This window comes from Eublepharis macularius, chromosome 10 (assembly GCF_028583425.1).
Source record: "Eublepharis macularius isolate TG4126 chromosome 10, MPM_Emac_v1.0, whole genome shotgun sequence".
NCBI lineage: Eukaryota > Metazoa > Chordata > Lepidosauria > Squamata > Eublepharidae > Eublepharis > Eublepharis macularius.
The window spans coordinates 12,995,255-13,059,519 of NC_072799.1; the positions used below are offsets into that span (position 1 = coordinate 12,995,255).

General features: G+C 44.0%; 1 protein-coding gene across 1 annotated transcript; it reads right to left on the reverse strand.

Moving 5' to 3' along the window:
- Nucleotides 1-4,220: 4,220 nt before the first annotated feature.
- Nucleotides 4,221-54,190, reverse strand: CNOT6L (CCR4-NOT transcription complex subunit 6 like). The gene is made up of 12 exons (XM_054989708.1): nucleotides 53,902-54,190; nucleotides 27,614-27,735; nucleotides 26,599-26,785; nucleotides 24,481-24,566; nucleotides 22,165-22,254; nucleotides 20,241-20,309; nucleotides 16,991-17,148; nucleotides 16,172-16,326; nucleotides 13,355-13,506; nucleotides 9,441-9,668; nucleotides 6,229-6,431; nucleotides 4,221-5,781 (listed from the first exon to the last, which is right to left on the reverse strand). The coding sequence occupies exons 2-12, from the start codon at nucleotides 27,723-27,725 to the stop codon at nucleotides 5,569-5,571; spliced, it is 1,653 nt and encodes a 550-aa protein (XP_054845683.1). The 5' UTR covers nucleotides 27,726-27,735; nucleotides 53,902-54,190; the 3' UTR covers nucleotides 4,221-5,568.
- Nucleotides 54,191-64,265: the final 10,075 nt, after the last annotated feature.

Sequence of the window (64,265 nt, forward strand, 5' to 3'; positions counted from 1 at the left end):
CTGAGAAAAAGTGGTTCTCTTATGCGTAGTTTACTTATTGGCAAGATTAGTTTGTTTGATTACAAATGAGAAATCAAATATTTGGGAACGGCACAGTGGATTGTAAGGCCAGCATCTTATCCCTTGTCTTGTTTCAATATATGGCCTGCAAACGTTCAACAATTTGTACAAATGTAGCTGGAAATTTTTGTTCAAACTCTTTATATACGTATTCACAGATACAGCCTTGTTGTAACAGCCACCACACCGCTGGCACACTTTGCTCGTAGAACCGCGTTGCGCAATCTTTTGTCCACTGCTTGCTTAGGTGGCGCCGCTGCTTGGAAGGCAAAACACAAACAAGGGATACCACACTCGTTTATTACAAAGAGCCAGTTAACAGGTAGTGAACAATAAGCAAGCTATGTCAGCATTTCAAGTTAAGGGACCAGCCCTTGGCCAGGTGACCACTTGCATCCGGTTCCATACAGCGTAACTCCCGTTGCTTTGCTTCTACCAGAGCATCCCCAGAAGCAGCGGCCCTTGGTTCCTGCAATGATCCCTAAATGGTTTGGGACTAGGGTACTTCAAAGACTGCTTGGCTCCCACGTGAGCCTGCTCAAGTATTAACAGAGGTGTGTTCACCTTCAGAGGAGAGGTGAGTGGTCATCCATGACAGGGCCTTCCCTGTTCTGGCAACTCTGGAATTCCCTCCTTACAACTTTTCTTCACCCAAGCATTTGGTTGATTCTTTAAAAATAAACAAATGCTTGTCTTAATGTTTTGTTGTCCAAGCTCAATTAAGTGATGCTTTTAATAACTATGTGTATCCATTTAACTGTGGACTTATTGTCTGAAAGGCAATTAGGCCAATATCTTGTCCAATAAATAATAGATATTGTTTTGATGGATACTGCCTTGGAAGCCTGTTTTCATACGATAATGCTTTAATAAAACAACAACGAAAGTTGTATTTGGCAAGAGTGGCCATTAAACTATTCCTGTGAGTGCATCTGCAAATTCAGCGTTTTAATTTTTGCCGCACAGTTGAGTAGCTTCCTCAAGAAGATACCTCGTGTGCACGTGCCAATATACATCGTACCTCATTGTGACAAAAGCAACGTTCCTTCTGGTTGGTGGACACTGATGGCAACGCCCAGAAACCAGGCCCTGGTCACATGGGAGGCATCATTTATGGGACGTGGCGTCTCTGCTTGGAGCTAAACCCACAGTGGGTTATATATACAACAGTGATATACAGATCTTGTGTGTTGTTGTTGTTGTTGGGGGGGATATCCATGAATCAGTCTTTAATCCTAGCATATGAAAGAACAGCATTTATGATTACTTAAAGGGTGACAAATATACATATGCCCGGTGAGTGCACCAGCCACAACATACAAAACCCTGATTTGATGAAGGGGGTGAGCTCAGACATTGGAGCTCCTGTTCTTACTTGTGCTGAAGAGCAGTTCTCTAGACGGCACCATGTAAGTTTCTTCCCATTTTAATTTCTGCTTAAGGCAATAGCTGTAGGATGGATGGATGGACTGCACCAGAAGATGCTCAACCGTGGGCACTATGTATGTGGCTCTATCTGGGAAATCTAAGCCTAAACTCTTGGAGATGGATCAAGATAGGTAGCCATGTTAGTCTGTCTGTAGCAGTAGAAAAGAGCAAGAGTCCTATAGCACCTATAAGACTAACAAAATTTGTGGTAGGGTATGAGCTTTCGTGAGTCGCAGCTTACTTCAGATACAGCCATTTGTATCTGAAGAAGTGAGCTGTGACTCGCAAAAGCTCATACCCTACCACAAATTTTGTTAAGTTTTATAGGTGCTATAGGACTCTTGCCCTGAATCACTGCTCACTCCGTCTCCCCTACTGCTTCTCTGGAATGGGGCCAACATAATAATCACTTAGAATAATTGTGTCATTTAGACAAGGTTGTTTTTTTTTTTAAGAGAACAACAAAAAAGTCACATTGGTTAATGTACAAGTTATCTTGGAACCAGACAAAACCCATCTCAACAGTAACCCATAGCAGAACGTCTAAGTTAATTCCAACTAAAAAACCCAAAACAACTTCAACCATTCACAAAGTTTCCCAGTCATTTTATTTCATTCCTCCCCGCTACTCCCAACAACATTACAAAAAGATTGTAGGGTTTTTTTTTTAAATTTATTTAATAAACCGGCTCCTCTGCAGTTCATATACAATCACAGGCGCAAAAAGTTTTTTTTTTTTAAACTCCATTTTATACAAACATCTCAAAAAATATTTGGGAGTGAAGTATGGTAGGAAATATTGCTCACATTGCTAATTAACATGCACGTATGAAGAGGAGGAAAGTTGTTAGTGCACACCTCCAGAGCAGGAAAGAAAAATGAATGCCTCCAAGGGAAGATACAGTAGATGACCGAGCTTAATCCACGGGGATTTCTTTTGTGCGAGTCCCGAGGAAAAGAACAGGCACTGCGCGCTCTCGTTTGTTTAATGGAGCTTTGCACAGGAGAACATCCCGCTGGATCATGCCCTTACGAACAAAAAAAAGGTTAATGTCCACAAAATTAAGTTTTTCATGCTATTCTACTCTCCAGTACTATACTGTAATTGCTTTGTCAATTTTATATATATATATATATATATTATATATATGTACATGGCCACATATGCAACACTTTTGAGGTATATAAAAAGAGATACCTGCACCAAAATGGGAAAAAAATGTTATCTTTAAAAGGCAAAAATCTGACCGTGCTTTACACGCTATTTACACCAAAGGTGGAGCTACACATTTATTAGAAAGAGGGGGGGGGGCTGCTGATAAAGGGGGCAGCCCTGTGTTAAGTTCTCTTTCCTCTTTTCTATCTACTATCAAATTCTTAATGCTGTTATGCCAAGTAGTTCCCTACCCCTGCCAGAAGCATCCCGTAAGAGAGACGGGTGGGGGGAAGAAACCACCTCACAAAGGCAGTAAGATGTAGGACAAGTTCTAATGAGCAATAGTGAAATAGAGAGGGAAAAATTGACACAGGGCTGCCGACACTGAGCAGCAGTCCCCGTTGTCTTGGTATATTGCAGTTCCATCATGAATTTCCACGCAAATGCAACAAGTTCCAGTTGTGGAAGACAAACCCCTCTCCAGCTGCAGGCACTTTTGAAAGGGAATTGTGACCTCCACTGAAGGAACTGTTGCAATACATCTCCACCCCCTCCCCACTGTGCCCAATAAAGAGGGAGTATCTGTTACCACCACCTGATTAAATCTCCTTTGTCATTTTATACAAAGCTAGCAAATGGGGGAAGAAAAAGAATGGTTTATGAAAACACATTTTATACAACAGACAAGTTGTGCCGGAGTATTTTAAAACTAATTTAAACCGTTTTCCTTCTCCTTTTTAAATGTATGAATGAGACAAATATAGGCTCTTTAAAAATTTTCTTTCACATAATGGAAAAAAAATTCTCGTTTTATTAAAAATATCACATTTTGAGACTAGAAACAGTAAAGTGCATGAAAAGTTTAAAATATAAGCTCAAGGTCTCTTATATAGCAGCAAAGAAGCAGAATACAGAAAAACTTAACAGACACAACCTTTCTAGGATACTGTGTCTCTTCTTTTGATGTTTGAAGTGCACTAAAGGGCTCCAAGCTCAGGAGCCTCCACTGATCTGAGCGGGCCATGCAGAAATCCCACCCCAATCCCACCGAAATGAACGGAGGTTGCTGAGCCTTCGGCAGTTTGCAGTCACAGCCTTCCAAAAAGACGGCATTATGATTTTCTGCTCTCTCTTTGAGGCACAGTGCTTTTGAAATGGCCACCTGGAGCATGAAAAAATTAATAAAAGATTTCCAACACATATTAAAGAGCAAATTAATAGTTGGGAATGAACCAGCAGCTTTAAAAAAAAAATCAAAAATCAACCTTGATTGAAAACAGAAAACAAAACTAGCATTAAAAGCATGAGATGGTTATTTGGCGTCTAGGGTCAGGAAAAAGAAATTTGAGGAATGATTATGGCTACTGCTTACTCACTCGCACGTGGGGGAAAAGAATTCACATAGAAATGCCACTTCTCAGGAAAAGGGGAGCCAGAAGCCGTAAGGTTTCAAGCCTGGGAGCCAAGCTGCAAGTGACGCCTTACACAGGTTGGACACTTGTCAGCTTCTCTCAAGTTTTGATGGGAAATGTAGGCATCCTGGTTTTACAGCTTGGCAAGACCAGGATGCCTACATTTCCCATCAAAACTTGAGGGAAACTGACAAGTGTCCAACCTGTGTCAGGCGTCACTTGTAGCTTAGCTCTCTGTCTCCTCCCCTCCATCCAGGCTGAACAATTCCAAAACAGTTTGGAGAGGAAAGAGGCACTATCATTTAAAAGAACAAAAGGAACCTGCACTTTGCACATTTCCCTCTTTGTGAACTCCAACACACAAGAATTCTGGCAACTGAAGTATTCTGTCACCCCTCCCTATTGTTTACAATTACAAATTCTCTCTCTCTCATACTTATGCAGTTTCTTTTCCTTTGGTGAGCCATCAGATTCCATTTTATTCCCCCACTAAATAAAAACAATACAGGCATTTTCCCGAGGCTTTACAAATGAGACTGCTACCACAGTGTTCTCTGGTGGGAGAAAGTAGGATTGCAAGCCAGCAGGTAAGCCCCATCGGGCTAGACAAAGCCTTCCCCGCCTTCAGCTTCTGCGACCTCTTCAATGAACAATGCGAGACAGCAATGTGCATAGCTCACAACGTCAGGGGTGCTGTAACTCCCCTGCTGTGGGCAAGTGGCATTTATGTGAATGGGGCCCATATAGGATGTAACCATAATGGAGCTTCCGCAGAGCAGAAGACACTGGTAGATCGGCCCTACATGAAGCCCACAGGCAAATTCTCTAAAAGAGCTAAACATTCCCACCTCTCCTACAGCAAAGCGTCGTTTAGGTCTAATGTCGCCTTTGGATTCCTACATTAATCTGATGTTTTGGTGACGAGGGGATAGTGGGTTCGACAAATTTACTCTTTTTGTAAATTATTAAGTGCTCTGAAGATGGCATTTCCAATTATAAAACCTTTCCCGGCAAGACCCACCCCTCAATTGTATCGAATCTATTTGTGGATGCTTTTAAAGAAGCAAAATAACAAGGGGGGGGGTTGAGTGGGGAGGGGGAGGCTTGTTTTTGCTAGGGTAAGGGGAAAAAAACATTAGCTATGAGTGTATATGCACCTGCAAACCCTCTGGGCTGATTTGTCTGTTTTAAAGGCAGCTTCCTAATGAAACAAATAAAGCTCGCCAGTTTAAAATAGATAGATAGATATATATAGACAGAGAGATCTCTTAAAAACAAAAACTATGAAAGGGAACAAACAATAAACTTTGGTTCCAGCCCTAGTGCCAAACGGTACCAATCTGCACTCCAAAAGGTGCAAAGTCGTATCATCAAAACACATAATGAAAGGAGCTTGAAGCAGCAGCTTTTTAAAAGGTTGGCCATACTTCACTCCTACATACTTTGATTTACAACTGTACAGGTCCATAAACAAATGAACAGGTCCCAGCCCTCCAAAGGGGCAGGGCTCCACTACCTCCTGGTGGGCAAATGGATGCCGTTGACAGGAGGCAGGAAGGGCGGGTGGAGCTCAAGCTGCGTCAACAGTGAGAAGTGGTCGGAAGGGATGTGAGGGTGAGGGCATCCGCTGATGTTGTTCTCAACCAGCCACTGAGGATCTAAAGGCCCCAAGACACCAAGCACGTTCATGTGAGTATTGGAATAAAAAATGTAGTCAATCACACCCTAGGGGGAAAAAGACAAGACAGGAGAGGGGTTGGTTAAAGATAAAAACAAAAGATTAGCCCACTAAGAACCACTGAATCAGGCAGTCCGAAATTCAAAGGGCCCCGTGGAGGAAAGCCAAAGCTAGAGCATTCCTAATAAATGGGCGCAGCATCTAAATCAATGCCAGTCATGATTTTCTTCTGCTCTTGGCCCAATAATGGATTTCTGCACGCTAGAGAGAGATCTGAGCGACCGCTGGTTTTTACAAGTTTAGTTGGAGACAGCCATTCCCCCATCCTCTTCTGTGGGCTGACGGTGCAACGTAATACCAGCTCCACCTGATACCATCCCATCTATTCTAGCCTGCAGGGCATCCTTTACAGACAACAGGGTCTGAAAAATGTATGCAAAAACCTCCCAGAGTGGTAAAGCCACCCCCCCCCACGATATCAGATCAATATTTACTTTGAAATCAAAGGTGTAATTTGTGTAAGGCATCAAGTTGTTTTCATAGGCGCTCTTGAGCTGGAAGCCGTGCGTGATCCTCCCTTCCGAAGCGCCGTTCTTCCCATTGCCGCTGAAGTTCATCAGACACTCGTTGTATCGCAGTTCCTTGAAGTCTTTGTGGTTGTCGGCTACTATTCCGTTGCTTAAGTATTCCACAACACCTGTTTTGAAGAATGGAAAGCGGATCAATGGTACTGCATATGCCTGTGGTCGTCCTGAATTCAATGCTCAGCATTCCCAGTTAAAGAAACTCACGGGGAGCAGGAGCTGGGAAAGACCTCGGCTTGGGATCTTGCAGAAGTAGCTGAAGACAGAAAATCCTGAGCCAGACGGGCAAAATGCTCCGACTCTCCATATAAGGCAGTTTCATTTGTTTAGCATGACTACGGATTGTGCGCGCGTTTAGGTGAAGAGAAGCTCATGTCCACGCATGAACAAGCATCACAGAGGAATTAACTATGACAATTTGTTTATCACTGGTTACATAAACATTCCACAAATACTTATGACCGCTAGACCTGTCACTAGAGGTATTTAAGACCTGCTGGCTGAGCTTACACCACCTGTAATTATTTGCTTAATGGCCATATACACCATGCAATTTACTGTTCTCCTGGCTACACATAGAGATCTCCTTGGATAATCACCTCCTTGGCATAGGGCACTGGCGCTCCACAGGGCACTTGCTCACCTATTTCACTCCTCCCTCACCACCACCACCACCACCACCACCGTGCTTTCTCTCTCTGTTTAGACTCTGGCACAGCGCCAGAGCCGAAACTGCTCTTTCACTCGTGAGACTTGACCTTTCCCCCTGTAGGCCATCAAAACCTCTGAGCATGCTTACAACTGAGCTGTAAGGCTGTGGTCTGACACATCATACTCTCTGCATGCTTCAAAACAGCCTAATACTATATTCTCACTACACTCTCATGGCTGTTATTCTTCAGCATTTGTTTGATCAATGGTATTTGCGTGTATCACAAATCAACTATTCCTATTACAGGCTGCATTTTATTGTTAAACAGAGTGAAGTCATTCAGAATGATTTGGGCCCAGATAAAAAAGGTTTAGCTTTAAACAGAAAGAAACAGCCATATTTTAATGTATCCTTTTTAACAACAAAAAGAGAACCCTTACTACATCCTGAGCAACTGTTCATTATGAATGTCTCTTTTGGCAAAGGACAAAAAGTGAGTATCGAAATGCCAATGATGTACAATCCCCTCTCTTCATAATGCTTTTGAAACAATCAAGAATACAGAAGAAAAAAAACTTAAGTCGGTATCTCTTTTTTATTCTGTCTGTTTATGAAAGCCTTGTCTTTTCCCAACTTTTCCAGCTGGATTGTCTTTTTGTAAGAAAAGTTAATTTAAATGGAAATTCCCCAGCCATTCTGTAAGCAACAGTTTCACAATGAAGAACAGATAAACACAGATGTTAAAGATCTACATTTATTTGCGGTTAATGGAGAGAGGTCAGACAAAAGGTGGGGACTAGTCAGAATCTCCAATTCCAGCGAGGAAGCTTTCTGTATTATTGTCAAATCTATCACCAAGGGATTTTATCTAAATGTATCTTGGTTTTGAATATGCTAGGCAAACCACAAAAAATGTGGACTGAAGACCAATTTCACATATGCCAACAATAAATACACTTTCACGCACCCCCCTCCTCCACCAATACGCATGTATGAAAATACCACATACGCGGCTTTCAACCAGTTCATGTCCGCTTTTTCAATTGATCGATGGCCATGCAAGAAGTCAACTGCAGCTGAATTTATCCTCCCGGCATTTGTCACTTTTGAACGTGGTCTCAGGACGCTGCCCTCCACTGCCCCATGGCCTGAAGCATCATGACGGTCGTTATTAACAGACAGGGCGCGACTGCCTTACTCTACTGCCCTTCCTGTCTCACGATCACGAGTTCTGTATGGCCGTTTCCTTTACTGTTTCCCTGTCTTGTCTGAAACTGACGCGGCCTTGTCAATTCAAGGCTTTTTGTTTTGCTTTTTAAAAACTGAACATTACTTTATGCACCATTACCGATTCCTTTGAAGAAAGGTGGGGGGAACCAAATGAAATAGACGAAGTCCACTCCCCCACTTTGTTCTACTGAAGAAAACCCGGGCCCAGCGGGACATATTATCGTTCCGCCGGGCCTGTAAGACAGAGCTGTTCCGCCAGGCATTCGGTGACTGAAGGGGGCGGTGCCATGTCGGCCTCCTTTGGGGTGGGGGAGGGTTCTCCCCACCACTGCACTTTGTTAATTTGTTTTATTATTTGTATATTGATTTTAGTTCTTGTTTTTATCGATTTTAACTGTTCACCGCCCAGAGCCCCTGGGGATGGGCGGTATATAAATTGAATAAACAAATAAATAAATAAATGGGAAATGACTCTGAGGCAAGCAATGCAAAGGGATTTGGGAAGCAGACGAGACACAGTGAGACCGTCACCAACCATATCACGGTGGGATTTTCATCTAAATCTAACTAAAAGACAGTGTAGGCCAACATTCGGCTGGGGCAAGTGGGAGAATGTTTTCTGCCACACTAGCAGAACTTGTGCATGCTGTCTATGAGTATTCACATGTGGTCACTGAAGTATTTCAAAATGCTCAAGTGATTTTGACCAAAGACACTTCTTTAGTGGCTAGCCACAAAAGTAAAGTTACTCATCCCTTAATACACGAAACAAACTGCACCATTTAACAGACAAAAACGGTGAAATAATTTATCTTAAAGTAATGTAACCTTATTCTCAGGACCAACAATGCAAACCTATGGTTCTCTCTGCCCCACTTCTTCGATAGTCCTGTCCTTAACATTGTGGCATTCAGTGCTGCAGAAAGGAGCCCATTTTACTGTCAACACAAAATTCTAGTCAACCAGCAAGAAATTCTCCTTTCAAACTCCTACAATCAACAGAGGAACAGAGTTGCCACGAATTCATTAACAGCTCCTTCCGACTTATCTCCTGACACACAAATTTACATCACCAAAATATTTTTTTTTAAAAAAAAGGTCTTGAACGTTGCTTTGTGACGCGAACCACATAAAAATGACATTTTCCGCTATCTAAAACCTTGGTGGAAAGAAGCCCCCAATAAATTTCTCTCTAACGAAGAAAGTCAAATTTAAAATCAACGCAACCGTTTCTAAATACCTGAATCAGGCAGCGAGTTAAGATCTGCACAGAGCACCAGAGGGATGGAGTTCAAATCCGCTGTTGGGCTTCCAGGCCTGCCGGAGGCTTTCTCAAGGATATTTTTCAATTCAGAGACAAACATCATGGTCTGGACAAGTTTAACATCTGAATATTCAGGGTCCCAGTGCATATGGGCGTTTGCTATAATAAGCAGCTGGTTCTCTACTGTATGAAGCGGCTTTATACCTAAAGGCAAAGTGTAAGTGTTGAAATCCCCAAGTTAATAACAGATCCCCGCGAGACACAGAAGCATCAAGAAGGCAAATGCCATCCAGTCCTTCCTAGGCAGGCAATGTTGGCCTCACGGCCCGGCATGGCGACACCGCTTGTACGAATCAGCTGCCTGGAGTCACCCCTGCACCAGAAACAACTCCCATGTCCACAAAGGTGGTGGTCTGCACTTACAGAAAGTTGGACAACCCACAGAGATGCCAGTCCATAAAAACAGCACTTCTACATGACCCAGGACAGCTTGCAGTCCCACTGAGGGCATGTATGCGGCCAGAGAAGATCACATGATCACTGGGTTGTGTGCACCATGATAGCATCTAAATTAGGTTACCGCAATGTGCTCTATGTTGGGCTGCCCTTGAAGACCCTCTGGAAACTACAGTTAGTACAGAATGCTGCAGCCAAATTGTTGACTGGAGTAGGCCATATGACACCGGTCTTTCCCCATCAACAATGGGTCTCAATTTGCTTCTGAGCCCAATTCAAGGTATTGCTGGTATTGACCTTTAAAGCTCTGTACAGCTGGAGGCCAGCATGCCTCAAGGACTGCCTTCTCCCACATAAACCCACCTGCCCATTCTCGTCATCTCAGAAGGCCTTGCTCCGGGTTCCCTCGTGTGGCAACTAAAGAAAGGGCCTTCTTGGTCATGGCACCAAAACTCTGGAACTCCCTACCCTGGGAAATTCGTCTGTCCCTCTCTGTCATTTTCTTCTGCCAGTAGGTGAAGAATTTTTGGTTTTATTTGGTGTAGCCACAATAGGTTCTTATATGGCCTCTCCTCCCTGGTTGTGTTGTGTTTCTATGTCTGTGGGGTTTTTACAGTTAAATGTTTTACACTTCAAATGCTGTTTTAATGCTTTGATGTTCGCCGCCTTGGGAACCCTGTATTGGTGGGAAAGCTGCATGTTTTAAATAAATAAATAAGTGATGACTGTCAAAGATATGACAGGTGTTACAGAAAAGGCAAGACCGAACTAGAAAAAACAACATATTCTTCCTGGACAAGAGCATGCTGTGACATTAGCAGTGTGTCTTATTTGGGAGGAGACCCACCTCAGTGGAACAGCTCGTGTTAAGCATGCAAAAAGCCCCAGGTTTGAAGCCAAACATCTTGAGTGATGAGTAATCTGCCTGGATCTCTGGAGATTTGCTGCCAGTTAGAGCAGCCAAGAACCATGGACTGATACAACAACAGGGAGCATCCCATGTTCATAACTGGCTGAAGTTGAACCCAGAAAAGACGGAAGTCCTGTACTTGGCCAGCGGGATGCCAGATTTGGGAATCCGGATTCCGACCTTTGATGGGGTGCCGTTAGTGCCTGTCTCATCGGTCTGGAGTCTTGGAGTGATACTGGATTCCTCCTTATCGATGGAGGGCCAGGTCACGGCAACTGCCCAGTCTGCGTTCTTCCATCTTTGATAGGCCAGGCAGCTTGCACCCTATCTGTCGACCCGCGATCTAACTACGGTGATCCATGCAACGGTCACCTCCAGGAGAGACTACTGTAACTCGCTCTACGCAGGGCTTCCCTTGGGTCTAACCCGGAAATTACAGCGGGTACAGAATGCTGCAGCATGTGTTCTGATGGGCACACCAGACAGGGCACATATTACTCCCACCCTGCAGCAGCTGCACTGGCTCCCTGTCAAATTCCGGATTAGCTTCAAGGTTTTGGTTTTAACCTTTAAAGCCCTAAACGGACTGGGACCAGCGTACCTGCAGGATCGTCTCTCCCCGTATGTACCCCGGAGAGCATTAAGATGGACGAATAAGAACCTACCGGTGGTCCCTGGCCCCAGGGAAGCCTGGCTGGCCTTGACCAGGGCTAGGGCATTTTCAGTCCTGGCCCCAACCTGGTGGAACTCTGTGTCGGAGGGCACCTCGGCTCACCAAGATCTTATATCATTTCAGCGGGCCTGCAAGACTGAGATGTTCAGCCAGGCATATGGTGGAGGCCAGTCTTTGATCATCTTAGGAGCCTCCCTACTGATCTCCCGCCAGAGGGGCAATGAAATCATCTGCCCCCTATAAGTGCAGTCACCAGATTATTATAAACTGTGGCCCCCCTTCTGTTCTGTTTGTTTACATAACGATTGGGGAATTGGAGGGGGGGCACCATCCGAAATGCTGTTTTGCATGTATTTATCGTTGGTTTTTGGTTTTTAACTGTATTTATACGTTTTAATGCCTATTGAGCATTTTATTGTAACCCGCCCTGAGCCCGTTTGTGGGGAGGGAGGGCTATAAATTGAATAAATAAATAATAAAAATATAAAGAATGGCCAAGACATCAAATGAGTGCCACTTTCTAACTTGAGGAGTTACAAGGAATGGAGGATGGTCGAAGGAAGGGCTAACACTTGGTTTTGGGAAACACTGAGAGCGGGACCACAAGTGACGCCTGACACAGGTTGGACGCTTGCCAGCTTCCCTCAAGTTTTGATGGGAAATGCAGGCAGCTTGGCGGAATGTTGGACAAGTGACAGTTGAAAAGTCCATTGGACAGCAGTCGGAGAGCCAAGCTGCAAGACCAGGATGCCTACATTTCCCATCAAAACTTGAGGGAAGCTGACTAGTGTCCAACCTGTGTCAGGCGTCACTTGTGGTCCCGCTCTGAGATAACTGTACAATGTCTTTCTCTTCCTGGAATTCATTCGAAGGTGGAAGTAAGACTCAGGGGGTATCTCCGCCCCACCCCTGTAATTTTAACGCAGGGATTGGCAGGAAACAACAAGAATGATCAAGCAGGACAGTGTAATAGCCTTTCCCCTCCCGTTTGTTCCTTTCCACAAATGTCACCTAGACTGTTTTTGGTTGATTCCACCCCCCAGCACCAGGCCACAAAACTTGAGTGCAGGGAACCAGTACAGAAACAGATGTGCCCAGCAGCCATGGGAAGCCTTCAGAACCCCTTCCATCTACACATCTGGACTGGAACACCACACACCTCCTCCCATTATCTTGGCAGCCTGGCTTGAGAGACGTGTTTAAGTTTGGAACGGCTGCTTTTGAACACAGATGTGCAGATTTTCCTGGAAGTGGTCTGAAGCAAACTTGGGCACAAAACAGCGAAGCAAAACAACTGCAGTATATCGGTTTAATCTGTGCTTTATTGTTGCTGTTGTTTGTTTATAGTCCACCTTTCTCACTGAGATCCAAGGCGGATTACATACTGCGAGTGAGTAAAACATAATCAATAGCTAGGACACTCGCAGAACAAAAATACAATTATGATCAAAAGTTAGGGCATTAAATGAAAACAGATACAATAGGGTAGGGTAGCTGCAAATTTGAAAACCAGCATAAAGCTGAACACACAGATGAACCCTTCCTGAATTAGAGTGTAAGTAATTAAAATGACATCTTCAGCAACACCAAACTACCCAATAGAAGTGTGATGACATCAGCAGACAGTACCCAAGAGCCTAGTCTACAGTCCCTGTCCCTTACTAAGGTATCTCTTTGAGCTATTTCTTATGACACAGCCCTATAATCTGAGTAGAAAGCCCTCCTGAATCATTCAGTCTTGCACTGTTTGTGGAAATGCATCTGCTACATAGGAAGGATCTGCTTCTTGAACACGCAGCATTTGCTTTCACTTTTCCATACAAAAGGGCAGAGATTTTGACTGATCCTTACCTGCTCCAAACAGTTCTTTGTGCACCTCTAACACTATAGCGACTCCAATGTTGTCCTTTGTCATCACTCTGTTCAGCATAGCTTCTGATCCTTCTGAGTTTGCCATAGCCACTTGGTTGAACTCAACCGTGTGCTTCTGCACCAATGTGAACCTGAAACAAACACCACACTGAATACTCACCCAAGTCATCCTCCATTAACACCCCTTTAACTTTAACAAACTTTCCCCACCCTAACAAACACTTGGTTTGCAGATAAAGTCACCATTTAAGTTGCATGGAAAAACACCAGAATATGACCAAATATCGTGATAGTTGAACCACTATCAACCTATTTAAGTTGCAGGTGGGTAGCCATGTTGGTCTGTAGCAGGGGTGGCCAAACTTGCTTAATTTAAGAGCCACATAGAATAAATATCAGATGTTTGAGAGCCGCAAGACATGATGCATTGTAGTGATTTCAGATGAAGAGGTGGGTTTGGAGGAGTGTCCTGAAAATGACATCACAGGAAGGGGTGGGGTTTTGATGCAAGATGCTGGAAGTGACATCATCAGAAGGGGTAGAGCTTGGGAAGAGCCATCACTTGACCTTTGACTTGGAAGTGAAATCACAAAAGTGATGTCACATTCTTGCTAGGCTTCACCCCCAAAGTCCCCAGGTAATTTCTGAGTCAGACCTGGCAACCCCAACATTTTTATTGAATATATGAAAGTCATAGAAAGAAAGAAGGAAGGAAAAAAGGAAAAGGGAGGGAAAGACATGGAAAGAAAGAAGGAAAAAAGGAAAGGGAGGGAGGGAAAAACATGAAAAAGGAGGTAAGGGAGGGTAATAAACTAAACTAAACTAAAATGTATGGCCACAGCGATACTCAGAGACCACCGGGAGCCGCACAATATGTCTAGAAGAGCCACATGTGGCTCCCGAGCCACAATTTGGCCACCCCTGGTCTGTAGTATAAAAGCAAGATTCGGGTATAGTAGCACCTTAAAGACCAACTGGATTTCCAAGATACAAGCTTTTGAGAATCAGAGCTCCCTTTGTCATCTAGTTGGGTCTTTTAAGGTGCTACTCGACTTGCACCCTATTTAAGCATCCCCACAAAGAAAGAAGTACTACGGGTGAGTCTTAACTGTAACACAAAGGCTTCCTCGCTTTGGGCATCAGGTTTTTCCTCCTCACAGGCTGATCTTTTGACTGCTTATTTATTTGCATTTTCTGTCCTGCTTTGCCAAAACTCAAGAGTGGCTCACAAGGTACACATTCAATTGCCCCAGTACAGTGAATACACTTGCAATGCTTCACAAATTCTAAGCCTGGGAGAGCCCGATCTTGTCAGATCTCAGAACCTAAACAGGATTGGCCTTGGTGAGTAATTAGATGGGAGACCTCCAACGAAGACCAGGGTTGCAGAGGCAGGCAATGGCTCTGTTAGTCTCTTGCCATGAAAACTCCACTAGGGAGCACTGTAAGTCAACTATGACTTGAGGGCAGGATTTCATTTCCCAGGCCAATCAGCCTCTCTCACCAAACATGATTCTGTCAAATACAACATTTTTGCTTCTTAAAAGTTATCTAAACATCCTTTTTTAAATCCACATCTTGCAGGCTTTCCTAAAACCTAGAAGAGGTTGGGAGCTGCGAGATTTCCTCTGGCATTTCATTCTACAGGTGGGGAGCTATTAATGACAATGGGTCTCCTCTCACAGACGCTAACCGCACTTCTCACCAAGAAAAGACAGTGTTACGGATGGTTTTAACTGCTTGCTGATCTCATGCTGCTATTGGTTACCTAGTTGTTGTTTTTTAAACTAACCCTTTTTTTTAATTGTTGGCCATTATCTTTTACCTTGTTTTTGTCAGCAAGCAAATAAATTTGTCAGCAAATAAATCAAATATACAACTAAGTACCTGGTTACTTGTGATAAGCAGGAGTTGCATCCCGCAGAGCACATTTTGAGAGTTGGAAGAGAGTTGTGTGTTTTTTTTGGCAGTGTAGATCACCAATGTGCTAGGAAGAACCAGTGGCATTTTTGGTGAATTAAACGGCATGGCAGACGTGCATAAACAATAAGCAGCGGGGGGGGGGCAGGGGGGGACAAATGCAAGAATACTGAAACGAGCAACATAGGTCTTCCTTATGATAAGGACAAAATATTTCAGCACAAACAAGACATTCAGTCATGTGTACCGTCTGCAATTCCTTCAAGACTATGTCTCACCTTGGGCTACGAGTTCTGTCATTCCTGATTTTAATTATCAGTGCAAAAAAATATTGAAAGCATTGCTTTTTACAAAAGAGGCAAGCAAAAGTGACTAGCCATATACTGCCAATAATACAAAAGAATACAGATTTTCTGTTAATACTGGGTAGTTTGTTTGTTTTTTTTCAATACACAAACACACACAAGCTCATTTCATGTCCTCACCCCCGTAAAAGCCAAAACAGATGGTCTTCTACGAAATATCTAGCTGCTGTATAGATACAGCTCTCTATAGAGATAGACAGCTGCTGCAGTGCAGTGGTTAAGTAATTCAGCTGCGAATCAGCACTCTACTGGTTCAAATCCCGCTACTGCCATGAGCTCAGTAGGTGGCCTTGGTTGACCCACTCCTCTCAGCCCCAGCTCCCCAGCTGTATTGAGGGGATAACAACACTAACTTGTTCACCACTCTGGGTGAGACACTAATCTGTTTAGCGCAGTTGTAGTAGTAGTAGTAGTAGTAAATAATAATAATAATAATAACAACATCATCTTAAAAACAACTCTTTTGTTTCGTGTTTCAATTCTGGGCAATTCAGCAGCAGCGTCCCCTTACTTTTCTGTTTTGAAGAATATTGCACAACCGTCCACATGCTTCCGCTCCTGCTCGGACATGATTTTGGCACGTGACTTTGGAGAAAAAAACCCATCATATCCACGATCTTTTAATGCTGGCAGAAAGAGGGTGAAGTATTGCTCGGTTTCTACTTCCTAGAAACAAACACAACACGGCATGGGAGGAAACTGTATTGAGAGAACTAGAACAGCTTTTATCTCTGCCCTTTTCTAGGAGGGGGATGAAAAGAAGAGCCATGGCACAGGCTTCCCCCTGCATGGCCTGGAGCTTCCCATGTTTCTCATGGGAAGGAGTCACATGGTCATGGCTCCCGTGCCACAGAATAGTTTCCTAAAGTGACCAATATAAGCCCTTGCCCGAAAAGTTTTTAAACTGCTTCCAGGATGAGAGAACAACTCTCACGCACACATAAGTACTGCATTCATATCGTAGGAGTTCAAGTTCATCCTCCACTAATTTCACATCTTGCAAGGCTTCAAAACAGAAGGGTGCCTATGTACAGTCTTATATTTTAAATGGGGTGCACTGATTAGCATAACGGGCTAAGATCTCAGAGCCACTGATTCAAGTTACTAGGAGACTCGTTAGGGGTGATTTTGGACAAGTCTCTCTCTCTCCCAGCCTATCCAAACTCACAGTGTTGTTGTAACGACAAAGCGGAAGAGGAGAAAACCAAAGATGCCATTCTGAGCTCCTAGGAGGAACGGGTGGGAGGATAAAACCACAATAGGTACGTATAAGTATTATTCCTAGTATTCCCCATGAAAAATGAGAGTGTAACCATTTTGATACCGTTACCTGAAGGCTAATGATATCTGCTTCCCAGTTAAGAATTTCTTCCATGATTCCCTTTTTCCTGTACTCCCAGTTTAATGCCCAGGACGGGCAGTAGCCATAGAGCTGTCGGGTGGCATATTTATCACACAATACGTTGTAACACATGACGGTAAATGAAGCTGGAAGGAAAAAGAAAGCAAACATTTGGGGAATAGAAGTCAAGACAATGTATACTTTCTGACAGCAGCATCGCTGCTCATCTCTTCCAAAATGCTTGTGCTAAGTTGATTTCTCAATATAAACGATGAATAATGTAAAAAATTAACCAACTTTACTGTTTTTTTTTAAAAAAACTTCCAGAAAATCCAGTAACCCTAATTCACTTAATATATTTCTTCTGCATGTCCAAGACATCTGCTTGCTTGCAGAAGGCACTGTCAATCAACCTCCGTTTCATTGCCTGGTTAACTGCTTTTTAAAAGGAATAAGAATGGAGTTTTGTCTGTGAAAAAATGTAGACAGCCCCCCACTGGTCGTTGTATGTATTACAATGCCTTACTTTCACTGTTCCCTAATTGTGTACGTCCAGTTTTTTTCTTTGTTTATTGTACGTATTGTACGGATCTTTATTACGTTGTTTTATAGTTTTATAATCTGCCCTGAATCTCAACGAGAAAGGTGGATGATTAATGAAGTAAAATACAAATGAAAAAAAAGGCCTTAATATCACTGAGTGCCTCCCACTCCCAAGCTACCCCCATCTCTTTCTGGGATCTAGGGACAAGAACACCTGCCAAAAATGAGGTATTTTTGAACAGATTTTTCAGCCCTTGGAAAAGGGCCACCAGTACATACACTGATTTAGACAGCCCGAGCAGCCTTCTAGTTTGAAATATTTTTGGAAGTATGATTTACTGTCGCTCAATCTGGTCTTTGTTCCTGCTGTAGAGCAAACTCAAAGTGCAAAAAACTTGGGTTTTTCATGGCCCAACCAAAGTGAAATCTCCCCTGCCTGCTGCTATTATGCACCAAATCTCCAGGTTTCCTATTCTCTTTCCTCACACCACCCGAAGAAAAACAGGTGTAATGAACTTAGCCAATCTGCATCCAATTAAAGATCTGTACTACTTTAACTTTATGAGACTGGTTTTCATGAGCCAAGTAGCAACAGAACACTTATCTATAGAGATATGATCTGCTGAGAAGGCTTTATCTTTTATAGCACAGTAAAACGAGGGTTCTAAGCATTTGATCTTTTCCCCAGCAGCCAAGCGGAAACTTTTAGTGAATTATTTTTATCCATACAAAACATAACTCGCTCTTAATTAGGCAAGAGTTGATCTGACAATGGGCGAAAAAGTACATGCAGTAAGCACTGAATTTCTTAATGTTTCTCAACCTTAACTGAATACTTGTAGTTTAAAAAGAATCAAGTGTCAGCTGAAAGACTCAGAATGCTATGGAAGTTTTTTGGGAAGCCTTTGACACTTCCACACACACACACACACTTACAAAATCTCACCCAGATCTTCTCTGAGAGTCCCTTCAACAGAAGCCTGATTAGCTCTCTGCATGACATTTTTAAAGAGAAATTGACAACAACAAACTAAGATAAACCTCTATAATTTTAACATGTGATAAAATGACCGGTCCCCCAAATGATTATGAAATAAACAGGTGCTCTAAAATAAATCTGATATTACTCATTAATTTCTGCAGCCAGATTTAAAAGGCCAAATTTTGGCACTTGCTTCCAATTTAAAGCAAAACAAAACAGCAAGTCTATTAGAAATATAGAAACACAAATCTGGTAGGGGACCCCAAGGGCCATCTAGTCCAACCTCCTGAACAATGCAGGAAATTCACAACTACCTTTCCTCACATCCCTCAGTGACCTCTGCTCTATGCCCAGAGGAAGGCAAACTTCGGCTACACTAATTAACTATCAGGGATAAAAGTAGTGCTGCACTTTTATCCTGACTGGCTGGTGAACTTTCACAAAGAAGAACTTTCACAAAGGCCGCATGAACTGCCTAAGAATGTACATGATTTAAAAACATCTATGACAGAGGGTTGGGGAAAACATTCACCACACAATGAACCCACCACCACCCAGGGATCCTAGAGCATGTACAGAAAGGCACAGGACACAACTGTGATCACAGATGTGAGACTTCATGGGGGTGGTAACTTGCGTTCCATGACGGAAGGCAGACAGAACATAATTAAAATAGAACCAATACTAAACCCTTATCACTTTCCCAGCCAACAGTTTTTAAACAAACTCCTTTTATTAAAAAAGTTACAACATCTTATTCAGGCTATTAAGGACCTCAAGATGCCCTAGAACCATACAAATCCAACTATTATCCTACTAAATCACAAAGCAAGGTTTGTAGACTTCCTCCAGAAATCCAGAGGAGTTAGCTGTGTTAGTCTGTAGCTGCAATAAGGCATAAGCTTTCGAGAACCACAGCTCCCTTCATCAGATTGACAAAGGGAGCTGTGGTTCTCGAAAGCTTATGCCTCAATAAAGTTGGTTAGTCTTAAAGGTGCTACTGGACTTTTTACTATTTTCCTCCAGAAAAGCGCCACTGAAACTGGAGGATGTTTGTCCAGCCTCAGGTTGGATCAATTGAGTCTCTAAAGGCAGACTATAAACGACATAAATAAATAAAATAAATAAGAAAATCTATGCCAATGAACTAGAAGAATTACATAAAATATCTAACTCCAGCATAGTTTCTGGAGCACTTTGCCAGAAACATACATGCAGAAGGGGAACAGCAAGAGTTTCTTCCTATTTCTGTCCCAGGCAGCTGCTCGGCTACGCTGGCACAAAGAGAGTAAACAGGCAATGCTAGTTTTTTTGTGAGCCAGTAAAAGCTGCTGTACGTTAGCAAGGCTGACCAAGACTTGAATAACAAGGAGTTCTGGCTTTTAACATCTCCCATTTCCGATCTCTTATTTCTTCATTTTCTACCTACTACATTTTTAGCTCATCCTTTCTCCAAAGAGCAGACGTGTTTTTTCTTTCCTTATTTTATCCTCACAGCTACACTGAGTGTTAGGTTAGGCTAAGAAAGCAACTGGCCCAGGGCACTCAGCGAGCTGAGTTTTCAAGGTGGTCTCTGCAACCATGAGACTGGAAACCACATTTCAATTAAAAGTTAAAGCCAGGATTCCAGGACGAGCCCTCTGGAAGCGCAGAAGCAGCATTATGCATCAAACTCTTTGCGCAGCATGAATGGAAAGACGGCTTCGTGCTTACCTGAGGGCAGGATTTGGTCTCGTTCTTTCAAAGTAATCCACGGCCTTGGAGGCAGCTGCTCTGGATGAACTGAAATATTAGAAGACAGTGAACATCAGTGAAAGTGAGAAGCCGTAAGCATCTCCGAACTCAGCAGCGCAATGTTTGGATTCTACGTAACGCTAGAGAACGGGGTAAAGAATAACTGAACTGCAAGAATGGGGTGGAGGGTGCAGGAGGCTTCAGACAGTACTGAGCAGAGAACTTGTTAGACTTTTCACACCTAGTTGCCACAGAAGGTACAAAAAACTGGAAGCTCAGACAACTTTTTAACATTGGTTGTTGTGGATTTTACGGGCTGTATAGCTGTGGTCTTGGCCAAGCCGTGGTCCTCGCCAAGACCACAGCTATACAGCCTGGAAAATCCACAACAACCATCGTTTTCCGGCCGTGAAAGCCTTCGACGATACAACTTTTTAACATTTCTTTCCACAAGTATGTGTGGAATGCTGCAGGTGACATTGTATGCTCTGTGGCAGCGTTGTTGTGTCTGCCAAGTAATCTCTCTTTTTAAATCAATTCTTAGTTTTAGTGAGAATTTTTTTACTGCTCTTTGGGAAGAATTATTCTCAGCGACGTTGCCTTCTCTCTCTCAAAGACTCTCACGCGTGGTGTTAGAACACAGCTACATGTTAGCCTTATTACTACGCTGGATCAATTCAAGCCCACTTGAGTGTGCCCTCCGTCACTAAAAATGACTTCAGAATGACAAGTGTGCTGTGCTCTTCTATGCCATCAGGCAGAATGCTCCCAATTTATTTATTTATTTATTTTGTCATATTTATATTCCGCCCTCCCCGCAAGCAGGCTCAGGGAGGATAACAGCATTAAAAACATTTAAAACATTTCATTAAACATTATCATAAAACATTAAAAGCATTGTATAAAGATATTAAAAATCAGCCTCAACAGCTGCAAAGAGGCACGACACTGGCCCACAGCATTCCGTGTGACTGAGGTGAGCTGCATGATACACAATTCATGCTTTCCCAACAGACTGGAGCAGCTGTACAGGCCTAGCTGAAGGGAAGGAGCAAGGCTCCCGGCTTGACTCCTAAATTCAGTAATCTGGGATTCTTGTCTCAACAAGCTGATGTTGGCGTTTGCTCAATTGCCAGAACAGCAACCATGTCTGGACCTAGCATGCTTGAGACGAGCTGCACCTTCATCCAGCGAGCTGCTCTATGCGTGGGAAACCTGGTGTACCAGAGTTTGGAACAGCTCTCCATTTACATGAAATTAATGTTGTACACATGATTTGGCCCCCTCTTCTGAATAAATGGGAATCCTCAGCAATGCAACAGATATCCATATGTACATGCACACGCACACAAGAGCACGTGCACTGGCTGGGAGGATGAGTTCCTTTGCACACTGGCATCCAATGCCACCAGTAAGGAACATTTTATACAGTACATTTGTACATTATACAGTACAGTACAGAAACGTTTATACAATATACAGCAAGTTCCTGACATTCGGTCACACTACAGTGCGACCAAGATTTGTATTTCAGGTTGATGCATATAGTCAGGAGAAGGCTCAGCTCTTTAATTGCAGAGATTCATGAAGGGAGTGTTTATCCCCTCTCCCAACGGCACTCCAAGCACACTCCTTTTACTTTCTCCCACATCAGCTAACACTTCCCATGTATTGCTACAGGGAGAAAGAAAAGCACTATAATTGGGGACAATGTAATTTGGACAGCAAAACCTGTCCATTCCACCAACGGGGTGCAGTGAGTTTCTGTGGGCACAGCGCACAGGCAAACTGCTTCCCTTCCAAGAGTCCTTGTGATGTAAGCGTCACCCCCTTCTCTTTCCATCCCAGCTGTAAGAATGATGAACATCTCCCTACAGCCAAATAGCAACTCAAAGGTTGTTACCTGCTAGATTGTCAAGCATGTAGTTCAATAGTTTTCGTGTCCCATCTGGGTCCTGGTACAGGCTGAGAATATCTTGCGATAAAGGATTGCCTGAAATCCAACCAAGCAACGTTTTAATGCACAGAGCCAGCTCGAGGCATCGCGGTTCCAGGGGGAGCTGCAGAGACCCAGCAGGACCCTCTCTCACTTTTGAACTGGAGGACCGCATTTCATTCCTCTTAATATTCATACAAAGCATTCAGAGCTCCAGGGCGAGATAACATGGCCAATGGTTTTTCCATCCCTAGGGAACAAGGCAAATGCCACTGGTCCCACAGACTTCAGAACGACCTATCGGTGAATCTGTGTCTTTGCAGCCCCCAAGTTTTTGTCATTTACATACAAAGCTCCGCATGCGCTCTCATCGGATCACCCCAGGAAGAAGCAGCTCAGCCCCAGCACGCCACGGGATCAGTGAAATAATTAAGACTCTCCGCTTTCATCCAAATGCCTTTCTGCTCTTCTTGGTTTGAGCAATTATTCCCTTCCAGCCGCACCATCCCAACCCCAACTTGAACGGCCTGCTTCTCGAGACACATTCTTGATTCAGCCCACTGAAGTCACGGGGCCGAGGAAGAACTAGAGTGTGACTTGCTACACAGCCACATACCTTGATTTCTTTAGCTTGACTTCCTTCAAGCTGGTAACTCTCCCTTCGCCTACTGGGCATGGGGGCGGGGGGAGCCAGTGCACAAGCTCTGAATGTCATTGGTCCAAGGTTCAACCCCTGGGGCTTTAAAGTTTAAAAAAGCCTCTCTCGCATAGTCTGGCTGGGAAACCTTAGGACCTTGAAGGGCAGCTGCCAGTCAGAGCAGATCATAATGGACCAGATGGACCTAGGGTTCGACTTGGATACAAAGCAGCTTGGCAGGTTCACAGTGGCACTGATGCCTGCTACTTGCCCTGTGCCCTGGCAGCGCTGGCAACTCTTCCCTGAACATTCATTAAGGTCAGAAACACACCCAAACTCATAGCAGCCCAATGGCAAAGATGTGTCTCGCCACAAGTCAATGAAGGAAGAGTAATTATTTTGACCGTTCAAGAACGGCATCAGCCAAGAACGGTACAGGGTAGTAAGAAAGAGAGGACATGCCTCAGCATGAACGGTGCTGTACTCTCTCCACTCTGAAGTCCTTAACAATACACAGAGCAGAACTCTGGCAACGAAAAAAGGGAACTTCTGATGCTCTCCTCTCTGAAATGAATTCCCTGCAGGAACTGCATGCTTTCTGCACTGGTGGGAGGGGAGGAATGAGAGGTGCGGAATACGTGAAGCTTCCTGCTGCTGAATGAAACCAGTGGCCCATCAAGGTGAGTGCTGTCTACTCTGGCAGCGGCTTTCCAGGGTCTTAGATACAGGTCTTTCGCACAGGGCCGGATCTAGGGCTGCCGGCACCCAGGGCAACACAAGTCCGGAGGGTGTGCTCCTGGCGCTGTGTGATGACGTCACTTCTGTGACATCATCACGTAGGGCAGAGCTTGCCGCCCAAGCGGCAAGCTGGGTGCCCTGGCGTGCTGCAGAGTTGGCGGAGGCAGCGCAGGGGGCTGGGAAGCCACCTGCACCATTCGCCTGTCCCGTAAGACAGGGGGTGGCTGGCCGCACCCCTATCTTGCAGGGCAGGCAAATGGCGCGGGCAGCCCTCCGCGCTGCCTTTTGCCTGCCCCGCAGGACAGGGGGCATGCAGCAAGTCGGCCGCCCCCGGTCCTGCAGGCCAGGCGAAAGGCAGCGTGGGGGGCTGGCAGGCCGCCCACGTGCTCCCGGTGGCTGGCAGCTGTGCCTGGCACCCCCTCCTTGGTGGCGCTGGGGGCAGACTACCTCCCTGCCCCCCCCTCGATCCAGCCCTGCTTTCGCATCACCTACTACCTGGGATTTCCCCCCCTTTCCTTCTGTTTTTCAACTCAAATGCTGGGGACCGAATCAAGGACCTTCTGCATGCCAAGATGCTCTGCCACTGCCACGAACCCTCCCCAAATAACAGCAATAACAAAGCCTAATCTATTTCAAGGGTTTGGACAAAATACAGCAAGGTCTAAATGAAAACGAAAGGGAACAAAAGACCAAAAAGGAAAGATTATCATTAATTCAGGACTTCTATAAAGCTTATCGTGGAATATCAATATATAAAAAACAGAGGGACAAGAAACCTGCCGACAGTACTCCTCACAGCATTTGGCCCCATTTGTCTGATGAAAAAACACAGGAAGAAAAAGTGGGCAGGGAGGGCCTGGAAACAACTGTGGTTGTGTTCATAACAGATATAAGTATCAACAGCTTACCTTTCAGACCTAGTGTTTGCAGCTGGAACAGCCGGCCAAGTTCATAAGGCAAAACTCGTAACAAGTTGTTGTTTAAAAGCAATTCCCTAAAAGCAGAACATATTGCCAACATCAGCTTAAATGGAATACTCGTGTGAATCCAATTAACCTGGAAAGTTATCAGCTTTATTTTTAATATTCTGCAAGTGGAAAAGGGCCACAGGAGCCTTTTCCACTGTTGGTCAAGTAAAGAGATGGTAAGCATTAAAAACAAACTCCCCTCCAATCCCTTAACCCCAAATCACACACAAATGCCACACCCAAGCTCAAAAGAATGACAGCAGGATCAACAACAGTTTGGAGAGGACAATTTAAAATTCTACGTCCAACTTATTAGCATGTTAAAGGTAAGCAGAAACCTGAACGCCTTCCAACACCCTTCTGATAATTGTGTTAGTCTGTTGGAGCAAAAATAGGCAAGGAATCTGGTGGCACATTAAAAACTAAGAACATTTTATTCCAACATAGTCCACAAATGTTTATGCTATGTTAAAAATGTTATCAATGCCACAAAATTCTTGTTTATTTTGGCACCAGGACAGACTCCAGACTAACCTCTTTCATCTGTCATGAGATAAAGAGAACTGTCCTTTCCAGTGAGTTAACAGTTCAGTGACCCAAGGGAAGTCAGGTAGTAAGGGCCACATAAGACATGACAGCAAGGAATTTGTGGTGTTTTAAAAACTTGATAGCATCTTGGTGTGTGTAAAAACTGGATAGGGGCTGTAATGCTGGGGGACAACATTAACTGTTCTCCCACCACTTCTGTTATCCTATTTAAATCCCTCCCAGCCCAGCTCATATGCACAGCAGAAAAAGCTCTCAGGTTGCATATTGTTTTTTAAAAACCCACCATCCCCAATGGAAATCTGATCAAAGATCTCCCACCATCTTGTTTAGCTGCCTGTCAAGAGCAGATGAAACATCCTGGAATTCCTCATCCAGCTAGATAATGGCTGTCACCTGGATACAATGGTCTCTGAATTTCATACACAACTAAGTTGAAAAAGGAAGCTAAGACAGAGCAGGAGAGAAGATGCAACGAGTATGTTTGACAGATTTTTTTTAGAAGACAGCTCCTGCTCCAAGAAGAAAGTACTGCTTCCAGGGGTCATTTCGTAGAAAAAGAGCTGGAGGAACTCATTAGCATTCCTCATTAGCATATGCCACACCCCTTGACCTCACCGGAAGTGTGTCATTAGCATGACTGATTTGCATATGCCACACCCCCTGACATCACCTATCCTGGCTGTTTTGGACCCAATCCTGGCCATTCAGGACCGAAATTGGGCCCAAAATGACAAAAAGGGGCTGAAAATGGCCAAAAACAGGCCCCAAATGGTCAGGATCGGGCCGCTGTTGAGCAGGAAAGTGATCCACCACCTGTCAGAGGTCTGATCTGAGCCGTTTAGGCTCCAATCCAAGCTGAAACGGGCCCAAAATGGCCGAGAGTCAGGTGGGCGGGGCCACCTGACATGTGACCTCTTTGGTGAACTGCCTGCATTCCCCCTCGAAATGAGCCCTGACTGCTTCTCCTCCAAGGCCAAGGCCATTTAAGTCATCTTTGCGCCTGAGTTCAGAAAAAAGAAGAGCGTCTACAAACAGCAAACTGTCTATATGAAGTTTGTGAAGAGGCTCTGTCATGGAAATTAGCCTGACAGCAAAAGACCATTCAAAGTGATACTACATGTGAGGGTGCGCTGGGGGCCCCTAACAAAAATGGCAACTTCAAGCAGAGTTCTCCCCCTCCATAACGTGTAGGCAAACTTACCCATGTCCTGACATCATCACGCTGTCCATTTCCCTGCCTCCGCTCCACATCATTGGCTGCTGCTGACGAGGGCAAGGCAACATACAACATGACAACGTCAGAACACGGGTACGGTAATGTGTAATCCCGCCCAAAGTTGTACAAAAGGTAGCAAAATGAACTTGCTGTAGTACGGTCCTGATGCTTCAAGGACATCTAAAGCCAAATGAAGCTATAATTAATATTTCCTTTAACTCTGGCTCGGCTGCCATCACAGCCAAAAACCATTCAGAGATCGTTATTTTGGAGAAGGCAACAGTATTCCTCACCTGAGAGATACCATGTTTCCTAGTTCTGCTGGTAAACTTCTGAGCTTGTTGGAGGAAAGATCCAGGTAAACCAAATTCTGAAGCTTGGCAATATCAGGTGGAATGCGGGTCAGATAGTTGTCGTTGAGGTGTAGAGCAGTCAAGTGCGTTAGCGACCAAAGTGACGTACTTAAACTCCGCACTCTACCTGAAATGAAAAGCGTGAAGACAGCGTGTTTCTGCAGGGCTTTAAAAGATTTCACTCTTCATTCTTCCGAAGAACATTTTTGACTTCCCCCCCTAAAGTTTCCTATTTTTCCATTACTGGCCAGGGGAAAATAAGGCAACTGGGGATTAGTTGAGATAGGAAACCATCTTCTCGTTCTAAAATTTCCCAGCCTGTTCACAGATAGTTAGAGCGGTTCCTCAGTGGAACAGGCTTCCTCAGGAGGTGGTGGGCTCTCCTTTGGAGCTTTTTAAGCAGAGGCTAGAGGGCCATCTGACAGCAATGTTGATTCTGTAAACCTAGGCATATCTTGAGAGGGAGGGCGGGAAGGGCTACATCAGTGCTTAGTTCTCATGCCCAGGGTAATGCCAATCGCCACTTTGAGGTCAGGATGCAATTTTCCCCGGGCCAGTTTGGCTATGGATCCTGACGGTGTTTTGCCATCCTCTGGGCACAGAGCAGGGGTGACTGAGGGTGTGTGGGGGAGGGAGGTTGTTGTGAATTTCCTGAACTGTGCAGGAGGTTGGACTAGATGACCCTGGAGGTCCCTTCCAACTCTATGATCCTTCAGACATCCAGTTTTTTACAAGCCTTCTCCCCCTACCATCATAAGGCGACCTTTTCAGCCATTTCATAAGGATGTCCACTTGTATCCTAATAATGCAAATGGTTTATGAGAGCAAGCAAAGCTGCATCAGGCATCTTAAGTCTTGCCATGGAGTAATGAGCTTGCTGTTAAATACATGCCAAATCATTCACAACCTCGGGAGGCAGGCGGATCATTTTTAAAAAAAAAATCTGACGACTCACCCGAGATTTCCAATTCTGCCCAGTGGGACTTCTTCCCATTGGCTACCTCCTCCGCTGACATGATGGTGTAAATTCTGCGAGGATCTGGAGGATCATATTTTTCCTTTGGCATCCCTGTTAGTCTGAAAGATAACCCACATAATTACTACTATACAAGATTCTCGTCACAAAGAGGCCCATTGAATGTTACAACTAGAGATGGGCACGAGCCGAAATACGAACCAAAGTTCGGCACAAACCGGGCTGGTTTGTGGTTCGCGAACCAGCGGTTCGTCAGAGCCCATTTCTGATGAACTGCCATGAACTTTCAGTTGGTTTGTCATTGCAGACAGCCTGGTACCAAGCAATCAGTTTCCTAGGCAACGGGGGATGGACTTTCTGCAGATCTTCTGCTGACCCGGAAGTGACCGTCTGCTGATCCTGGGAAGTGACGATTTGCTGACCCAGAAGTGACGTTTTTACGAACCAAAGAAACTGGTTCACAAACCGGGGCAGGTTTGTGAAATGTGACGAACCGCCTCGTTCGTTTCCCCCCCAGTTTGTGCCCATCTCTAGTGATCACAGATGGTCCCACCAGATTCAGCAAGCTAGGCTTGCTTGTCTCAGAACTGTGTAGTGGTTAGCGTTGGTCTAGCATTTAGGAGACCCGGGTTCAGTTCCCCACTCTACCATGGAAGCTTGCTGGGTAACCTTGACTCAGTCACAAATTCTCAGCCTAACCTACCTCACAGGGTTTTTATGAAGATAAAATGGAGGAGAGGAGAGTCATGTAAGCCACCTTGGGTCCCCATTGGGTAGGGGTATATATGAAGTAAATAAATAAATGACTAAATCTCAAGTTGGGCCAAAACAGTGAGAGAATAGTGAAAGAGAGAATAGGGAAGCCTGAGAGCCAAAACACACGTTAAGAAAAACCTAGGTTCAGCACGTGTTCTCTTACCTCAAGGTTTGCCGGGATCTGTAGGAGTCCTGGAAGCTTAAAGTAGGCGTCCTGGAAGCTTAAAGATCTGTAGGGGTCCTGGAAGCTTAAAGTCCTGGAAGCTTAAAGGATCTGTAAGCGTCCTGGAAGCTTAAAGGCGTCCTGGAAGCTTAAAGCTTAAAATACAGGCGCCTGTATTTCCCTTTCCCTTTTTGCTGCTCTGTAAATGCTAAACTTTAAGCTTCCAGGACTCCTACAGATCCCGGCAAACCTTGAGGTAAGAGAACACGTGCTGAACCTAGGTTTTTCTTAACGTGTGTTTTGGCTCTGATTCTAGAATGGGAGAAAGTGTCGAGGGGGATCATCAAACGTACCTCTACTGCCCATGCCCCACCCTTCTGACACTTCTCTCCCCCCAAGTATTGCTCTCTTCAACTAAGCTCCAAAACCAGAGGCAAATCTTGGCTGGGGGGGAAGTATTTGAGGGGAAAGGCACCAGATATGGAGGGGGGGGCTTAGTCACTTCATACAGAAGATCCAGTGATGCACATAAATCAAAGACACAAGGGAATGAATAGCCCAATTAACCCAGACTGATTTTAGAAAGTATTCTGATTTCCAATTCCACAACTTAGACAATAAGATTATTACATATACAACCCAGGGCCTGGATCCTATGAGCAAGTTCTGTGCATGCCAGAGAGCCCCTGCAGAAAAGCATGCTTCCTCTTGCACTAGCACTTCTGTTTGTACAAGTGCTCCTTGAAAACCATCGATCTCCGTAAATGGTAGCGCAAGAGGGAGAATGCTCTGTAGTAGAACCTATTCAAAGGATTCAAGGCCATGTCTCCAAAAAGGCTCCCATGAATTTGACTGAATGGCCAAAAGTGGTTTATTAAATAAATCCACTACAATATCTAAGTGTAGGTTCAATTCTTAGCAATCTGAGGTTGCCACTTATTCCCCCTACCCAAGAAATACGGTCTTCTAGGAAGGTTTCTACCTGAAAAGTTTTTCTAGGGATTTTTCTGATAATCACAAGTGTTCTGGCCAGGCCATGAAGAAAGATAGGGGCATTTTTTAAAGCACGCACACATGCGCGCGCACACTCTCTTAAATTAAACAGAGGCACTATAAATTCAATCATAACATTGTTTTCCAACCTTGTAATTATACAAGCAAATCGGCAAACACTTTTCTTAAGAATACTGGCAGTCTTACAAATAGGTACGTTCTAGTTTTTAAGCTCCTTCACACAGACCTACTCCCTTCCCAGAGGTGCTATGAAGCTCTAGGCACAAAACTGTAAAATAGTTCTCATTACGGGATTCTGAAATCAAAGTGCTGCTTATGTATACATATATGCGTGTGCACACACCCACACCCACACACCCCTCTTCTGCACAGGCCAACACGTGTAACTTTTTAAAGCAAGGGTTTTCAAAACAGACATCTAACAGGAACTCTGTCATAGACCCTAGTTCTCAGAAGTTTTTTTCTGCTTGTAAACACAGGAGCTTCAAATTATCTTGGTATTTTGCATCTTTCTGCTCTTGGCTTTGAACTCTAACCCAATGGGTGTGGCCTTCAGCAATGTAAAGGGCGCACCACTAATAAGTTAAAACACAGAAAAATCCCAGCACTCTGTTGGAAAGCATAACTTTTTCATGGTAAGTTCTTGTTCTCCCTTCTAACCATGATGACCGGCTCTTTTAAGATTGGATGTAAGGTATTCACAGCTGGTAGCACAGCCTCCATATTGTATCTTGTTTAACACAGAACTGTTCTGGAAACAGTGCCTGACTGCTGCAGATACACACCATGACCCCAAACGAGTTCATTCAGAAATAAGGCCCTCTGATTTCAATGCAACTTACTTTCACATCCCACCCCCACCCAGGGCTTTTTTTCAGGGGGAACGCAGGGGAACGGAGTTCCGGAACCTCTTGAAAATGGTCACATGGCTGGTGGCCCCGCCCCCTGATCTCCAGACAGAGGGGAGTTTAGATTGCCCTCCGTGCCTGGAGATCAGGGGGCGGGGCCACCAGCCATGTGACCATTTTCTCTGAGGGTAACCCACTGAGTTCCACCACCTCTTTTCCCAGAAAAAAAGCCCTGGCTGTAATAGTAACCCTGTGAGGTGTCTTAAGCTGAGAGACAGTAATTGCTGTGGCAGAGTGGGGAATGGAAACCAGATCTCCCTGGTTCTGCCTCAATTCCTGAAGCTACAAAACCAGGAAATAACATCTATTACACACACAGAGACAAACGCACATAATTTTAATGGAAAAATTCCAGTTCACTTGAGTGTAATAAACTGCTATTCTTCTGTGAAACCAAATCTGTCTGAAGCAAGAGATGCTATACAGGCTATTTACTGTATTACCATTAACAATGGATGCTATTTCCATGGATTGGTGATTCTTTTAGACTAAAATGCGAATTTCAAAAGTAAACTTAAATTGCTCCCTTCAACTAACCGAAGCAGTTAGCTCTATTTCAAAATATATGCACATTACAATATCCCTATGCAAAGAGTTTGGATAACTGTCTGTAACTATATGCAACAACATTTGGTTAAAACATGTTCGTTACAGTCCCCCCACCGATTTATCAACAGTTTGGCCTTTGTATTTTATGAAGACAAAACTATCCTCAAGGCTAGAGGCATCTAAGAACAACCTTGAAATATGAGTTACCCAAACAACTAGATTCCAGTATTTTATCTCCTTGAAGCATTATTGTGTCAAGGATCAGAGGTACCAGTTCTCTCAAAACAGCTATTATCTTTCTGACCACGTTCAAAGGGGAAAGGAGTTCTTGTGCCTTTAGCAGAATTGGAGAAAGGAAAATTTCCGCAAGGACAGCTGAGCGAATGTTGCAACCCAAAGTAGGAAAACACTATGCCTACAGATCCCCTCCCCACTGTTCTATGATACGGCTTAAACTTAAGTTTTACATGTAAATAACTCATCTGAGCATACCTACAAGTCGCATGGGAAGAACAGAAGCAGAAACAAGAAGTGGTACATTATTACCTTGCACACACTTCTATTATGGGAAAACGGTATGTGAATTTGACACTGCTGACTTAGCCTCCTAACTCCATGGTATGGTAACATCATAACATCAAGACTCGACTACTGTAATGCACTCCAGATAGGTGCCCCCTCAAAACCAATCAGAGAATACATGTGGTGCAGAACATCACAGCTCAATTATTAGCAGGAGCTAGGTAGAGCACACGTATTACCCAAATTCTGTAGTCACTCCACTGGTTACCCATCAGTTACCAGGCTCGATTCAAGGTTTTGGCTATCCCATATCTTGGCTTCTCGTATCTGCAGAACTGCCCGCCTCCCTATGCTCCAACAAGGCAGCTTTGCTCATCTGAACAGGAACTTCTGCAGGTACCACCCAGCAAATGGACAAAATCGATTGCCAGTACACCTGCATTCTCTGTGGCATCCCCCACCTTACGGAAGGGCCTACCTGAAGAAGTGAGGAAAGCTCTCACTCTTCCGGTTTTCAGCAAACTATGCAAAACGGAATCATTCAGTAGAACTTTTTTAAAACAGGTAATAAGGCCGTGCTGCAAGAAAACGGTTCAGAAAGATACTTTGATAAATGGATCAGGGCTGTAGTACTGCCTGTTGCTCTAAGTATGCTCCTCCTGAGTAGTTTCCACATTGCTTAATGTCATGTCAAATGGCTTATGTTTTGTTTCAGCATTGTATTAGCTCTGTATTTGATCCATATCCTAATGTATACTGAATGTCCCAACATACTGAGAGGGTTGATCTGTACTGTGTAAGGTGCTTTGAGTCTCAGTGAGAAAGGCAGACTATATATAATATTAACATTAATCACCACCATCATCAGAAAGTGCAGCGTGATCTCACAAAGTGACTATAAAAACCACCACAGTAAAGTAACTGCAGCAATACATTGGAATTTATGCAAAATAATGTCCACGAAATATGGGTGGGAACGTTTGCCTGAGAAAAGTTGTTGAAAACGAGCAAGTTAAGATCTTGCGGGATTTCAAAATCCAAACAGATAAGAAGTTAGGACATTCCTCTGGATAGGCGGGTAGCCGTGTTGGTCTGCAGTGGAACAGCAGGATTTGAGTCCAGTGGCACCTTAGAGACCAACAAGATTTTCAGGGTGTAAGCTTTTGAGAGTCAGAGCGCCCTTCTTCAGACACTACTCTGGGTATTACTGCGGTTGAATGTAAGCAGGTCAAACTGAGCAATGCGGCAATCCTAGGTGACAGCTGAACTGAGGAAAAAAATATTGAAAAGGTAACAAAATATCAGGATCTAAGAAATGAAGTTCAGCGCCTCTCAGAGAAACACACCGTCGTTATTCGAGTAGTGATAGGAGAGCTGGGTGTGATTCCAAAAGGACTGACTAAACATCTTGGCAATATTAACAAGAGATAGGATAACAACTGGACAAATAGCAGCACGAACTGAGTCTTGCCACATACTAAGGCAATGCCTCACCAACTCCTAGATTCTTAGATAAAATCCGAGGGAGCGAAGTCAAAAAATTCCAGTCCAAACATCTGGTCCAAACTATAACATCCAATAAAACTAATACTAGAACTAATACTAAAAGTAATAATTATAATGAAGAAGAAATAAAAGTAGACAGGCAGTTTCATAGAATTCCTACATGAACACAAATAAAGCTACTCTGTATTGAGACAGACCAGCAGCCTACCTAGTCCAGTATAGTCATCTTTTTCTCCCCAAGGGTCAAAGAGGATAATAAAATTCAAAAACAAGGCAATGAAAACAGTACAATGGATACAACAAAGATTAATAGTGCTGCTTGCTGTAATCTAAGAAGCAACAAGTATATTCTTGAGGAATGTGTAATACTGGAACTGTATGGAAACGCGAGGAAGCCTTTCCTAACAGCGGCTCTGACCAGCTCTTCTCGCCACTTACTTAGAAGAGATCGGACCTTTGCAGAATGTTAGAAGAGCTCTGAGGCTACACTGCAAGGCTACCTCATACATAATCACAGTCACTTGAGCAGGCAGCTCTCACACCCAGCATGAGGATACAGCGGTGAACAGGCCTGTGGCCTTGAGGTTGGTAGGTGAAGAACCTGTAACCAAATAAGAGCCATTTATTAATTTCCAACCTCTGCTAACGAGCAGCGTTTCTGATTTTAGAGAATTACACAAGTCGAAGTGTGCTGTATTCTAGGGCTATGCTGTTTGCTGTTGTGGGTTGCTATTTAATTTTGGTGTACCACTACTGTATGGTTCGTTCTCTAAAAGTTTTAGAACAACATTATTGTAAAGCATTTCAAGGATGTCAAGAGGTCAGATGGTATGCTAGCAGAACTAGTTCTGCACAGGGATGCCCAAGCAACACCGGTAGCCAGAAGTCCTTACCCAAACGATTTTGGTTGTTACCCCAGATACATCCTTTCCTGCAGAAAAACTATCTAGTCACAGTTGTCCGTGCCTTGGTAAAGGCCAAGGTGAATTAGTGTGATGGACTCTACATGGCTTTTTGTATTTGCCTTTGAAAAGCAAAGGAAGTCTAGAGGACACGGGGGCGGCCAGGAGAGAAGGAAGGGGAAATAGTGTAAGGAAGGGAATTCGGGGGAAATGAAGTGATCCCTCAAGTCCTTGCGGGTTTCCCTGCTTGTAGCGCCCTAAAGATCTTCGCTGACTTCCATTTGGTTTCTGAGTACCATTCAAACTGCTGGCGCTGATATACAGTAACCAGGGCAAAGGTTCTGGAGGGATGCCTTTTTCCTCTACGAGCTGTACACACTGCTGTTTTCAGAAGCACCAACAAGCTTGGACCAAAAGGAAAAATTCCAGGTGAAGTTTATGTACTCTTTAACTGGTGAATTTTATGTTCAAAAGTGTTTTTAGGCAATGTAAACAGCTCCAGATTCTGTAAATAGAGAGGTCCGGGAAGCAGACCAAAAAATGGACTAGGCTTTTTGCTTTCAAGGCTTATTTGTCAAAAACAGCTTTCTGCTAGTTTGTTTGCCTGGAAAGGACACTCACGGCAGTAATAGATGGCTTACCAGGTAAGACTGGCAGTGTTGATGATCTTGAGAAAAGCATTTCATGTGTCTAAAAGGGAAGTCAACTTGTCCTGCCTGCACATTCAAAAATGTACACGTATCAAATAATCTATCGATATCCCACATCTCTAAACTTATTTGTAAATCCCTAGGGGCTAGTTAGGAAAGATGAGGTAAAAATATTTTACATTTTAAAAAACCCATCCAAATAATACTAATGCTTCTAGAGATTCATGAGACAACTTTATCTTCCCCACAAAGCAAATTTTTCAACCATGGGATGCTAGGAGTTGGGATATATTGTTCATCTAACACTCTATATACTCCATGACTGTTCTCCTGAGACAAGTGAAGAAAAATCTCACAATCAAGAGTTAGAGAATATAAACTTACTTTAAGAGCAACTATATTAATCAAAAGGCACCAGCCAACCATTTGATAGCCACATGGTTATGTCCATTAAGCAAGACCCCAAGCCACAAACCTAAACACTTTTGTTCAAAAGAAATCACAAAATGTAAACACAAACAAAATTGAAAGACTACTGCAATGTATGTGGGCAGTCACACACACACAATGTAGGGGCACAACAGCGGACACCACTGATTGTGCCGCTGGACATAAATTCTGCTGTGCACAGTATAAGTTGATGCAGTCATTGGATTTAATGAATAAAATGTTAGTATTTTATTAAGCTATTTATATTAAGAATATAAATATACAAAATACAGATATTTCAATTATCCATGTAAAGGCTCCTGGTAGAGGCATGAAGTGGGTCTGTTGTGTGGCAAGAAGATGTGGTTATGGTTGTAGATGCAGTTTGGAAATCAGCCACTTACAAAGAACTCCCACCTTAAATGAGTGAGAGCAAGCGTTTCCATTTCCTTCCTCGCTAAAAGCAAGCAAGCAAGCAAAACAAACCAACCAACCCCAGGACAGACAGCTATGCAGCATTCAAGTGAGGAGACACCAAAATATCGGCACGCACCAATGTCCTAACAAAATTTTGTGGGACTGCAAGAAGTATTTGGTGCAATAACTGAAGGAACTCTCTGAACTTTAGCATTTCCTAATATTCAGTTTTTGCGTCTGTATACAAACCTAAAAAAGACAAGACTATGAAAATGACAAATAGGTTTGGAAGCATGTGCGTCAGCCTGTTGAGGGAGTATACCAGGTGGCAAATCTGGTTGGTTGCCCGGCAATATGCTGAAAAGCCCCAAAACTGAGAGTCTTGAGAAGGCTCGAGAGTCGTCATTCCCACTCAACGTAAATTCAGATGGCTGCTTCCGAAAGGAAGAAGCACCATCTACATAAAGTTTTGCGCGCATTGGAGTCCTTGCTTAGCAGGCCCAGCTGAGGGAGAGTAAAAATTTAAGCTGAAAGAAACTTAATACCAGAAACCAATGACAAAGTTATTTTGAGGGAACTAACTGTGTAAACACCTGCTGGATATGAACGCTGGAGTACAAACAGGGCACATTAACACCAAAGAAATTAGAAGTGTGGTTTGTGGTGGTCAGTAACTGCTGAAGGAAAAGAAAAATAGGGAGTTATATTATTCTATTCTAAAACAGGCTTACTATTTTGATGCCTTTTCCTTGTTCAGGCAGCCAGACTGGGGGCTGTGACAGCCTGACTTGCCTGCTATATCAGTCATCTAATTCAACTCTGCCTGCACAAGTACAGCCTGCCTCTCTGCACCACAAAAATGAAACAAACAGAATAGGCTCTGGGTATATAGGCCCCATGGACTCAGCCAGGTGTAAGCAGAGGCAGGCACAATCCTGATCTTTCCTCTCCCCCACCACGGATAACACAGTTTGAACAACTGTATAAAGAGACATTTTGCAGAAGGGAAAAACATTTTTCTCCTTTCCTCCCTGCTTGCTAACACATTCTTCTCCTTGGATTTTTGTGACGTTTTAAAACCTAAACTTTCCTTCAGCAATTTACAGCAAGTTAAAAACAAAAAGAAAAATAATGATTCTTGGGAAAGCAAGTAGCCTTGTAGACAATTCGCTCACAGTAACATGCCATTTTCCAGTGAGAAGAAGTTACGGTGGACATGTGGCATTCTAGTGCATTAGCCTCTTAACGACCAGATCCAACTCAACACCCACCGAGGCAGGAAGAGGCCTTCACAGCAGGGCTTTTGGTAGACGGATTGCAGACTGCGTATCTGCCATTTGATAGTCACACATCATCATATAATAAAGGGATGTGCAGGCCAGCTATTCCAGCAGGATCCTCTAGTCTAGTCCACAGGTGAACAATATACAAAGCAAAGTCCAAATCATGGCATGTTACAGGGACCGCCAACCCTGCACAGGAAGGTGGTGGCAGAGTTTCAGATCTTGTCACCATGACATCATGAGTTTCTTTCAGAGATGCTCAACATTGATTTGCTCAAGCCATATCCTGCACAGGACGGTGACACAGTTTTAGATCTTGTCACCTATGACATCATGCGTTTCTTTCAGAGATCCCCAACGCTATTTGCTTAAGCCGTATCAATTATGAGCTGCTACAAACTGTGCCACATGGAAAGAGGAAAAGTCAGTGCTGGCCAGCCTGTGGCACACGTGCATCAACGAAAAACAAACATTCCAGGATTGTTTAGACATGAGCTGAATCTCGGGATATGACTTTCCACGCCTGTCTGATCAATATGCTTCCAACCCGCTATCTTACTAGCAGAGCAACAGTCAACAATCTCTTCAGATTCAAAGTCTGCTTTCCCAACCCAAACTGTTGTTACACTAGGAGCCAAGCTACAAGTGACGCCTGACACAGGTTGGACACTTGTCAGCTTCCCTCAAGTTTTGATGGGAAATGTAGGCGCCCTGGTCTTGCAAGCTGTAATGGAGAGCCAAGCTGTAAAACCAGGACGCCTACATTTCCCATCAAAACTTGAGGGAAGCTGACAAGCGTCCAACCTGTGTAAGGCGTCACTTGTAGCTTGGCTCTAGGTCTATCTCCTTCTTGCTAAAGTGTCCAGATAGAGAGGGCACAAGCTTGATAGGTACCGTTTATTGTACAGGAGTGCACTGGATGAAATTCTCTCCTCAATACAATGATCAAAATATCCCTTTGCACCTTGTTTCCCTCTCCTTTTCACTGTTCTTGTTAAAAAAAAAACCTTTAAGGACTAACAGTAATATTAGAGTGGCCCAACATGACTGGTTTATAACCCACTCACTGAAGACTAATGGGCTAGTTGAAAAAGTTTGCCAAGCACAGGAGGTTGCCTGTTCGTTATTAAAATGAATACAAACAACCGTTTCTCATATTCTGTGCTTGACTTGTAGTATACGTCATCACCACTGCAGTAAATTTAGTTGCATATACCCAGGCAGTATAACAGCCTTGGCTAGAATGTTATGTTTTCCGAGTAGAAATCTGGTTTTTAGCATCTGGGCATAATTTTCTCCACTCTCCTAGAGGACTAAAAAAAAGTGCTAGTTAATGCACTAACATCACTATTTAAATTCTTCTGTCAAGACATATCACACTGCAGTGATTGCAGTTTAGTTATAAGCAATAACATCTTGAATATAACATTAAAATTGTAAATTTGGACAATTCTACAAGTAAAAATGACAATATGTAGTTTTCATAATGAACGCTTAGCATCTACATGTTTGCAAACATTTCTATTTAATTTCTTTCAGAAGATAAAAATGTCAGGTAGCCTTATGATTATGCATATTTAAAATTAAAGCTGTTGAGCATGCTGCATTCAAGACTTTTCAAGTGATACTTCACTCTCAAAATTTGTGCAATTGGAAGACGCACAAGTACTGTTTGTGTATGTGTGGGCTCTTATTTGAATAGGCTACCCAACTGCGAATATCGGGCAGGCCTGGGAGACTGTGGTTATGGAAGGCAGCTAAAGCAATCTCCCGTTCCCGCCCAACACCTACACAGAACTCAAACCATCTTTATCAACAGTCTCAACCCATTCTTTTACTAGATTGGAGGCATGCCATGTACACTTAACAGAAACACTGTGCCTGTCTGGTTAGATCCTGAATAGTTAGGCACCCGAGAGGTGACACGCCACCTCTGCTGTCATCTTGTTTTATTTATTTAGGATATTTCTATACCACCTCTTTAGAGTCCTGCTCAAAGCAGTTTACAATGAAAATGAGTAAAAACAAGCTACTGGGCACAAACAGCATTAAAAACTATCCCTTAAACAGAAGCAGACCATTATAAAAACTGTTAAGATAAAACCTCTAATTAAAAGCCTGGGTAAAAAATGTGTGCTTTCGCCTGGAACCTAAAAGGAAGTAAAGGAGGTGCCAAATGTGGTGGCCCCTCACTCTAACAGTGAGGGGCCACCCCAGAAAATGCCCCCTCTCTAATCACCAGCCACTTTTGCCAAATGTGTTCTCCCCCTGCTGCTACTGCCTACTGATCCTCTTCTTTCTACTTGTTATAGTTATTATTTTATTTTTCATTTATTTATGTCATTTATAGTCCGCCCTTCTCACTGAGACTCGAGGTAGATTACACAGTGTGAGATTAGTACAGTCAATTTCAAGGACATTTCCATAAACAATGCCACAGGGTAAACACAAGTTTACAAAGACATAGCACTAGTAAGAATCCAATACAGAGTTGAAGAAATGCTGAAACAGAACATAAGCAATTCTAGGGCGGACTTTAGACCACACGAAGCAAAAGAAGCTCATAGGAACACATATTTAAGACAACAGGTAGTACATAAGGCAACATAGTGGTGAAGTCTACGGTCCCTAACTCATTAGCGAAGCATCTGAGACCCTCTCCCTACAATACAAATAATTTTTGAATAATTTGGTTTTGCATCGTTTGCAGAAAGCTAGGAGAATAGGGGCTCTCCTGACCTCCTCAGGCTGGCCGTTCCACAGGGTAGGGGCCACCACAGAGAAAGCCCATGTACGGGCTGCTGTTGATTTCACCTACAGGAGACCCTGTGCAGATGAGCAAAGTAGGGAGGGAGGCGGTCCCGTAGGTATGCCGTACCAAGGTCGTGAAGAGCTTTGTATGTGATAACCAATACCTTGAACTGAGCACAGTAGCTGATAGGTAGCCAATGGATTTTGCCTGCCTTCCTCTCCGTGCTATGAGGCTGCTATACAGAGGAAACAGCCTGTTCAGCATCCTTCCACCCTGTTTCCTCCCAGTCCCCTCTCCCATGACCAGGGAAAACCAGCAGTGGCATGGTTTGGGCTGTTCTCCTGGGGAAGGGAGAGGAAGGACAATGTGAAAGGAACAATGATGAGGGGCAGACAGCAGCGGCAGAGGATGGTGAGTTTGGTGAGTATGATGTTAGCAAGTCAAACCAGGCAGACACGAGTACCTTTAAGCACAAAATGGCACATCTGGTTAAGGCCTGGGAGTTAAGTCTTGAAAATAAGCCTAAGTAAGATACTAGCCCCCAAACATTTTTATAAACCACATACTCTCAATGCACTTAATGAAAGAGCCAGTTTACAAAAGTTACTCTGCAGAATTGCCTGAAGGTGATTTTTTGTTGCACACTCACAACACAAGAACAAGGAAGTATTAAAACACATACTGCCACACTGGGTACACAGTCATCCTTAAATATAATCAAACTAGCAGAGTAAAGCAGACAGGTTTGCTACATGGGGGGGAAAACAAGAGAAATCAGATTCAAATTTTGCATAGCCAAAACTCGGTCTACTGAGAACTGTACTAGCTAGAAGGGAATTCCTTAGATGCTGCAAACATCAGACACACAAATGTAAACCAACTGATACTTAGCACTCGTGTCTGTATTCTGGCGGTGGTGATGGAGATTGCTGTCAAGTCATAGTTGACTATGGCAACCCTTGGTGGGGTTTTCTTGGCAACAGACTGACAGAGGTGGATGGCCATTGCCTGCCTCTGCAACTCTGTTCTTCTTTGGAGGTCTCCCATCCAATTACTAACCCAAACTGACCCTGCTTAGCTTCTGAGATCTGATGTGATCAAGCTCACTTGGGCTATCCAGGACAGGGTGTTTTTATTCGAGCACTTCATTTTTAGCCTTGCTGGGCCCTGCATAAGATGTGTTAAGGGTTTCAAAAACTGATGAGGGATTCAAAGAAAGGCACACAGAAGAGGAAAATTCTACTCTGTGAAGAGTGCACGCAGCACTAATTCTCGAGTCTCCAAAATCAGCGGCAATTATTATTATTTTTTTTTTAAAAAAAGATCCACCAAAGGACAGTAAAATGTAATTACTCCAAATAGGAGTGTCTCACTAAGAACCTATTCAGTTACATACACACAAATCATGGTGGAAAGTGGTAATTTTTTTTTTTAAGTATCACTAAGAGAAGAACTGGCAAAAACACTTCCTTGTCATCTGTCTATATTTTGGTCTGTTCCAAGCAGTCATCAATAGTACTTCCCTACGCACACAGAATTCTGGATCTCAGCCATACGACTGAAATGTATCCTCTGGAGGGGAGGACAAGCGTACACAAACACAGCTTCTCTCTTTGGAAATATACTCCCCCCCACCCCAACTTTCCCCACCTCTACACTCTGAACCGGCGACTACACGTTCAAGGAAAGGAGCAGATTCATTTTTATAAACCAGACCTCAAAGTTAACAAGAGGAATTGCAAAGCCACTTGTGCATCTGTAAGTCTAATCAAGGGCTATAAAGCAAGAGGCCGTATACATGGCAGCCAGCTCTTCTATAAATCAAGACATCGAGTGCCGTCAACAACAGGTTGCATCACCTGATGTGCTCAGTTTCAAAGATACCAAACACTATGTGTAAATTCAACTCCAGGACAGAGAGTTTGGCAAGGCTCTCTCTCCTGAACTGCAAACAACAAGTTTCACACATCAATTGTCTGAAACACACAGCTTGGACAACCATTTTAACATCCTATGAATAAAAAGCTTCAAAACAGCCTGGCTGCCAGTAGGTAAAGTATATGGTTACAACTGGATTTCTGCCTTCTCCAGCAACTGATCTTCAGACCGTGGTCGAAGCCTCACATTAAACACGTCGGTCATTTACTTGCTTAGTACAGAAAAAGAATTCTATTTACTCATGCTTAAAGCAAGAGTGCGTAAGGAATCAAGGTGGTGCAATGGCTAGAATACTGACCAGGGGTTAGCTACTATGGGCACAGATTTACTTTAAATTAAAACATTTTAAGACCACCTTTCCATTTTAGAGGAACTCAAGGCAGCTTACAAACCAGTTTGGTGTAGTGGTTAAGAGCGGCAGGATTCTAATCTGGAGAGCCGGGTTTGATTCCCCACTCCTCCGCTTGAAGCCAGCTGGGTGACCTTGGGTCAGTCACGGCTTCTAGCTCTCTCAGCCCCACCCACCTCACAGGGTGTTTTGTTGTGGGGATAATAATGACATACTTTGTAGACCGCTCTGAGTGGGTGTTGTCATCCTGAAGGGCGATATATAAATCGATTGTTATTATTATATTATTATAACCAGGGCTTTTTTTCTGGGAAAAGAGGTGGTGGAACTCTCAAGAGGAAAATGAGGGAGAAACACATGGACCCCCTTACAAAACGGCCCCCTTACAAATCTCTCTGTCTAGAGATCAGGGGGCGGGGCCACTGGTCACAAGAGGTGCCGGAACTCCATTCCACTGCGTTCCTGTTGAAAAAAAGCCCTGATTATAATATAAAACAGAAAACAAAATACAGGGACACAGTTAAAAAAATACATTAAAAAGAGGCAAAACAAAAGCTTTTCTAAATAAAATAAATCTTCAACAGCCTCCTGAAGACTGAAGTGGGGGCCAAGTGCACCTCCTTGGGAGATTGTTCCATAATCGTGGGGCTGCCACCAAAAAGACTTCTCTTGTGTACCCACCAGCCAGGCCGCAGGAGGGCCTCTTGCTGTGATCTTAACTCCCAGGCAGGAACGTATGGGAGAAGATGATCCTTCACACACCCTGGTCCCAAGCCATGTAGAGCTCCGAAGGACAGAACCAACACCTTGAATTGGGCTAAAGAGTGGATCAGTAGCCAGTGTAATCGCAGTTATATAGTTCTCACTAGCTGACTCCGACCTGCGGTCTAGCCACAGTATTCTGCACTAACTGCAACGCCTGAACACGCTTCAAGGGTGGCCTCAAGTAGATCACACTGCAATAGTCCAGGCAAGATGTGACTAAGGCTCGGATCGCTGTGGCCTGATCTGACTGAACCAGGAGCAGGTGCAACTGACACACTAGCTGAAGCTGGGCAAACATACTCCTAGTTGGTCTTGGTCTGGCAAGACCTAGGTTCAAATCCCCACTTGACCACGTAGTTCACGGAGTGACCTCGGGCCAGTAACTTTCAATCTAACCTCACAGGGTTGTTACCAGGATAAGACAGGGAGGGAAAGGAACACGTAAACTATCTTAAGCACCTTGGGGGAAGAGGTGGTACATTTTTTTAAAAAAAATGCAATAAAAAGAAATATACGGTAGAATGGGTTGAGTATCACTTGCATTTATTTACTCAGATTGCTAAGGAATGAAAGGAGCCTTAAAAATCAACTGGCTCACTTAAAGCCAGTATTTTAGGCAAGCGAGTTATCATCCCAAGGCAAGACCTCCACCATGACTGCTTCGTATTTGCGCTGCTAAAATCCTGCAAAATCCACAAGCAGAAAAACAGTATCAATGCTATTAATTTGTACAGCAGGTTGTGAGGGCGGAACCCAAAGCAGTATCATGTGATAGCCACTAGAGATCTAGCACAAGTGTGTAATCATTCACACTACACAGTCACAAATCCATTAGAGAATTTGGATCTGATCCAGCAAGCCTGCATATAAACAGGTTCCAACGTGCTTTACAGACTCTTTACGTGGCTCCTCACTCTCCTATGCTGCTGACCAACATAGCAGAAGCGCCAGTGTGCATGTTTCAAGTTTGGTGTAGTAGTTAAGAGCGTGGGACTCTAATCTAGAGAGCCAGGTTTGATTCCCCACTCCTCAGCTTGAAGCCAGCTGGGTGACCTTGGGTCAGTCACAGCTCTCTCAGAGCTCTCTCAGCCCTACCCACCTCACAGGGTGTTTTGTTGTGGGGATAATAACAACATACTTTGTAAACCGCTCTGAGTGGGCATTAAGTTGTCCTGAAGGGCGGTATATAAATCAAATATTATTCTTATATATTATTAAGTGTACTCAAATAATCTTTAAAAGCTTTTATTGAACAACAGAAATCTCAAGCATTATGTATAGGCATTTGTAAAACAACCCCCCACCCCATATCCAGCAACTCCAATATGTTAATTTAGAAATCCAAATTTATGATAGTCACAAAATCTGCTGTTCGTTTTCCAGGTTTAAGATTTGTAAACTGCATCCCCGTTAAGTGGAACTTAAACAAGCCTTTGTCGAAGGCTTTCACGGCCGGAGAACGCTGGTTGTTGTGTGTTTTCCGGGCTGTATTGCCGTGGTCTTGGCATTGTAGTTCCTGACGTTTCGCCAGCAGCTGTGGCTGGCATCTTCAGAGGTGTAGCACCAAAAGACAGAAATCTCTCAGATGACAACCCCAAAGCAAGAGAAACCCTCCAAGAGAGGCCAAGAGGATTACATTTTTCCTGGGAATATTTTCCATTTCCTGGGAATATTTTCCATTTCCAATTAGACAAACATAGTTGAATTTAAAAATCATTCCAAGTAGAGCTCCAGTTTATCTGCTTATTAACACAGGGAAATTATCAGCAAAGAATGTTCATATGTTTAGAAATACAAGCTAGCTGGATCTAAACTGTATGAAGACTAGAGTTATCCTGTTTAAACAGCAGAAGGCGAGCATTGTTTAGACTTAACAGGTGAGAAACATCTTTTTTTAAAAAGAAGATAATACTTCAATAAGGTGAAGTGATCCTGAGCATTTTCCAATTTCTTTGCCTTTCTCAGGAACCAGAGAGCCCTGAAGGGAATTTTAAGAGCCAAGAAACAAAGAGGCAAGGGTATTCACTGAGATTTAAAAAAATAAAAACTTTGAGCACGATCCAGCCAGTTAAGTATTTTAGCAATGAAACCTAAAGTAGAGTTATTCCAGTCTTAGCCCACTGATTTCTATTGGCTTAGACTGGAGTAACTCTGCTTAGGATTTCACTGTAGGTCTCAGCGAGTGATGGGATTTCAAAGTACTTTACACAGCAGTGCAATCCTAGCGGCGTTACAGGGGCCTCAGAAGGGTGTAACTCTATTTAGGATGGCACTGTAAGGGTAGCACACTTGACTGACAGGACGAGGGGGAAGTTTTGCACATAGTAGGAAAAATCAGTTCTAGTTTATAGCATATCTTTTTCAATTTTAGTACCTTAACCAGTTCATTTTTGTATAACAGCACAACAGATTACACAACTGTTCATTTCATTTTCTAACAGTTACCTAAGAGATTCAGACTGAGAGCTACCAAGTTAGAAGGCCAGTTCTACAGGTAACGCTAATCAACCATAACTTACTGCTGTTCAAAAACGATCACATAATATTTCAGTATTTAATAATAATGATGCTAAACTTATACACTAGATTCCTCAGCTACCAGAAAACTGTAGCCTTGAAAAATTAAGCGAGGGAGACAGAGATTCCTGGTCCCGTGCATAAACAGCCTCATAGCATTCTACATCTGCCAAACTAGTGGGACGACAACGCACTGCAAATATACCACTAGCTCAGAGGAGTAAGTACATTTGGATTTTTGAATTTAACGTTTCAATTTTCCTGGCAAAAACTGGTATTTACCAATGCTCTCTCAAAAGAACAGTTTTTTTCCTGGAAAATTGTGAAACCACTCGAAACAGCAGCTATGTGCAATGAGGCTATTTTTCCCAGACATTAATTCCAAATTGCACATTAATCCCCAATTGCCTCTCCTCAGCTCTCTTTGGGAAACATTTGCAAACAGCAGTTGTAATAAATGTTCTAGTTAAGGATGATATAAAGGGTAAAAATAAACTGCATGAAATAAAGAACTGTAAACCCAAAAGATCCCCTTGCAGACAGGCATAAACACAGTTCACCTGCTCTCAATTCTAACAAAATTATTTTCTTGATTTCTACTGCACACAGTGCACAGAAAATATCACCCATGACAGCCTTCCAACATTTCTCATCCCTCATAAGCAGCATTTGTAATTAGCCTTCAAGCCTGTGCTTTGGCACAACAGCCAGCTTTCCCACTCATTAGCTTAATATTGCACTCTGATTGTGCTGTTTCTAATGGGAGAACTGAGATTCCCACTTGTGGAGTAGAGCTCTCTCTCCCCCAGTGAACAATCGATGGGAGAGGGAAAGGAACGTGCACTACATTAGCTGCTGTAGCATAGTGGTTAACTGGCTGGGTTGCAAATTAACACTCTGACAGTTCAAGTCCCACGACTGCCATAAGCTCAGTAGGTGGCCTTGGGTAAGCCACTTCTCTCAGCCCCAGCTGTATTGTGGGGATAATAACACTGACTTTCTTCACTGCTCTGAGTAGGGCACTAATCTGTCCAGAAGAGCAGTATATAAGCACAGTTATTATTTCACTAGTAAAATAAACTATCCAAGGGAACAGTAGCTGAAGAAAAAAGGGAATTCATATTGCTTGTTGGGCCTATGCAAGTTCTTCTTTCTCTTCCATCAAGCTGTCTGTCTGGTAAAGGGTTTACTTGCACAAGTATTCTTACAAGTAGCTACTGGGACTTTCAAATGTTGCTCTGTGAATTACAGCTTGATCAACCACTTCCTTCAGCTGAAGCAGCAACCAAGACTGTGTGCTGAGTGCTGTCAAGTTGCCTCCGACCTACAGCGACCCTATGAATGAAAAACCTCCAAAAACATCCTATCATCAACAGACTTGCTCAGATCTTGCAAAAGTGGCTTCTTTTATTGAATCAAGCAAACAAGGTATTTGAATATAATTAAATAGATTTTTTCTTACAAAAGGTACAAATACGATTACTATATTTATCTTCCTCTATTTATTTACACCAGGCTTCAACAGATTTTCTTTCGCTCTAGGATCCAGCCCAAAAATTTAGGAGCCAGATGACTTTTTCAAGACTTTGGGTTTTGTATTTTAATGACTATTTTCTAATTAACGCTACACCAAGTCTAATCCTAAACTCTTTACCATTTCTCATAATTTTACTAAAGCTATGACAAAAGTGTCCTGACCCAGATAGCCCAGGTGAGCCTGATCTTGTCAGATCTCAGAAGCTAAACAGGGACGGCCTTGGTTAGTCATTGGATGGGAGACCTCCAAAGAAGACCAGGGTTGTAGAGGCAGGCAATGGCAAACCACCTCTGTATTAGTCTCTTGCCATGAAAACCTCACCAGAGGTTGCCATAAGTCAACTCTGACTTGAGGGCATTCTACACACACACACACACACACACACACACACACACTCAGAAGACAAAAGTATTGCAGTACATATATTTATACAGGGTAAGCCTGCATGCCACCACCACAACCAAAGCCAACCTCTAACCCTGAAATTGGCACCCCTTTTTTTAAAAAATGAGAACTATTTCTGAGTAATACATTTGATCCTCAGCTAGCTTCTCCCCCCCCCCCCCATTTACAAAGTTTGGTTCTGTCCTATAAACGTAACACGGACTTGAGAGACCAGCAGAAACAAAGCTGTCACAGCTGAGCAGCACAGAGAGAAAACCTAGAACATAACTTTTTTTATATAAGATGCACATTTTCCTGGATCTTGTGAGGGGATGTAATAAGCTGCTCTGCAGCAGCCAGAGACAACCAGTACTTATGGAACTACCTGCTTAGAGACCCCTGTTCTAACCCTAACCTACCCCCCCTTTCTCATAATTTTAATCTTGATTTAATTGAATATTGGCACCTGAACAGAAAGCAGCTGATTAAGAAGCGAATTCATATACCACTACTGAGTAGTGCAAAACATATAAACAAACAAGAACTTCATGGACATGCACTGTTACATCATAGAACAAAACATATTCAGACATGAAATGATAAAAAAAAAAATTCTGACGATCACCTAGACACACTACAGTAAAAATGCTGTTGAAAATATTAGGAGCCACAATTAAATTTCTAGGCACCTTCAATGGGTTGACTGGAGTAAATCTGTTTAGGATTGCACTGTTAGTCACCCTTGTAGCTGGGATCTGTCAAGCCCTGATTTATGTTATCTATACCCTGCCTTTCTTCCCAATGGGAACCCAAAGCGGCTTTCCTCCATTTTATCCTTACTCTGGGAGGTAACTTAGGCTGAGTGTGCATGCCTGGCCCAAGGTCACCCATGCAGCTTCCATGGCAGAGAGAATGATTCAAATCTGGTCTCCCAGATCCAACTTTTGACGCTATGACCACAACAACCACACTGGCTGGGCTACACCACCACAAAGAATGAATACTTGCATTTAAGAGTCTGGGCCTCATGCATCACAGAGACAACAGAGAGACTGAGGATACCATTTCAAAGTAAGTATTGGAAAAAGGTTCAAAGCTCCATTAGGAAGATTAAATGCCCTCAAGACATTCCTATAAATTGGAATAGGCTTTACTGGCAGTCGTATATCTACTTACTACACAACTGCAAAAGGCACAGAATCTCCCATTGCCTCCTCACTCCCAATAAGATGCAGAACAATACATTCAGAGAGTTATGTCACCTATAATCAAAGTCCTTTGAAACCTTATGCTTCCTGGGGGTGTTATTTTTAGAGTATACTTTCACACATTCTTTTCTCAAGAGGGAAAAAAGCGAGCTACAGCATTAGAGACAAAGGAGAGCTAACCAGCGATTGTTCTGTTCACACAACCAAATTGAGCAAAGTGAGGAAACTACTCTAAAATAAGAGCCAGCAAGTTTCAGTCCCGGATGCCTTTCTGGAACAGCGCAAAGACATCCAGCACCAGTCTGCGCTCAGTGCATTTCAAATAAAATTAACTGAATATGAAGGATGCAATTCTGCAGCTGGTGCGCAGTCTGAATGCCTGTGATCCCTGTTCTGTGGGAAAGGACAGATCGCTCCAAAGCACCTGTTGCACATGAATATTCTCACTATGTCAGAGACCAACTCACTTGAGCTCCGACCGCACTGAAGACACAAAGGACACCATTAACATTGTCCAAGATCTGTTCAATCTGTCTACCGCAAATGTTTCTCATCAATCTAAAAAAAAATCTCTCAAAATGTTTAAACAACCCCACAAGAAAACTTGCATTCAGCTAAAGGAGCTCAAACCAACTACATTGTAGTTAAAAAAAACATTATCAGATACCTTGGAGATAGGAAGGGTGAAATAACAGTCTTGTTGAATTCTCAAGAGAACTTTTTAATGTCACCACCAGTCAGTTATTTAAGAATGCAGCGACCGTTTTAAGTTTCCAGTTCTCAAAGCCAAGCTTAAATACAAAAAACAGAGAGTTCCCCCTGCCCCCGGCCAAATTTTCTAGCTTAAAACCACTTTTAAAAATACCCTCCTCATACTTATCAGGAGGAACAACTGCTAAGACTATGCATGATATGTGGCAACAGAAGGTTTGCATTGTTCATTTGCATCAAGCGGACTGGGTGGAAGAACAGCAACGAGAGAAATCGGACAAGTCAGTTGCACTTCCTATTTCCCAACAGCTAAGCAAAAAGCCCACTGAAATGACTGGTCACTGGAACATGTTTAAACAAGACTGCTGCCTCAGATCTTTTTTCCAGATCAATTCCATGCATTTAGCAGGGAGTGCACTGTACTATAAACTCTTTTTGTGTGTGCAAAAGTATTTCATCTTGATTATGGAAAAAAGCAGGCCCACAAAACTTGCAGTGGAACAAGAGCCAGACTAAGAATGTTAAATACTAAGCTCAAGGCGAGTTTAGAGGGGTTTTTTTTTCCTGTTTGCATTTTACCTCACTTTAAAAGGCAAGGCCAGCCCAATTCTTCTAATAATTAGCTCTAAGGGAAATCAGATAAACAAAAGAATTCCGTCCACAAACATGAAAGGCATACTTGACTGGGCCCCATTCACACAAACTTTTAAAAGACTTTTAAAAGAATGCTTAGCAATCACTATGTTTATTGAAAGCAACCGATCGATTTAAATGCCCAAGGATACGCCAAGGGGCTCAAGCTCAAACGGCCCCTCTTGTAAGAAATCCTTCTATTCAATTTTATGAAGTTATTACTTACAGCAACACCAATATACAAGGAGGTTTGCAGACTACCAAAAATGGAAAACAAGATCTCTTCCTCAAGGTGTTAATATACATTCCCCGTCCAACTACTTCTGACCTCTCCCTTTGTTTTTCGTTTTTCTGCATAGCTTCAGCATGTTATGTATAACCAGATTACACCAACGTTTACCTTCAAACGTGACGAAATAATGAAAAAAAAACCAAGGATCTGGTTATTTAGCAGCTCTACCTGCAATGTATTCTGATTAATTTTGCAGAACAGTATATTAACAGAAGACACAGAATAAAACCTAGGTTAGGTTTATAAGACCTGGGTTTTTTTTAATTTAACTCGAGATGGAGGATTTTTCAGGAGTTGGGGGCACTGATTCTACTTAGCTGGTGCACTCTGGACTGTACAGGAACTTCAGCAATCCCTTTGCTGACTCTTTTTAATCCTGTAGACTGGCGGTGAATAACAGGATCAAAACTAGGGTTTTCCTTCCATATTCCAGCGCACCCCACTGCTAGTCTACAGCTACAGTGATAAGCATGCCATGGGGGAAACTGAGACGCTTTCCAGACAAGCCCTCAAGAACACAACAGCTCCTTATAGAATTGCTATCCCTGGCCTTGAAATACACACATCAATGCAACTTAACACATCCTTCAACTTCCTACAAAGCCAAGAGAGAAACAAGCACTCTTCTTTTGAAGATTCTGATTGGGAAAAAGAACAACTAGCTGGTGTCTGAAGGAAAGCTGCAATCAGAATATGGCAAATGTTAATGGAAGTCATCTCCTACTGGCGTACAAACAGATGATGAATTGTGAAGAGAAGACTCAACACATCCCACCCTCCTTTGCAAATACTGTTGACAGCTATGCTTATCAAAAGAATTAGCATTTGATTTGTTATCTAACTTGCTACACCTTCTTGCAAGCTTCAGGTGGGCTGCCTGCCTTTTAGGGAAAAAAACCAGAACACTGTGTGTAAGTTTACCCAATTTAATGTCCATCGAGCACCTTGATCTTTGGTATTCCCAGGAAGGGTGGTGGTGGTGGAAAAGAGTTGGGGAAACGGGGGGGGGGGGGCTGATATCAGAAACCACTCCCGACCAGTTCCCTAGAGTTGCATTCTGAGCAGCTCATACATATGAACAAAATATGGCAGGCACATTCTATAGCGGCTCCTCTGATGTAGGTTAGGTTTGGACACACCCTCAGATAGCACTCAGAGCCTTTCCTCTCTCTCTGAAGCACACACTGTTCCTTCCCAAGGAAGCCTCTCTACACACTACATACCCTGGACACCGTTCCAACTGCCCTTTGCACACACACTCATTCCTCCATATTAAGCTGTGGAATGCCCATTACGCTAAAAGGGTTGCTCCTCTCTCCACATCATCTCAATTCAGTGTACCATTTCCATGCTTCTAATAGACGAAATAATGGATGTTTCTATTTATTTCTCACATACATACTCCAGACTTCCTCCAAGGAGCTTAAAGCGATATGGGGGAGAGGGGCCGGAAGTGTTCCGCTGTATTCTTCCAGCAGCCCTACAATACCATTTAGGCGGGAAAAAAGGTGAAACAGGCTTAACGTTACTCAGTGAACCTCATCTGCTGGGCAGAGATTCAGACTCGGATCTCCATGACCCAAATCCAGCTCCCTAACAACAAAACACTCGCTCAAGAGGTACATCTTTGTGCACGCGCAAGACTGACGACCAAATGTTCACTCCACCAGTCCACAGCATCTCTGTAAAGCCATACCATCACCTTCCAGAGCTATTCCACAAAGCACCCTTCGTACTTTTGACAGACCACTGAGACCCCTCTCATATCACAGCACCTTCTGCTCTAAAATTTTCTCAACCTGCAAATGCCCCCCTCAGTTCATGCCACCAGCCTTTCACACTCATAAGCCTTTCACTGACACACAAATTAGAGCCTCCTAACAATTATAGTTTTTAAGAATATGCCTAGGCTTTAGAAAAAGCCAAAAGTGTGAAATCCGATCGTGGGAACCTGTAGCGAACAGCTGAGGCTCCCTGTGGAGAGTATACACCATGTGGCAAACCCAGGTTTCTTGCTGCCCAAAGTGCAAAATGGCATTCAAAGTTCCAATATCTTCCCTCACAATCTGTTGCCTTTCAGTAGGATATTTCCAACTCAATAATTGCCTTCTAAGCACATACCAACCTATTTGCTTGTATGTTCCAAGAGAAACCAGAGTATATTTGCTTGCATAAAACACTCATATCCTATCTTTTTCATCAGTTCAAAACAAAATAAAGTTCTATAATACCTCCCTGTGGAGTACACATGCTTGTGGCAAAGCTATCCTAAAGTTATTTGTTCCTCTGAGGAGCTCAGGGAGGCATGAGTGAGGTCTCCCTTCCCGATTTTGTCCACACCACAACCTTCTGAGGTAGGCGAGGCTGAAAAGTAAGCCCCAGATCACCCAGAAAGCTTCACGGCAGAATGAGGATACGAACCCAGGTTCCTCAAACTCCAGAGCTCCCAGATCCCATTCTAACCACTACACAACACTGGCTCCCAAATTTGCTGCTGCCTAACAATGTGCCCGCTGAAGCACATACAGACTCTCACATGAAACTGCCTTATACTCAATTGGTCCATTCAGATAAGCACCGTCTACTCAGGTTGGCCAGTGGCTCTCCAGGGTCTCAGCCAGGATTGGAGTCCAGTGGCACCTTAGACACCAACAAGATTGTCAGATTATGAGCTTTCGAGAGCCAGAGCTCCCTTCTTCAGATATGAGTGGGAAAGATAGAAGTAATCCACATCAACTACTGCAGGATTTGAGTCCAATGAAACCTTGGAGACCAACTAGATTTTCAAGATACGAGTTTCTGAGACTCAAAACTTCCTCCTTCAGATTATCATAAGTTTATACTCTGGAGATCTTGTTGGTCTCTAAGGTGCCACTGGATTCCAATCCTGTTATTCTACAGCAGACCAACACAGCTACCCATACAGACACACTAAAACGTCACCAACTGACTCTCTTTCCTTATTATAATACTATGCTGGAATAAATAATTCCTCTCTGAAGGCACACCTGGCCTCCTCTTTTGTTTTGTTGCAACAGGGCTATCAAGGGGGCTATAAATGAAGTTAACAAATATTTATTTTGGTAAATCCCTTCTTGGGGAGTACTGCCTTTACATCAACTCATGTTGATGACCTTTAAAAAAACAACCACACCTAGGAAACCATCAAGATACACTGAATTCTCAACACTAAATTCTCAACATAATCAAAGCATAACACACAGCACAATTTCTGGTGGGCAGCCGTGTTGGTCTGTACTAGAAGAGCAAGATTTTGGGTCCAGTATCACTTTAGAGACCAACAAGATCTCCAGGGTATGAGCTTTAGTGGGTCTTTAAGGTGTTACTGGACCCAAATCTTGCTCTCACATACAAAGCAGGATTTGAGTCCATTGGGCATCTTGTAGACCAACATATCTAAACTTTCGACTCAAAGCTCGATGAAAGCTCTTATCCTGGAAATCTAGTTGGTCTCTAATCCTGCTCTTCTACTGCAGACCAACACAACTACCTGTCTGAAAACGTATTTTATGTTTAATTGAAACCTTTACCCCTGCACTCCAAGTATATTTAGACTGCAAAGCAAGGTGCTTGGAGAGCAGATAAAAGCTTCAAATAAATACAGATACAAATAGGTAAGCGTATATTTATACATCTTTATTATATCCCTGTGGATCTGAAGAAGGGCGCTCTGACGCTCGAAAGCTGAAAATCTTGTTGATCTGTAAGGTGCCACTGGCCTCCAATCCTGCTGCTCCTCTGCACTCTACCAACACGGCTATCTTCCTAAAACTGAAACACTCAGACAGACCCACGTACACAAGTCACCCCTCCCCGACACACGTTTTACACAACCCACACGGCCCCGCTTCCTCGCCCAGCCAAGCCCTGGATGGCTTCCCCGCAACTTGACCGAGGCCGGGCGGCCACGCAGGCACCCGAGCCCCTTCCCAGCCGCCCTTTCCATCCCCGCGGAGCGGAGCGGGCCAGGCCCGAGCCGGGCCGGGCCTAGGCTGCCTCTCGCGCGGGGAAGCGGCGAGGCCGAAGGGGGGCCCCGCTCCCAACTAGGCCGCGGCGCTCACCTGCATCCAGCCCGCGGGGCGTCGGTCGGCGGGGCTGAGGCGGCTGCTCAGGCGGCGGGGCTGAGGGCAGTAAAGACATGCAGGAGGCGGCGGCCGCGCCGGGCCCAGCTCGGAGAGAGTCACGGGCCTGGCGAGGGGAAGGGGAGGAATTGAGGCGGGCGAAGGCGGCGGCGTGTGAGGGAACCGGGCGGCCCGCCTCGCGGCTGCTTGTGTTTTTTTCTCCCTTCCTCACAACCTGGCAGCAAACGGAGGGATTAATAACGGAGGAGGGGCCTGGCCCGCTGGCCCAAACGACGCGCCATGAGGGGAAGGAAGGCGGGAGGGAGGGAAGGAAGGAAGGAGGGCCGGGCTGCTCGCCTCCGCCGCCTCCTTTTCGCCTCCTGCTTCCCGCCTCAGTTCCCGCCTCAGCTTTCCAAAGGCCGTGTCCCTTTTCTATCACGGACCCCTTTCACACGAGACGCCAAACCCGGGTTCGCTTCTGGACGGGTGTACTCGAGAAGGAGACACCCCCCCCCCTTCCACACACACGGGGGTTGTCAGGGGGAGCAAGATTTCCTTGTCTGAAATTCACTTTTTTTAGATACAGCCCGTGATTCCTCTTGCTGCTCTACTGGACACCGGCACAACGTGGAACCGATTGCTCTTACTCTCTTTAAAAGAGGGGATTTCTCTTTCATGGCTCTTTTGTAACTCCAGCGTTTGCTACTGTTGCTGTTGTTAATAACGATTAACTATTGTTAAAAACTATTGACTAACAGCTATTAACTTGTTAATAACTAATAATGGCAGGTAAAGGTAAAGTCCCCTGTGCAAGCACCAAGTCATTACTGACCCATGGGTAAGGCTGCAAGCCTCCAGGTAGTGGCTGGAGATCTCCCGGAACTGCAACTGGTCCCCAGACCACAGAGATCAGTTCATCTGGAGAAAATGGCTACTTTGGGGGGGGGGGTGGACTCTATGGAGTTATGCCATGCCAAGGTCTCCCCCCCCCAAACCCCACTTTCTCCAGGTTTCACCCCCCCCCCCCCCAGATTTCCAGGAATTTCCCAACTTGGAGCTGGCAACCCTACCCATGGGGGACATTGCATCACGTTTTCTTTGCAGACTTTTTCTTATGGGGTGGTTTGCCATTGCCTTCCCCAGTCATCTACACTTTACCCCCAGGAAACTGGGTACTCATTTTACCGACCTCAGAAGGATAAAGGCTGAGTCATCCTTGAACGGGCTACCTGAACCCAGCTTCCGCCAGGATTCAGGTAGCCGGCTCAAGGTTGACTCAGCCTTCAGACTCCAAATTCCTAATAATGGCAACAATAATAATAATCTGCCTTTCTTACTGAGATCCAAGGTGGATTATACAGTGCAAGAGAAAATATTTTTTTAATGTCATTTATAGTCTGTCTTTCTCGCTAAGACCCAAGGCAGATTACACAGTGTGAGATTAGTCAATATCAAGGACATTGCCATAAACATATAAATACAATCAACAGCTAGGAAATTCACTGAGCAACATACAATAATGAATAGCAGTTTGGACATTCAGTAAAAAGAGATACAAGGATAAGGAAGCAGTTTGGAAAACAAGCATGAAGCCAAGTGCAGAGGTGAAATCTTTCCAAAACAAAGCACAACTAATTTAAGTTGTTTCATGTTAGGCACCCTAGAGTGGTGTTCTGTCAGGGAGGCTTGGGAAGACACTGCCTGCCTCTGGGTATCTACAGAGTGGAATTCTTAAATTTTGCACACCCGCCTTTCCTCTTTAAATTTCTTTTTGGTCAAAATTGAATTGATTAGGAACAGACTCCAAATTCCTTTTAAAAAGAGCAAGAAAAGGATTGTTTAGTTTCAAAGAGAAATTGGGTAAAGAGGAATTAAGAGAATTTCTCTTAACATCCCTTCACACTGTCCCTGGCTAAGCTTTGTTTCAGGTTTGTAGCCCTGTTGGTCTGTGGTAGAAGAGCAAGATTTGGGTCCAGTAGCACCTTAAAGGCCAACTGGATTTCCAGGGTATGAGTTTTGAGAGTCAAAGTTTTTTGGAAGCTTTGACTCTTGAAAGCTTGTACCCTGGACATCTAGTTGGTCCCTACGTGCTACTGGACCCTCAAATCTTGCTCAGCTAAGCTCACATATTCATCAACCATTCCATCAGAGATGCCACACCAAGGGATTCCCATCCACCCCTTCCCTGTCAGATGTCAAGTTTTAATTGGGGCTGATGGTATGTAGGAGGACAACGTCGGGTATGAACTGGGCTGCTACTGAGCCTGCTAACAGGGCCTTCATAACCGGTTTAGCACCCACTTGCCTAGGCAGCTGACCCAAAACAGTCCTCCCTAGGTTAAAATATCCCAAAGCTTGTGAGCCATTCAGTGTTATTTTTCATGGAATGCCTGATTTCATTACTTTTGTGGTACTACAGCTAAAACGTGAACTACCTTGGAAAATGAGTTTAAGGTAATTGGGAGGCAATGTTAATGTGGTGTTTTGTGGCCTAGTATAAGTGCAAAGCTGAGTATACTCAAGAAATGTACTTGTCCAGCTACCCATACAAGGTTAACAGCCAGGCCATGTGGACTTTGTTCTTGGATTTTGCTTCCAACCAGCGTAGCTACCTGTAACCCCTGGCAAAGCAGAAACATTTGCCTGTATGACTGTGCGGCTGGCATCTTCCTTAAAATTGGGCAGCTACCTTTGCATAACAACTACATGTGCTTACTTAGCATACCAGAACTCTACAGCCCAAGCAAATGTTCTGTTAGTGTGCTAATTATGTGTATCACAGCCTGGTCTAAGCAAGCAGTACATGGTCAAAGAAGCACAAGTAAGTGCTTTGCTTTACCTGGATCCTAAGGTTGCCAACCTCCAGGAAGAGCCTGGCGACCTCTAGGAATTTGATTTCCCTACAGACTACAGAGATCAGTTCCCCTAGAAAAAATGACCGCTTTGGAGGATTACATGCCACTCAGGTCCCTTTCCTCTGCAAATCACACCTTTTCCAAGCTCCACCTGCAGCCCTAATGAATCCAGTTTGAGTAAGCCCAATTGAAACAAGACAGAGAAAACAAATATTTTCCACAAATCTCAGTATGTTTTTAAAGCTGAACTCACCTAGGCCACAGATTCCTGGCAAAGCTGGGCATGCCAGTAGGCCCCACCAACAGCGGGTAAACCACACTCTTCAGCCCAAATCTTCAAGAAGCTGAGGAGTGGGAGAAAACATGGCAGGAAAAGTGAGGCGATACGAGGAAATTCCTAGACGGTCATTCAGAAGAGATGTCACATGCTCCCCAAATTTCATCTTCCGCTGGCACTGCCCTCAAAATCTCCTGGTATTTGCCAAGGTAGCTACCCTACATGCCCTAAAGATACACAAGCTGCCAGCTACATGTAACAACGCACAAGTAGCAGATATGTTCTTGTTTGCCTGCTGTAACGGTCCGATCAGGCCCCAAAACATGATTGCTCAATGCTTGTGTAGCATGCCGCTGAACCAGTGTCTGGCCTGAACTAGGCTGCCTTATGTATAAATGCAGTGCTATCACATCAGGGATCCGTGGCATACCAGCGCTGTATGCATAACCATAATGGCATGCAGAATACTGGATGAGTAAGTTTCTTGTGCACACCCAACGTCACATATAAATTGATACCTTAAACATGCTTTCTAAGGGAGTCAGTTCACACATGCACTCTACATAAGTCTTCCCTCAAAGTCAACTCAAAGACACCAGTCGGTGCACAAGGCCGCAGCTCAGTTATTATTGGAAGCTAGGTGAAGCATGCGTATCACTCACATTCTGCAATCACTCCAGTGGCTTCCCATCAGTAAGCAGGCTCAGTTCAAGGTTTTGGCTCTTATATACAAAGCCCTTTAGGGCCTTGGTCCCCCATATCTGTGGAACCGCCTCTCTCCCTATTCTCTGCAATGGCAGCTTCGCTCAGCTGAACAGGGCCTTCTGCAGGCACCACCCCACAAATGGTCAATATCAACAAGTGCCAGTACATGCTCCTACTCTCCTGGCTTTCCACAAATGGTGCGAAACTTAATTATTTAGGAGCGCTTTTTTTTACATAGGCGGGCTGTTCTGTAAGAAAATGGTTCAGAGAGATGCTCTGGAGTGGGATAGGGCCTGTAGCCTATACTACTGTGTTGCAGTATGTTCCTACTGGATAATCCCTGCATTATTTAATGTCAGGTTTAACTGCTTAGGCTCTGTTTCAGCATGTTTTCAGCTCTGTCTCAGATTACTGCTTCATTTACATTGTTTATTGAATAACCCAACTGTTGATCATATATATGATACCCCTTGAGTCTCAGCACGGTTCTCAGGTCCCCTTACCCTCCTGGCAGAGGTGGGGGGACTCAGCACTTATCAGTAGGGCTTCCTCACATGCTTAAGTTCCTGGCGTGGCACAATGACATCACTTCCAGGAGTGACATCATTGTGCAGGCCCCAGGAGTGCTCCTGAGCTTTATGCCAGGCCAATCTGAGCACTCCTGGGGGCTGTGCGATGATGTCACGATGATATTGAGCCAGAAGCATTCCCTGGGAGGTCCATTCCCGCACCTTTTCCCTTGCCGGCCAGGTGAATGGTAACACCAAAAGGGAAATACCCCACCAACCAGATAAATATCACATATACAAAAATATACAATAGGAGTAAACCAGTCCACATATGTTTATAACGTGATAAGCGCATATAGTGAACAAATACCTCTTACATATAAATTTCAATAACTACAATACACATAACATTCCAATTAATCCAATAAATACCATGAATATAATAAATATAAATGCACACTCATAGGTATGTGTATAAGACCATTAATCAAAATCAACAGTCCATAGATAATTTCTTCTTCCTCTTACAGAGACACTGGGATAAAATCTTAAGGTGACAGACGCCGTTGGCGGAAGACGGACGGTAAGTGCAACAAAGCAACTCTCTAATCTGCAATTAATGTTCTTATGTTCTATTCCCAGGTCAGATAATACAGACTGGGGGTACAGAGACTGCCCCCGCCCCCCCGCCCACAAGCAGCCAAGGGCGGAAAAATTATATAACTACACCCCAACCAAGGGTACCTACACTCAGGGCTCATTTCGAGGGGGAACGCACAGGAACACAGTTCCGAGAGTTCCCCAAAGAGGTCACATGACAGGTGGCTCCGCCTACCTGACTCTCGGCTGTTTTGGGCCCATTTCGGCCTGGATTGAGGCCAAAACGGCCTGGATCAGGCCTTCTGACAGGTGGTGGATCACTCTCCCGCTCAGCAGCAGCCATATCCTGACCATTTTGTGCCCCTTTTCAGCCATTTTCAGCCCCTTTTGCCATTTTGGGCCCAATTTCGGCCCTGAATGGCCAGGATTGGGTCCAAAACAGCAGAATAGGTGATGTCAGGTGATGTGGCATATGCAAATCAGTTATACTAATGACACACTTCCGGTGATGGCAAGAGATGTGGCATATGCTAATGAGTTCCTCCAGCTCTTTTTCTACGAAATGACCCCTGCCTACACTTATCACACCAGCATGTTCTCAAAAGGCAAATGCTCAAATGACAGCTATTATCCCTCCTGGCGTGGTGCGATGACATCACTTCCAGGAGTGACATCATTGCGTAGGCCCCAGGAGTGCTTCCGAGCTTTGTGCCAGGCCAGTCTGAGCACTCCTGGGGCCGGTGCAATGATGTCACAATGACATTGAGTGAGAGCGAGACCACAAGTGACGCCTGACACAGGTTGGACACTTGCCAGCTTCCCTCAAGTTTTGATGGGAAATGTAGGCAGCTTGGCGGAATGTTGGACAAGTGACAGTTGAAAAGTCCATTGGACAGCAGTCAGAGAGTCAAGCTGCAAGACCAGGATGCCTACATTTCCCATCAAAACTTGAGGGAAGCTGACTAGTGTCCAACCTGTGTCAGGCGTCACTTGTGGTCCCGCTCTGAGAAGCACATCCTGGGAGGTCCATTCCCACATCTTTTCCCCTGCCGGCCAGGTGAATGGTGGCAGGGGGAGGAGGCTGGGAGCGGGGAAATCCCCCGCACCCAACAGGGGACTGGCAACCCTAAGTCTCAGTGAGAAAGGTGGATTATAAATAACATAAATACATAAATTTAGTTCACATAACATACCATTCACAGCAAAGGGACTTCCTGAATTTAAGGGCAACGGCTAAGCCCATCGCTTTACCCAAAGATCTCCTGCTTCCATAAACAATTCTCTTCCATCTCCTTTGCAGACCCTTATGTGTGAAACTCCTTCCCTGAACATGTAAAAAAGGCACCAACCTCTCTGAGTAGAATACTGGTGATCTGTCCCTATCCTAAGCTCTCCACAGCTTTTTTCACCATCCAGTGTTTCTGCCCTCATTTTCCATTGTACCCTTCCACAAAAAAATTCCTCCAATTCTATACCAGTCTACTCCAAAGTAAGCCTTACCATGTTCAATGGCATCTTACACCCAGTAAGTCTGCATAGGATTCCACCCTCTTGGTTGCTTAAAATTCTGCCCTCAGGGTCTCCTGCAGGTGCCAGGCTGTGCTCGGGTGAAGTCAGCAGCAGCAGCCTGTACACGGGCTTTCTCTGTGGTAGCCCCTATCACATGGAATGACCTGCCTGAGTAAGTCAGAAGAGCCCCCACTCTCCCGGCTGTTCGTAAGCGACGCAAAACTGAACTATTCAAAAAGGCTTTTTACTCAAATGGGAGGGCTGTACTGTAGGGAGGGGGTCTCAGATGCTCTGCTAATGAGTTTGGGGCCATAGACTTCATCACTATATTGCCTTACATATTATGTATTGCTTTAAATATGTACTCCTATGTACCACCTGTGCTCCATGTTGTCTAATGTTAGTCCTAGAATTGATTGTGTTCTGCTTCAGTATTTTTTCTACTCTGTATTGGATTCTTGCTAATACTATGTCTTTTAAACTTGTCTCTTTTTACCCTATGGCATTGTTTATGGAAATGTCCTTGATACTGCACTGAAATGTCTTTGATACTGATTGCACTAATCTCATACTGTGTAATCCGCCTTGAGTCTCAGTGAGAAAGACGGACAACAAACAAACAAACAAACAAACAAACAAACAAACAAACAAACAAACAAACAAACAAACAAAGTTGATTCACTGCTCTATAAATGTTTAGGAAGAAACTGCTAGACACATATGTTACCACCTCCATCTTTCCTCCTCTAGACCTCAGCTCTTCTGGGAAACTTTATTTTGTCCCTGACTCTTCATCCCCGATGAAACAAAGCCCACATATCTGCAGCTGCATTATGTGTACCCGTTCCTTCCTTGCCACCCTTCTCCCACTCTTTCTGTTGAAATTGCGATTGTAAAACCCCCCGAGGGCAGGGTTGTGTCATTTTTGCTTCTGTTGCTCCATAAAGAGTTATGTAGATCAACACTGTCGTACAAATAATAATCATAAACTCACAAATACGGGGTATTGTCCTGTCAAAACACAAGACTGGAAAAGCTAGAAAAATAAATGCCTTCCAAAGCCTTATCTGGAACAATGGCAGGTTGAAGTTATTCAGACCAGAGCTTGACTGTCACCTGTGGGTATCAGTGGAATGAAGTAATTATAACCTGCTAAGTATGACCTACTATTAAGATGATGTTAGAAGAGTTATTAAAGGAGGATATGACTCATCATGGACTGTGGGTTTGTTTTTTCCCCACCCACAATGCTGCATACACAGATTATTGGCTAAGGGACAGGGATGGAGTTTAAGTAGAATCATACCCTGCTTTCCCCACCTAAGGCAAGAGAGGTAGAAGAAGTTTACCTAGAGACTAGAAGCATCAACGTTGACCTGGATGACCCAGGCTAGTCCAATCTTGTCAGATCTCAGAAGCTTAGCAGAGTCGGCCCTGGTTAGTAACTGGATGGAAGGTCACCAAGGAAGTCCAGGGTCACTAGGCAGAGGCAGGCACTGCAGACCTCCTCTGCCTCTTGCCTTGAACACCCTATGTGGTGGCCAGGGCTTTTTTTCAGCTGGAACACGGGGGAACGGAGTACAGGAACCTCTTGAAATTGGTCACATGGCTGGTGGCCCCGCCCCCTGATCTCCAGACAGAGGGGAGTTGAGATCTAATCTAAACTCCCCTCTGTCTGCAGATCAGGGGGCGGGCCCCCCAGCCATGTGACCATTTTCTCCAAGGGCAACCCACTGAGTTCCACCACCTCTTTTCCCGGAAAAAAAGCCCTGGTGGTCGCCGTAAGTCAGCTGCAATTAGACAGCACTTTACACACATGGGAGTGTCAAGAGCAAGACAGCCGATTTGGTCAAGGCGTTCTACCTGCAAGGAACTCCATCCAAATAGGCTCTGCAGCTGCCTGTTGCATTTCTGTAATGCTACTGTAATTCTTTAGTCTTGTGCACTGCATAGAATTCAGACTGTGCGTGTTCACAGGGGGCCCTGGACAGGTAGCCTTTTGAGCTTGAAATACCCTGTGTGAACTGAAAATGCAGTGTAGTGGTTATAATGCTGCAACTGGACCGAGAAAAACTGAATTAAAATCCTTGCTCAAAAACCAAGCTCAGACTGCTGACTTCAGGCCACTCATTAAGCCTCGGTCTAAGTATCTTCACAAAGCAGCAATTGCAAGGAATTGATGGGATAACTGCTTCTTGGAGGCATTTTAATTGAGTGTTTGGGAAATTGGGATTTAAATAAATAAAATACTGACATCATCATGCATGGCAGTCTGAGCTTTTTAAAAAAGGGGGTGCTACGTGCCCAAAATATTCTCCTACACATTGCAAAGGAAGCGGTAAGCTAGCTACACCGTCTTAAAGAAAAGCACCTCTCTTGACCGATCTTGTTAAGGGTCCTCTCATAAACTTTTAAGGATTCTCTGTTTTCACAAACACCATCTAAAATCAACTGGATTAGATAACATCAAATCTGTTCCCTCATGATACAGGGTGTACCTTTCTGTGATGTAGACCTTGCCTTTTTCACCAAGGGGGACCCTTTCTCCATTTTAGCCTCACAACAACCCTATGCAGTAGGCTGATAGTCATGTGGTTGTCCCAAGGCCACTCAGCAAGCTTCTATGACAAAGAGAGGATTCAGAATCTGCCTCCCCCCCCCCCCGGATCTTACTCCAGCACTCTAACTACTACTCTGCACTGCTCTCTAGAATATTCGCTTTAAAGAACTTTAAAAAAAATAAAAGTCTGTGACAGTAAATTCAGGAACAAATCAGGAAACTAGCTGAAAAGACTGTTTATTATAGCCAGCGAATTTATTACTGCAGCCAATATGGGGATGATTAATCATCGGACTTTAAACAGATAATCAATTGGACTGAAATGATCAGTTAATCATTACTGTGGCCAGGGCTTTTTTTCAGCTGGAACATGGTGGAATGGAGTTCCGGAACCTCTTGAAAATGGTCACATGGCCGGTGGCCCCGCCCCTTGATCTCCAGACAGAGGGGAGTTTAGATTGTTTTCCAAGCGGTGCAGAGGGCAATCTAAACTCCCCTCTGTCTGGAGATCAGGGGGCGGAGCCACCGGCCATGAGACCATTTTCTCCAAGGACAACCCACTGAGTTCCACCACCTCTTTCCCCAGAAAAAAAGCCTGGCTGTGGCAGTCTGACAAACTCAGGAACTGACTATGATAATCAACTTGCTCTGTTTAGATTTCAGAGCAACACAACTAGGTCATCCTTCCCCATGTTAAGGGACTTTGGATGACTCATAGCTGGCCCTCTTTGACCATAATGCCTTCTCATCTCTTTGCCACACATTGCCACCCCCTGTTATAGCTCTTTACACACTTTCATCACATCCTCAAAGACACCCTGAAAAGTGCATGGTCAAAGAGGTCAAGAGGAAACTGACAGACTAACAGCAATCCTAAAGAGAGTTACTCCAGTCTAAGCCCATTGAAATCAATGAGCTTAGACTGGAGTACCTCTCCTTAGGATTGCACTGTAAATCTGTAGAACCACCAGGTGATGAATTATTCCCCTCATGAGACCCCTAAACCTTAAGGGAAAAAAGTTCAAATTGTTAAATCTGGACTATCTAATCTTGTATAAATTCATTTGACCAGGGACTAAAGCAGTGTTAATAAAGAATAACCAATCTTTAAGGCAAGTCTTTAACATGAAAAATGGAAGCTTGATTTAACTCAGGGATAAGGCTCCACTGCAGAAATGGTAACAGTAAAAACAAACATGCACACAAAACACAGTCTTGGTATAATATTTGTCAACTTCACATCAATTAGGAGCGAAGCAGAGGTCCAACAAAGGCTGAAAACCCAAGAGCCACTTTCCTGGGAGTAATCCCACTGAATAAAATGGGACTTGCTTCTAAGTAGACCTGTT

What these genes read in the sequence shown, in the direction of transcription:
- CNOT6L (XM_054989708.1), bottom strand. Translation starts at nt 27,725, where the DNA reads ATGCCAAAGGAAAAATATGATCCTCCAGATCCTCGCAGAATTTACACC. An exon ending in CAAAGAACTGTTTGGAGCAG is followed by an intron (nt 9,669 to 13,354) that starts GTAAGGATCAGT and finishes CTTTGCCTTTAG; the next exon opens with GTATAAAGCCGCTTCATACA. An exon ending in TAACTCGCTGCCTGATTCAG is followed by an intron (nt 6,432 to 9,440) that starts GTATTTAGAAAC and finishes TCTTCAAAACAG; the next exon opens with GTGTTGTGGAATACTTAAGC.